The 72,089-nt window shown below is 37.4% G+C and overlaps 1 protein-coding gene across 1 annotated transcript; it reads left to right on the top strand.

Annotated features, from left to right (window-relative positions):
• Positions 1–14,769: 14,769 nt before the first annotated feature.
• LOC118519672 (pregnancy zone protein-like) lies at positions 14,770–59,304 on the top strand. Its single transcript, XM_078075578.1, has 36 exons — positions 14,770–14,882; positions 17,091–17,274; positions 18,027–18,180; positions 18,341–18,393; positions 18,936–18,956; positions 19,413–19,581; positions 20,836–20,920; positions 23,022–23,145; positions 25,042–25,156; positions 26,696–26,805; positions 28,915–29,076; positions 29,695–29,922; positions 31,338–31,401; positions 34,862–35,004; positions 38,604–38,753; positions 41,572–41,736; positions 43,961–44,063; positions 46,886–47,009; positions 47,395–47,623; positions 48,125–48,251; positions 48,454–48,575; positions 48,790–48,841; positions 50,777–50,860; positions 51,651–51,827; positions 52,114–52,201; positions 52,843–52,999; positions 53,406–53,480; positions 53,770–53,947; positions 54,240–54,463; positions 55,354–55,572; positions 55,725–55,855; positions 56,230–56,320; positions 56,960–57,028; positions 57,387–57,489; positions 58,456–58,497; positions 59,129–59,304. Exons 1-36 carry the CDS (start codon positions 14,800–14,802, stop codon positions 59,149–59,151), a joined length of 4,428 nt encoding a protein of 1,475 aa, XP_077931704.1. The 5' UTR covers positions 14,770–14,799; the 3' UTR covers positions 59,152–59,304.
• Positions 59,305–72,089: the final 12,785 nt, after the last annotated feature.

The raw sequence follows: 72,089 nt of genomic DNA, 5'->3' as shown, positions 1-72,089 counted from the left end.
ATATAATTCAGTTTTGCAAAGGTCTGATCAAGTACTTAGAAAATAATCATGCTCTGATAGAACAGTCTTTCCACAGTGCATTCCCAGGACATGAAGACAAACTCACATGTTACAGCCTGGAAACTTTGTCTATTGGAAAGACGTCTCCAAAAAAATTCTTCAAGCTCGCTGGCAAGGCCTCTACCACATGTTATTAACTAATCTCTGGGCAGTCAGACTTCAAGGAATAGATTCCTGGATTCATGTGTCACATCTCAAAAATGCCCCAAAACCTGAATGGACTTGTATACCAACTGGTGACCTGAAACTGAAAATCTCTGGGAACTGAAGCAGACAGCATCTGAAATAGACAACTTACCCAAGATATGCAGACTAGGCCTGTATAACTTCACATTTTTTTTTAAATTACTCTATGTTTATCGCTCGGCATCAGGGAAATCCAAATCAAAACCTCAATGAGATACCACCTCACACCAGTCAGAAAGGCTAAAATTAACAAGTCAGGAAACGACAGATGTTGGCGGGGATGCGGAGAAGGGGGAACCCTCCTCACTGTTGGTGGGAATGCAAGCTGGTGCAGCCACTCTGGAAAACAGTATGGAAGTTCCTCAAAAAGTTGAAAATAGAGCTGCCCTATGACCCAGCAATTGCATTACTGTATATTTACCCCAAATATACAAATGTAGGGATCCGAAGGGGCACATGCACCCCAATGTTTATAGCAGCAATGTCCACAATAGCCAAACTGTGGAAAGAGCCAAGATGCCCCTCGACAGATGAATGGATAAAGAAGATGTGGTATATATATACAATGGAATATTATGCAGCCATCAAAAGGAATGAGATCTTGCCATTTGCAATGACGTGGATGGAACTGGAGGGTGTTATGCTGAGTGAAAAAGTCAATCAGAGAAAGACATGTATCATATGACCTCACTGATATGAGGAATTCTTAATCTCAGGAAACAAACTGAGGGTTGCTGGAGTGGGGGGTGGGGTGGGAGGGATGGGGTGGCTGGGTGATAGACATTGGGGAGGGTATGTGCTATGGTGAGCGCTGTGAATTGTGCAAGACTGTTGAAGCACAGATCTGTACCTCTGAAACAAATAATGCAATATATGTTAAGAAAAAAAAAAAGATAGCAGGAGGGGAAGAATGAAGGGGGGGAATCAGAGGGGAAGACAAACCATGAGAGATGATGGACTCTGAAAAACAAACTGAGGGTTGCTGGAGTGGTGGGGGTGGGAGGGATGGGGTGGCTGGGTGATAGACATTGGGGAGGGTATGTGCTATGGTGAGCGCTGTGAATTGTGTAAGATTGTTGAATCACAGACCTGTACCTCTGAAACAAATACTATACTATATGTTTAAAAAAAAAAGGAGAAGGGCTGGAGCAAGATGGCAGAGGAGTAGGAGACCTGGATTTCTTCTGGTCCCAGGAATTCAGCTGGATAGGGATCAAACCATTCTGAACACCTACGAACTCAACAGGAGATCAAAGAAAAGAATAGCAACAACTCTCTGAACAGAAAAGCGACAACTTTCTGGAAGGTAGGACGTGTGGAGAAGTGAATCTGAGGCGATATTTGGGAGGATAGATGGCAGGGGAGGGGGCCTCCGTCAGCCACTTCTGGCAAGTGATAGAGCAGCGGAGCACAAAATCAGAACTTTTAGAAGTCGGCTCCGCTGAGGGACGTCACTCCAGTGGCTAAGCGGGGGGTGGAACCCTCATGGGACAGTGTGGTCTCAGGACCCTCAGGGTCACAGAAAGACTGGGGTGAATGAGTGTGGCAGAGCTCCCAGCTATCAGAGCAGGGAAGCCGGCTGCAGAGACGGAGCCGAGGCACGGGCTCTCAGCTCGGGGTTGCCATAAACCGTGATCCGGGGCACAGTCGGGCCACTGCTCCTCCAGCAGGGACCCAACAAGCGGCAGATCCGGGGAGACTCCCCTTCCTCCCCTGGGAGGAGCAGCGTGGGAGCGCACCGCAGGGATCTGCTGGGTTTGGAGACTCCACACGGGGTCAGGTGCCAGAGATAGAAATGCTCAGTCACAGGCCATGTGAGCACGGAGTGCAGCTGGAGACCGGGGAGATGGGAGTGATTGACTGCTTTTCTCTGGGGGCTCACTGAGGAGCGGGTCCCCAAGTTCTCAGCTGCTCCAGGGTGGAGATTGGGAGGCCGCCATTTTCACTCTTGTCCTTGCAAGCTGTACGGAAAGCTTGCAGGGAACAAAAGCTCCTGAGAGCAAACCCGAACAGATTACTTAGCCCGGACCAGGCAAGGGTGGGGCAATTCTGCCTCCAGGAAAGACATTTGGGAACCATGGCAACAGGCTCCTCCCCCAGAAGATCAGCAAGAACAGCCAGCCAAAGCCAAGTTTACAGATCAATGAGAATGGCAGAACTCCAGCGCTAGGGGGATACTGCACATAGAATCCATGGCTTTTTTACATGATTCTTTAGTCTTTCAAAGTTAATTTTTTTAACTCTTTTTTTTTGAATTTTTCTTTTTCCCTTTTTCAACCAACACCTTATCAATCCTTTTTTTAAAAAACATTTTTATTTTTCATTTTTAGAGTCATATTCTATCCCTTCATAGTAGTTACCCTTATTTTTGGCATATATATATATATATATATATATATAAGTTGTTCTTTCTTTAAAATTTTGAGATACAGTTTCTTCTAACAGATCAAAATATACCCTAAATCAATAGTGTATGGCTTTGTTCTAGTCTCCTGCCTGATCACATTCTCTCCCCTTTTTTTTTTAAACCTCTTCTTTCTTTTTTCAAACAACTTCTTATCAATTCCTTTTATAAAATCTTTTATAATTTTCATCTTTACAGTCATATTCCATCCCTTCATCATATCAAAACTTATTTTATATATATAATTTACATATATAAGTTTTTCTTTGTTTAAAATTTTGGGAGGCAGTTTCTTCTAACAGACCAAAATACACCCAGAATCTAGTATGTGGCACTGATCTATGCACCAGCCTGATCATATATGATCATATTCTGTTTTTTTTGTTTTGTTCTGTTTTTGTTTGTTTTTATCTTTTTGTTTTGTTTTGTTTTGTTTTTATCTTTTTCTTTTTCTTTTTTTTTCTTTTTTCTTTCTTTCCCTTTCTTTCCCCCCAGTTTCAGGTCTTTTCTGATTTGTTTAGAGTATATTTTCTGGGGACGTTGTTACCCTGTTAGTATTTTGTTCTCTCATTCATCTATTCTCCTCCAAACAAAATGACAAGATGGAAAAAGTCACCTCAACAAAAAGAACAAGAGGTAGTACCAACTGCCAGGGACCTACTCAATACAGACATTAGTATGATGTCAGACCTAGAGTTCAGAATCATGATTTTAAAGATACTAGCTGGGCTTGAAAAAAGCATGGAAGTTATTATAGAAACCCTTTCTGGAGAAATAAAAGAACTAAAATCTAACCAAGTCAAAATCAAAAAGGCTATTAATGAGGTGCAATCAAAAATGGGAGTGCTAACTGCTAGGATTAATGAGGCAGAAGAGAAAATCAGTGATATAGAAGACCAAATGATGGAAAATAAAGAAGCTGAGAAAAAGAGAGATAAACAACTACTGGATCACAAGGGCAGAATTCGAGAGATAAGTGATACCATAAGACAAAACAACATTAGAATAATTGGGATCCCAGAAGAAGATGAAAGAGACAGAGAGGGGCAGAAGGTATATTGGAGCAAATTATAGCAGAGAACTTCCCTAATTTGGGGAAGGAAACAGGCATCAAAATCCAGGAGGCACAGAGAACCCTTCTCAAAATCAATAAAAATAGGTCAACACCCTGACATCTAATAGTAAAACTTACAAGTCTCAGAGACAAAGAGAAAATCCTGAAAGCAGCTCAGGAGAAGAGATATGTAAACTACAATGGTAGAAACATTAGATTGGCCACAAACCTATCCACAGAGACCCAGCAGGCCAGAAAGCACTGGCATGATATATTCAGAGCACTAAAGGAGAAAAATATGCAGCCAAGAATACTACATCCAGCTAGGCTGTCATTGAAAATAGAAGGAGAGATAAAAAGCTTCCAGGACAAACAAAAACTAAAGGAATTTGCAAACACGAAACCAGCCCTACAAGAAATATTGAAAGGGGTCCTCTAAGCAAAGAGAGAGCCTAAAAGCAACATACCAGAAAGGAACACAAACAATATACAGTAACAGTCACCTTACAGGCAATACAATGGCACTAAATTCATATTCAGGGTCAACAGGTACCCTGAATGTGAATGGGCTAAATGCCCCACTCAAAAGACACAGGCTATCAGATTGGATAAAAAAACAAGACCCATCGATATGCTGTCTGCAAGAGACTCATTTTAGACCCAAAGACACCCCCAGATTGAAAGTGAGGGGGTGGAAATCCATTTACCATGCTAATGTGCACCAAAAGAAAGCTGGGGTGGCAATCCTTCTATCAGACAAATTAGATTTTAAACCAAAGACTGTAATAAGAGATGAGGAAGGACACTATAACCTACTTAAAGGGTCTATCCAACAAGAAGATCTAACAATTGTAAATACCTATGCCCCTAACATGGGAGCAGCCAATTATATAAGCCAATTAATAACAAAAGCAAAGAAACACATTGACAACAATACAATGATAGTGGGGGACTTTAACACCCCCCTCACTGCAATGGACAGATCATCTAAGCAAAAGATCAACAAGGAAGTAAAGACTTTAAATGACACACTGGACCAAATGGACTTCACAGACATATTCAGAACATTCCATCCCGAAGCAACAGAATACACATTCTTCTCGAGTGCCCATGGAACATTCTCCAAAATAGATCACATCCTAGGTCACAAATCAGGTCTCAACTGGTACCAAAAGATTGGGATCATTCCCTGCATATTTTCAGACCACAATGCTTTGAAGCTAGAACTCAATCACAAGAGGAAAGTCAGAAAGAACTCAAATGGAGGCTAAAGAGCATCCTACTAAAGAATGAATGGGTCAACCAGGAAATTAAAGAAGAATTAAAAAAATTCATGGAAACCAATGAAAATGAAAACACAACTGTTCAAAATCTTTGGGATGCAGCAAAGGCAGTCCTAAGAGGAAAGTATATAGCAATACAAGCCTTTCTCAAGAAACAAGAAAGGTCTCAAATACACAACTGAACCCTACACCTAAAGGAGCTGGAGAAAAAAGAGCAAATAAAGCCTAAACCCAGCATGAGAAGAGAAATAATAAAGATCAGAGCAGAAATCAATGAAATAGAAACCAAAAGAACAGTAGAACAGATCAACAAAAGTAGGAGCTGGTTCTTTGAAAGAATTAACAAGATTGATAAACCCCTGGCCAGACTTATCAAAAAGAAAAGAGAAAGGACCCAAATAAATAAAATCATGAGTGAAAGAGGAGAGATCACAACCAACACCAAAGAAATACAAACAATTATAAGAACATATTATGAGCAACTCTATGCCAGCAAATTAGATAACCTGGAAGAAATGGATGCACTCCTAGAGATGTATCTACTACCAAAACTGAACCAGGAAGAAATAGAAAACCTGAACAGACCTATAACCACTAAGGAAATTGAAGCAGTCATCAAAAATCTCCCAAGAAACAAAAGCCCACGGCCAGATGGCTTCCCAGGGGAATTCTACCAAACATTTCAAGAAGAATTAATACCTATTCTTCTGAAACTGTTTCAAAAAATAGATATGGAAGGAAAACTTCCAAACTCGTTTTATGAGGCCACCATTACCTTGATCCCCAAACCAGACAAAGACCCCATCAAAAAGGAGAATTACAGACCAATATCCTTAATGAACATGGACGCAAAAATTCTCACCAAAATACTAGCCAATAGGATCCAACAGTACATTAAAAGGATTATTCACCATGACCAAGTGGGATTTATCCCTGGGCTGCAAGGTTGGTTCAACATCCGCAAATCAATCAACGTTTTACAATACATTAACAAAAGAAAGAACAAGAATCATATGATCCTATCAATAGATGCAGAAAAAGCATTTGACAAAGTACAGCATCCTTTCTTGATCAAAACTCTTCAGAGTATAGGGATAGAGGGTACATACTGCAATATCATAAAAGCCATCTATGAAAAACCCACAGTGAATATCATTCTCAATGGGGAAAAACTGAGAGCTTTCCCCCTAAGGTCAGGAACACAGCAGGGATGTCCATTATCACCACTGTTATTCAACATAGTATTAGAAGTCCTAGCCACAGCAATCAGACAACAAAAAGAAATAAAAGGCATCCAAATCGGCAAAGAAGAAGTCAACTCTCACTGTTTGCAGAGGTTATGATACTTTATGTGGAAAACCCAAAAGACTCCACCCCAAAACTGCTAGAACTCATACAGGAATTCAGTAAAGTGGCAGGATATAAAAATCAACGCACAGAAATCAGTGGCATTCTTATACATCAACAACAAGACAGAAGAAAGAGAAATTAAGGAGTCGATCCCATTTACAATTGCACCCAAAACCATAAGATACCTAGGAATAAATCTAACCAAAGAGGCAAGGGATCTGTACTCAGAAAACTATAAAATACTCATGAAAGAATTTGAGGAAGATGCAAAGAAATGGAAAAACGTTCCATGCTCATGGATTCAAAGAACAAATATTGTGAAGATGTCAATGCTCCCTAGAGCAATCTACACATTCAATGCAATCCCCATCAGAAACCATCCACTTTTTTCAAAGAAATGGAACAAATAATCATAAAATTTGTATGGAACCAGAAAAGACCTCGAATAGCCAGAGGAATGTTGAAAAAGAAAAGCAAAGCTGGCGGCATCACAATGCCGGACTTCAAGCTCTATTACAAAGCTGTCATCATCAAGACAGTATGGTACTGGCACAAAAACAGACACATAGATCAATGGAACAGAATAGAGAGCCCAGAAATGGACCCTCAACTCTATGGTCAGCTAATCTTTGACAAAGCAGGAAAGAATGTCCAATGGAAAAAAGACAGTCTCTTCAACAAATGGTGTTGGGAAAATTGGGCAGCCACATGCAGAAGAATGAAACTGGACCATTTCCTTATACCACACACAAAAATAGACTCTAAATGGTTGAAAGACCTAAATGTGAGACAGGAGTCCATCAAAATCCTAAAGGAGAGCACAGGCAGCAACCTCTTCGACCTCAGCCGCAGCAACTTCTTCCTAGAAACATCACCAAAGGCAAGGGAAGCAAGGGCAAAAATGAACTATTGGGACTTCATCAAGATAAAAAGCTTTTGCACAGCAAAAGAAAGTCAACAAAACCAAAAGACAACCGACAGAATGGAATAAGATATTTGCAAATGACATATCAGATAAAGGGCTAGTATCCAAAATCTATAAAGAACTTATCAAACTCAACACCCAAAGAACAAATGATCCAATCAAGAAATGCGCAGAAGACATGAACAGACATTTTTCCAAAGAAGACATCCAAATGGCCAACAGACACATGAAAAAGTGCTCAACATCGCTCGGCATCAGGGAAATCCAAATCAAAACCTCAATGAGATACCACCTCACACCAGTCAGAATGGCTAAAATTAACAAGTCAGGAAACGACAGATGTTGGCGGGGATGTGGAGAAGGGGGAACCCTCTTACACAGTTGGTGGAAATGCAAGCTGGTGCAACCACTCTGGAAAACAGTATGGAGGTTCCTCAAAAAGTTGAAAATAGACCTACCATACGATCCAGCAATTGCACTACTTGGTACTTACCCCAAAGATACAAATGTAGGGATCCGAAGGGGTACGTGCACCCCGATGTTTATAGCAGCAATGTCCACAATAGCCAAACTATGGAAAGAGCCAAGATGTCCATCAACAGATGAATGGATAAAGAAGATGTGGTATATATATATACATTGGAATATTATGCAGCCATCAAAAGGAATGAAATCTTGCCATTTGCAATGACGTGGATTGAACTGGAGGGTATTATGCTGAGTGAAAAAGTCAATCAGAGAAAGACATGTATCATATGACCTCACTGATACGAGGAATTCTTAATCTCAGGAAACAAACTGAGGGTTGCTGGAGTGGGGGGTGGGGTGGGAGGGATGGGGTGGCTGGGTGATAGACATTGGGGAGGGTATGTGCTATGGTGAGCGCTGTGAATTGTGCAAGACTGTTGAAGCACAGATCTGTACCTCTGAAACAAAGAATGCAATATATGTTAAGAAAAAAAAAAAGAAGATAGCAGGAGGGGAAGAATGAAGGGGGGGAAATCGGAGGGGGAGACGAACCATGAGAGATGATGGACTCTGAAAAACAAACTGAGGGTTCTAGAGGGGAGGGGGGTGGGAGGATGGGTTAGCCTGGTGATGGGTATTAAAGAGGGCACGTTCTGCATGGGGCACTGGGTGTTATGCACAAATGAATCATGGAACACTACATCAAAAACTAATGATGTAATGTATGGTGATTAACATAACAATAAAATTAAAAAAAAAATAAATGAAGAATAATGTGCCCATGAGACATGACAGTTGCTTCTCATTGAGAAGTTGACAGAATAGCAAAGGTATAAGGTGAGGAAGTGAGCTATGTCAACATCCGAAAGAAGAGAAATACAGAAGAAGGGAACAAAAAGCATAAAGTCTTTAAGATAGGAAGGTTTCTAGATCCTGGAGGAAAGCAAGTTCAGTATGGCTAAAGCAGACAAGGTAGGAGCAGCAGGTTGTGGGTGTGGAGACTGGGGATCACAGGAATGTGGGGGAGGGTTGTGCAGGCATGGAAAATGTCATTCTCCTGAACAAAATTTCCAGTGAAGACTCAGAGGAAGAAAATCGAGCTGGATAGAACATTATTTTGCTACTGGGGCAATGTCTAATGATGTCCATGAGGAAAATATGACTGCAGTCTAAATAAGGAATGACAACTCAGTTGACAAACCCATGGGCCTGATCTCTGAATCAGCATGGTGATATTAAACATGGGTCTTTCTAATAAGATCTCCCCCCCAAAAAAAACCACATACTTATATTCTTTTTATCATTTGTCTTATTTCTCAAAATCTGTGCCTGGATTGGGTGTTGTATGTGAGTGATGAATCACTAAATTCTACTCCTGAAGCCAATATTACTAGATATGTTAACTAACTTGAATTTAAAAAAAAAAATCTGTGCCTGGAAATCCTTGATGGATGAAAATGTGTCCTTTAAGCTCCAAATTTTCCAGCCTGCTCTCTATTAGGCCAAGTATTCACAGGAAGAAAAAATATATACTGAAAATCAGCAAGTTATAGAGGATAAATTATCACAGCCAGGATATCTGCTTCTTTATTCATTAAAAACATTGCTATGAATGGTCCATGTGTGTTATGAGTTTCAGTTTTATTCTACACTTGGCAATTCTAACTCTACCCCCCATTCCGCATACACTAGGGTGGCAAGGACACTCATTCTCATCCACCCACAGTTGCTCAATGCTCTGTAAACACATCTTTCTTTGGAAATAACATTGGTTTAGAAATATGTCCAAAGGTAATGATGTCTTTTGTAGAGCTTTTTTTAATAGCTTTATCTTAAGAATTTTTTAAAAATTATTTGTTATATAATTAACACATCACCATTATCAATGATACAAAGTCAATTCTTTTCATGTGTACTTACTCTCCTCTAGTCCTTTAGGTAAATATTTAATGCTATTATTAGAGCCATAACTTAGCTTTTGTTCTCTTTTTCATGTAGCAGTAAATAACAGCAATAATTTACATATGTTAATTAATGTAATCCAATCATGCAGGAATTATTATTATTATTAAGCCAATTTTACCGAACGAGAAGCAGAAGCACTGAGAGGTTGTGTAATTTGCCCAAGATGGCACAATAAGTAAGGAGCCTGGGATTTCATTCCAGGCAGTTTGACAAGTGAGTCTATTCTGTTAACCCCTGTGTTGTCCAAACTTAAGTCCAGTTAAAATATTCCCAGGGGCACCTGAGTGGCTCAGTCGGTTAAGTGTCCGACTCTTGATTTCCACTCAGGTCATGATCTCAGGGTCATGAGATTGAGACCCGCATCGGGCTCTACCCTCAGCATGAAGTCTGTTTGTCCCTCTTCCTCTGCTCCTCCCCCTGCTTGCTCTCTCTCTCTGTCAAATAAGATCTTTTTTAAAAAGATCTTATTTATTTGAAAGAGACAGTGTGAGAGAGAGAGAGAGAGCATGAGCCTGGGGGAGGGGCAAAGGGAAAGGGAGAAGCAGACACTCCGCTGAGCAGGGAAGCCACTGCGGGGCTCCATCCCAGAACCCCAGGATCAGGACCTGAGCCAAAGGCAGACGCTTAACCGACTGAGCCCCAGGTGCCCCAAATAAAATCTTTAAAAAAAAATACGCCCACACTGGATTTCAGATTTCTTCTTTTCCAGATACTTTTCTTGCTTATATGAACATTATTTTAGCTAGGAAATGTATCAAATTATTTTATTTATTACTTCATTCCACAAATATTTATTGAGTGTCTATTAAATTGATGACTGGAATTTCATTACTATATTTTCACTCGTGTGAGTTTAGTGGCTACCTACTATTAAAAATTGGAATGCTGTGACATTGATCTCTGACTTTGACATTTGGCTAAAATCTGCCATTCAGGTTCAGCTTTGGCCTCAACCTATTTCAACATCATTTCTGAGGATCCCTGAAATTTTGTATAATCAATAATCTTATGATCTTTGTAGGTAATAACTATATAAAATCACTACCATAATGTTGCTAATATAATCAAGGCATAATTTGTGGATCTATTTTAATATATGAATATTCACTTACAGTTATATGTATTTTGGATCTATCTTGGAGTGGAAAACTTCTTGCCAGTCTCTTCCAAATAGACAACTCAAAAAATTGATATTTTCGGGACACCTGGGTGGCTCAGTCAGTTAAGCATCTGCCTTCCTCTCAGGTCATGATCCCAGGATCCTGGGATCAAGTCCTGCATCGGGCTTCTTGCTCAGCAAGGAGCCTGCTTCTCCTTCTGCCTGCAGCTCCCTCTGCTTGTGCTCTGTCTCTCTCTCTCTCTCAAATAAATAAAATCTTTAAAAAAATTGATATTTGCAAGAACTCCCTTAAGACATCAAAGCCCATTATTGGCCTTATTCATCCATCTGTCCTAAACACATTCCTGGAATTAAAAAAATATGACATTATAAATGGGTAATTTGGGCTCATTTTTTAATTTTCTGTATTCATACATATGGTAAGGGTGGGTGGCAGAAATAATGACAACTTTCATTTAAAGCCCCGCCTCTTTTCCCCAGCCCTTGTCAATATCTATTGCCCCTGAGAGTTCCATAAGAATAAAGCAGAGAGGGTGGGAAGAAATCCTGAAGCAGAAATGTCCTCCTGCCTCTAAGTAACAAATACTGAGCAAGACTCTACCTTACCTTAAAATTTAGAAGTCAAACAATTATCATAAGGATGTATATTTATGGATTTATTTGAATAAAAAATGAAGCACTACTTGTCCTATCAGAAATGTTTCATCTGATTAATTATTTTGACAATGAGAACTGGAAATTTAATCAGCTAAAATTGTAAGTCATGGTTTAGAAAATAAGTTAAAGAATTTTATGAGGTTTTTTATTTACAAAACTGTAATTGAGTTAATAATATTTTAATTTTCCAAAATTTCTTAAGTATATTAGGTGTCTTTAAGTAAGAAAGTAACAATCAGTACCCATTTATAAGTGCTAGTAAGTCTTTTTTGTGTACTTCCTAGAAACTGAGAATGAGATTGATTCTAATGACAGAGTTCCAAACTCTTTTGCAATTGACCTAGTTTCCAGTGCTTTGCTTTCAACAAAATTAAGGAGGCTATTTTTTTTTAGCTGATAATTATAATTATATAACTACAATTATATTTAATGATGATGATAATGTGACCTTTGGCTTATAACTGAGAGGCCTAAATCCTTAAATGATATTGTTCTAATAGAACCTCTCTCATTTCACTCTCTTTATGTGAACAAGATTTCTTGGTGCTTACACCTATATGATAGGAAACAGAACAGGAATATTCTAGAATAGAAATAGAATAGAAAAAATAGGAGGTAAATAGATAGTGGAAACTTGCCTCAATAGAGCAATAAGTAATATTCATTCAAGGATACAAAATCTGACTGCGGAAACCAGATGGCTGAAATGTACAATTTATTTCATTAAGAAATTATTTTCAAACAAAATTTTATCTCTTGTGTTTCCTATTTATTAAGATTGTGGTAGATATGTATGGTCTTGATAAGTAATATACTGACAACTCTTGTAATGATCATTCAATCCAGAAAAATTACATTACTACTCAGAACCTTATAGGTACAAAAACTTTTTTTAATGATTTTGATTACCTTTAGTTACAGAAATGAATGATAAGGTGTTCATTAAAATATATTGAAGAATAAAATACCAGGATAAAATTATGTGGGAAATTAGAATGGAAATACAAAATCAAGAAGAAACAAGAATGATGTAAAATTTCCAACTAGCAACAAAAAGATCCAACAAATGGACGATGGTAAGCAATAAATGACTAACGGTATGTACATTTCATTGGATATGTTTAAAAAGTGATATTACAGTTTTATTTTTAAAATAGCAGTATTTATAATACATTTTTTATCATCTTGCACATGATGAAAAATTTAAGTTAAGGAAGTGTGAGGAGTTACATGTTTAATAAAATTCTTTTAGGGAATATAAGAAAAAAGATTGAAGACCAAAGAGTATAAAAGTCTTAGTTGAGAATGCTGAGAAAAGTATTATTTATGCCACATAATATATATTTTAAATGTACCTAATAAAATTTGCAATGAAAAATCAAAATGATAAAGTTGATGACACCCAATTTATTCTTCCATTCCCGGAGTTCAAGTTACAATGATGATTTTTGCTTCATCCAAATATGGATTTTTATTTTTAATTATTAGTCATTTAGCCAAAATATAGGTCTGTTGCACATCTAATAAGTTTAATTATGCCTAGGACCTCTTATAAGTCATTTATTACTTATTATAAGTTAATTTATCCCACATTAAGTGGGTGGAGAGTATTATTTATGGCAGTGCAGGAGTGGAGGGGGAGAGCACAGGGGAATTCAGTAGAAGAGAAAAGAACATAAAGATTCTAGTGAGGGAAGGACCCAAAATCAAACAGAAGAGTTTTATATTCATTCAGCAAACATTTGCCAACTACTAAGGGCCAGGACAATGCTTTATTATAGCTTATTCTATTTGACTTGGCTTTATGTCACCCAGTTTATTATCTTTCTTAGAATTTAAATATTTTACATACCTATAGTTTTAAATACAGTTCCAAAAGGTGGCCACGTACATTATCATCACTTCTCACTCTCTCGGTCGTTTACAAAAATGTAGTCAAAAGGGCCCCTGGATGGCTCCGTTGGTTAAACGTGGGACTCTTCATTTCACTCAGGTCATGATCCTCCGGTCGTGAGATTGAGCCCCGCCTCCAGTTCCGTGCTGGGTGTGGAGCCCGCTTAAAATTCTCTCTCTCCCTTTGCCCCTCCCCTCACTCGTGCTCTCTCTCTCACTCTCAAATAAATAGATCTAAAAAAAATAAAGGTATGTCAAAAACAAAATATACTTCATCTATAGAAATGTCTGTTTCTCCTCACATCCTATTTTAGAGTTTAAACCGGTTCTCTATTCAAAATAAGCACACTTCATTTTGTGTGTTAAATTAATGTAACAGTGTGGATCTTTCTTATTTTCAGGATTCCATGAAAATAGATTCTAACATCCCAGTCTCCCTTGGAAAGCAAATAGGATGTTGAATCACTATTGATAACATTTTTTTTAAGATTTTATTTATTTATTTGACAGAAAGAGAGAGCACAAGCAGGGGGAGCAGCAGAGGGAGAGGGAGAAGCAGACTCCCCGCTGAGCAAGGAGCCCAACATGGGGCTCGATTCCAGGACCCCAAGATCATGACCTGAGCCTAAGGCAGGTGCCGAAGGCAGACAGTTAACCGACTGAGCCACCTAGGAGCCCGGATAAAATATTTTTATATTGCTCAAAGTAGAATTAAATAAGAATGTTCATCAAATAAAGGTCATTTCCTTAGGGAATAAAATGAATTAATTGGCTTTTATTCTAGATGTTCAATGAACTAAGAAATAATAAGTATGTTTTATATGGGTTGTATCCAAATGAACTATCATTTTCTTTATAAACAAGCAAACATAAAGAGAGCTATAAAATGCAAATGTTAAGCCACTAAACAAGGCAGAGATTGTCTTCAGATTTATTTTGTTTAAAATCCTGTGATAAATTCCACTTCTTTGCTTCATTAAAGAACCTTATAGGATGAAGCTGAGGGGAATATGTGATGCTCCCTGGACTACTAAGAACCAATTTGGGATATGTATTTACATTAATAGCTCTTTTAAAAAAAGAAAATGAAAGTCAAGAATATTAATCGATTTCATCAAGTCATATAATTTATTTTGTTTCTTCTTAAAAATATTTAAGGTACTGATTAATGATCAGAGCCAGTGTAGCCTAAAAGTCCTATTTTTCAAAGACAGAAAATTTGAGAAAGTGGATCAAAGAATACTGATGGTCATAGAAATAATCTGGAATTGATTTTTTTATACTGGAAGTAGTTAATATGTTACAAAAATAAATGGTTAGCAGTTTACTTTCACTGCCCATCAGGTAAAATAAAAACCAGTGATTCTGGAACAAGAACAGAGTTCAAGGAATCAAGGACTCAGGTTCCTATTATTTCCTCTTTCTCTCCACACCATGAGGGGAAATCAACTGCCCAATCCAGTCTTGATTCTGTTTTTCCTGCTCCTTCCCAGAGATGCTTCCACTGCTTCAAAACCGTAAGCAACATTTCCAGAAAATTCTATTGTCCTTCTCTTTTCCATTGTGTTATCTGCTTCTTGATATGTCTCTCTTATTTATTTTCTGATTTCCTATGAAATTATCTGCTGTTCAAGGGGTTTGGAAAGGTCAGTAAATTGTTATGGCTCATGTGGAAAGAAGCATACTCCAGTTCTAGAAAACACGGAGACATAGGGCAATAACATTTATGAAACCTTCACCAAATAAGAATACAGAATTATACAATATTCATTAAATAATAACATAGAATTCCTGCCAAAAAAAAAAAAAAAAAAGGATACATTCTTTATTGTCTCATGAAAAGGGCTGCAGTGTCTCATCCACTGTGAAATGACTCAGTGGCCGTATTTTCCCTCAGTCAGGGATCTCCAGGGTGGATGCATGACTTTCACACAAGCCAGGATGTGTGTGTCAGACCACTCAATTCTTCAGCAAACCTGTAGAGGCTGGCGTTAGATCTTGGGAATATACAGATTAACAAAATGTGGACCCTGCCCTCAATACCTCACAGTATAGAAAATAGGAGGAGATAGTGCACAGAGAAAGGAATACAGTGCAAAACCTGCAAGCATTGCAGGAGTCTGTGAGAATGCCCACAGAGAAAACCTCCCTCCTCCTGGAATCTTTAAGGGAGATAGGAGAAGGGACATCACCTAAGTCTGCAGAGAGAAAGTTGTTTTGGTGATAAGTCTTATTGAAGTAAATAGAATGTATCCAGATAGACAAGGACACTCCAGAAAGAGAGAGAGTCCTGGGCAATCAGAGCATTGCATAGTACAGCACGTTTGAGTGGTTGTAAATGTGGGTAAAGAACAACAGGAAAGGGATATTTTCTTCTGGGTGGACATGGTAATATATTTGGTGATTAGTGTTACATGGTTTGGCTTGGCTTCCAACAGAATGAAAGAGGGGAAAGAGCTAAAATTGCTTCTGAAATAATACTGCAAAGCAATTCAACTCCTCCTCATCTATTAATTGCTATCACTTTAGTGTCCTGGAATAAGGAAATTCATATCATCCACATGAAACCCAAGACCACCTGTAGACAGGTTCTTAACACTTTCAGTGATAATCAATTGGTTAATCACATTGTGTTGTTGCTAAAAAAAAAAAAAAAGTTTTTTCAGCTTTATAGACATATAATTGACAAATAAAATTACAAAATATTTCAAGTGTACCACGTGATGGTTTCACATACATATATAATGGAAGGATTCCTCCCATTAGGTGAATTAACACATCCATCTCATGCGTATTTACTCTTCTTCTTCTTTTTTTTTTTTGTGAGAACATTTAAATTCTACTTCCAGCAAATTTCATTTATACAATGCAGAGTTATCAACTATAGTCACCAGGTCATACATTATATCCCCAGACGTCATCTTATTATAAATGAAAGTTTGTACCCTTTTACCAACCTCTCCCTATTTCCTTCAACACCCTTCCACCCCAGCCCCTGGCAGCCACTTTTCTGTTCTCTGTTTCTATGAATTTGACTTTTTTTTTTAAAGATTCTACATATAAGTGACAGCATGCAATATTATCTTTCTCTAACATATTTCTCTTATAATGACCTCAAAGCCCATCCATGTTGTTGCAAATGATAAGATTTCCTTTTGTTAAGGCTGAACAATATCCCATGTTGATCCATTTCTAATTTTGAAAATAACTTCCTTTCTTAAAAAAGACTTTATTTATTTGAGGGAGAGGGAGAGAGAGAGCACGAAAGAGATGGGGACAGGTAGAGGGAGAGGGAGAAGCAGACTCCGAGCTGAGCAGGGAGCCTGATGTGGGGTTCGATTCCAGGACTCCAAGATCATGACCTGAGCCAAAGGCAGACGCTTAACCGACTGAGCCACCCAGGCACCCCTGAAAATAATTTCTATCCAAAATACGTAATGACTCATGGATTGCTTATCCATAGCTTATGAATAGTTTTACAAATATTGTGAGAGTGAATATCCCCACAACACAAGAGAAGCATATTAATGTTTAACTTGTTGGAGGTTTCTGAGTTTCTAAGATCTTTTGGATTAGCCTTTGAAGAATACATTCCTCTACCCTCTTGCTGAAATCTGGCTCTGTTCCATGATTGGTGATTACAGAAAAGATGATCTAGAAAACAGCCACAATAATGATGTCTTTTTAACTTCTCCATGATTGATCCAGAAACTTCTTCTCCACAGGCAGTATCTGGTGCTGGTCCCATCAGAGCTGTACACTGGGGTCTCTGAGAAGGCTTGTGTCGTGCTTAATCACCTGAATGAGACAGTGACACTGAACATAATTCTGGAGTATGGAATGCAGACCAGAACCCTCCTCACAGACCTGGTGACAGAGAAGAACTCCTTCTACTGCAGCCCATTCACTGTTAGTATGGCTCCTCGGGATATGGAAGCTCATTAGAGGAAGAGCATATTAGCTGATGGCTGTGTCCTGACACCCGACAATAAAAAAGCATAGTGAAAAAACTGAGAGGCACAAAGTGACTTTCAAATTAGATTCTAAAAGTGAAGGTCTACTGACTATGCTTTCATAATATTTACAAACAATTCCAGTGCAATATGCAAAACGTAATAGTAGCTATGGGAAAGATTTTGCTTGCTCTTAAACTTGTGAGGGAAATAAAGTTCATGCCATTACCCATAAAAACACTGAAACTCATAAATTTAAGTGACTTATTTAAGATCTGACAAGTGGTTGTTGGTTAATGTCTTGTCCTTGTAACTTTTTATTACATAAGGAATTAAATAGTTAATCACAGGGCTTACTACCAGTGATAACACAGAATGTTGATGTTGACCATCGGAAAATAACATTTGATAATTATTTTAATACCATCATATTGCTGTGGAAATGAAAACATGTTATTTCCTTCACCCTCATGACAGTTGACAGTTTGAAGAACTAGTTCCTTTTATTGCAGTGACATTTTCCCTTTAAATCAACAAAGCGTTACTGTCATGTTACATTAACATAAGAATCTATAAATCCAGGGACATAATTCTCGACTTATTCCTTACTCATTCTCCGGGACTAACCAGAGAAATAAGAAAGTCATAAAGGCTGAGACATTCAAAAGTGGGTCTGCGCAGATTTTTCAGCTCTTTTCTGTTTTACAGCTTCCGGAGTTACCATCTTCCTCAGGGTTGATTACTGTGGAGGTGAAGGGGCCAACCCAGCAGTTCATAAAGAGGAAGACAGTGCACATCACAAAAGTAGACAGCCTCATCTTTGTCCAAACAGACAAACCCATCTACAAACCGGGACAAACAGGTATCAGGAAACAAATCAGCAAGGGCAACTTTAAGGGGTGGGTGTGTGGTTCTCTATTACTTTATTCTGCAGTCATGAAAATCCAGGCATGTCGTTATCTGTGTTATTTACCCCCCGATTCCCATTAGACAGTTTCAAGGGAAAAATCTCTCTGTTTCAGTGAGATTCCGCATTGTCTCTGTGGATGTCAATTTTCACCCTTTGAATGAAACGGTAAGTCTCATTACGGTGGATGAGTTTGGGGGAAACAGGCAAAAATGTCAAGCCTATTCTTTTGGAGAACCTGAGACCAATATGATCTCATAAGAGTACTACTGCTGGAGAATAGGGGAATCAGTTCACCAACTGCATTATTAAAATAAAATATTCAGTTGAATTTATCCTTTTAAAGATCCCAGTAATTTTTATTGAACAAAAGAAAATAAGTGCACTTGATTTCTCCCTTAGAGAAATGGAGACTTTCTCAGAGACAAATTTCATCTGCAAAATAAACTTCTTATTTGGCCCTTTTTACCTTAGCATAGGTTTCCACAATTGTACAATATTTCATAAAAGTAAAGTCATGACTTCTCAAGAGATATATGTCCCAAACTAAACATGTAAAGTGCCGTGAACCAAACTGGGGCACATTTCCTTGTTTGGACAAGAAATATACAGACTCATTTCCTCTGAACCAGATAGTTTATCAGTGCTGATGTCATGGCTTTCTTTTTCTAACCTCTATCCCATACTCATACTATTTTTTTTCCTTCCAGTTCCCAGTGGTTTATATTGAGGTAGGTAATATCTTATGCATCTCAGTCGAGATGAGGACTTACTACCAGTTATGTTCCATTGCCCCTTGCCACCTCTCCCCTCCCCACTAGCACTTCACCAAAACTAAACAGTTTTCCCTGTCTATCTTCAATCCTTTGGAGAGTGGATAAGATGTAAATGAAGGAATAAAATCCCCTGAGATGATATAAGTTCACGACTCTTCCAGTATTTCTGACCAAAATGGATATGCATAATTTCAAAAAGAGGTATTGCGAGCTGTACTATCTCATAAGCTGGTAACCTTGCTGCCCTTTCCTCAGTGTAGAATTCCTAGAAAACTTTGCCCAGTACCTTTTGTATCAATTTACCAACCATCTCTTATCCAACTCCCAAAAGTGCCCTCCCTAAAAGCTGTCCCTCTACTCAAATTATATATTTCAGTTGTTTCTATGAACTCATAATGTTTTTACCTATAGAATCCCAAGAGGAACCGAATTTTCCAATGGCAAAGTCTCAGATTGCAAGGAGGACTCAGCCAGCTCTCCTTCCCACTCTCAGTGGAGCCCACTCTGGGTACTTATAAGGTCAAACTGCAGAAGGAGTCAGGGGAAAAAATAGAGCACCCCTTTGAAGTGAATGAATATGGTAAGAATTCTGCCTGTGTCCAAGACATTTATGACATTAGAGTATTTAAGAGTTTTTACACATAGGTACAAGCAAAAATCTAGCATATGGTAGTTGGAAATTAGCAAGTTTTTTTTATTTACCCAAATATTCACTAAGCGTCTTTCATGCACTATCTCATTTAATCCTCTTATCAACCATCTGAGGCAGATACTATATTGTCTCCATTTTACAAATGAGTACATCAATACTAGAACAGTTAGTAATTTACCAAAAATCACAGAGCCAGTAAGAGGTAAGAGAGATTTTAATAGGTCCGTTACCCTATTCAAACAGAAATTGTTAACCAATACAACAAATATCTGCATGCATCTGTTGATCTGTATCTTATAACTGAAGGTACCTCCTAGCTGTCTATGACCTACACTTAGACTACTCTAATCAAAGTGGTGAGACATTAAAGCCATCTTATTAGTTATCAATCATGTGGATTTTCTCATGTAAATTAAGTATATCATGGCATGGATGAAGAGACTTATCACAAAACTATCATTCCCCAAATTCACCTGGACTACCATGAGGATTATAGAACAGGGATATATTATAGGAACAGCTAGCCTTACACAACTGTGAGAGAGGATGGATGGGAAGGTAAGGGTCCAGCAGGGGGGACCTGGTGGATCAGAGGAAATTACTAACCAGTTCTGAAGCATTGGTGGGGATGAATAACTTAGCACCTTCAAGGGGTAACTTGAGACGCCAAAGTGGACCACAAAGGGAAACTCATAGAAGAATCTATGGAAGACTGTGTGTATCTGTACGTCTTCTTTTCTACCACTTCAGTATTTCTGTAATCAAGCATCTGATGGTGGGTCTCGGGCCTCTATTAGTCAGCAGGACAAGCAGTTGGGAAGAACTGGACACGGAAAGAATAAGGACAAATTGGAATTTCCTCGCCTCTCTGTACCTGTCACCACATCTAACCATGATGACCTTCAGAGACTAATGATGCTGCTTTCCTCCCATCTTTAAGTCTGGACCAAATTCAAAGAAGATTCTAGGAAATGTAGGGCCAGCGTAACCAAGTTAACATGGTACAAATACCCATGGTCATAAACACATCTCTGTGGTCAGTAGAGGCCCTGCTGCGTCTTAATGTAATTGAAATCATTTCATGTGATCCTATGTTATAAGGTTCTGTAATAGTCATTACTAATACTGGCAGGATATCCTGCCCACCCACCTTCACCTCTTTCTTCCTTCTGTTAACAACAGTTTTGCCCAAATTTGAGGTCCAAGTGAAAATGCCCAAGACTATTGGTTTTCTAGAAGAAGAATTTACGGTATCCGTCTGTGCCCTGTGAGTTACATTTTTTTCATAGCATTTCTATCTCCCTACTTTATGTGCATTGCAAGTAGTCGTTATCAGACTTCAAAGTATTTTAATTAGAGAATGACTTTCTCTCCAACATGCCTGAGCTCCAGCTAGGGAGTGGGGGTGGCAGCATAGGACGCTTTTACTTCTACCAATAAAAGCATTTACACTTAAAATGTGCCAGATAATGTTTTAAGTGCCTTGTGAGATGGGGATAGTTATCCTTAGTTTGCAAATGAGGAAACTATAATATGTGGGGGATAGAAAACTTGTTCAAGTTTCTACATACAGTAAATGGGAGACTAGAATTTAAGTCTAACAGTCTGGCTCCAGACCCTGAACTCTTTGCCACTATCCTATATTGCTTCTGCAGTTAAAAAAAAAATCTAGCTTCATGAAACATTGTACATGGCAGAGACTGTGCCAGACTGAACACAGGACATCCAGCTCAAGTTCATGCTCATGTTCATAACTTCTGTGTTATTTTGTATCCTATGATCCCCAATTTTTTTATTGCTCCCAATTTCTTAAACTATGGAAAATTAGGGGGAAAAAAGCAGACTTTCTTAAATAGATATATAGCTATATAAAGCTATATAATGTAGAATTTAAAAGATGTGTCATAGTTATTTCTTCCCTGATTGCCTTTTAGTTCAGTAGAACATTCTCCACATACACTGAGGAGAGACACTTTACCTCTTGTTTTTGAAAATAGTGTGAGGATCATATTTTCATCTTTCTCACCAGTTCGATGTTTAGATTTTTCCCTCAGAAGGAAGAGCCCTTTGAGTGACATTTAAAGATAACATTCAACAAAGTGAGATTTGGTAAATAATTTATAGCTTTATCAGCACTTCTAGAAATTAGGGGGGAAAAAAACTTTAAAAAGGGGAGGATCAGGGTCATCGAAGTCAAACCTCATCTACCTCCCGATTTGGACCAAAGCAATAGGTCTCAAACTTAGGTGAACATCAGAATCTATGGAGGTAATTAAAATGTAGATTCCTTGACCCCCACATCTAAAGATTCCAATCATAAATCTAAGGAAAGATTCAGGACTCTGAATCTCAATACATATCTCAGGTAATTTCAATGTAGGTAGTCCATTAAGCATACTCTGAGAAACAACAGACTAAGGTTGGCTTCGCATCTTGTCTTACTTCACTCAGTCTGCTATGACAAAATACCACAGAGTGGGTAGTTTATAAACAACAGAAAGTTGTTCTAGTTCTAGAGGCTGAGAAATCCAAGATCAAGGTGCCAGCATGGTCACGTTCTGGTGAAGGTTCTTTCTGGTTCATAGCTGGCACCTTCTTGCCATGCCCTCATATGGTGGAAGGGGCAAAGGATCTCTCTGGAGCCTCTTTTATAAAGGCACCAATCACATTCATTGGGGCTCCACCTGCATTATCTAAGCACCTCCCAAAGACTTCATCCCCTAATACTACCATCCTTGGGGTTTAGGATTTCCACATATAAATTTGGGGGGATGCAAACATTCAGACCGTACCTTAGCATATCTTTCCATCAGATTTGGCAGAATCAGACTAAGTCATTATGATACTGTTCATATATAACAGATATGTTATATGATATGTAGCTAGTGTATTTAAATTCCCATTTAAGTTCTCATTTATCCTCTTAAAATACATATGAATTAGGGAAGACCTAGAAATACCCTGTCTACATATCCTTAAATTTTTCCCTAAAACAACTTAGGTATTGTCAAAGCTGGAATTATAACCTAGATAACCTGACGGCGGGGAAAGAAGGAAATAAGATAGTCTTATAGTAAAACCTCAACTGAAAGGGAGGAAAGATCTGAGAAAAACTACATTGTTCATTTTTCATTTAGAAGTGTTTCAAAAAGATTCAGTAAGTATTTTCTCTTAGAGTTATAGATGTAGGTCCACTTAGATAATTAAGACATAGTTTCAGAATAAGTGTTTCGAAAGTACAAATGGTATGAGAAGGAAGTATATGTGCTCTATGAACAAGATGGATATATGAATGGATCAAATCGTGTGAAAAATATCTGAGTTGTTTATATCAAATATCCTTTTGTATAACTGCTTTATCGTTACAGATACACATATGGAAAGCCTGTCTCTGGTCTGGTGACAATTAATGTATGCAGAAAATACTCACGATACCGTTCTGTCTGCCATGGAAGACATTCACAAAGTATCTGTGAAGAATTCAGTCAACAGGTATATGGAAACCATTCTCCCCAGGACACTAACACCAGATATTGTTTTCTCATAGATTTTAATGCAAGAAAGAATATCATACAAAAGAATACAATACTGTATGGTGAAAACAGTTCAACAGAGAGTAGTGTGGAGTAAGGGAAACATTGTAAGATTGCCTGGCAATGTTAGGAGCCCACTTGAGAGTTGGGTTCATGAATTTATAGTGGTATTTATTTGGCCAGTTTTGTAATTTCCTTCTGAGAGCAATCAGCATGCCGGGTATAAAGGCATAAGATAATGTGGAAGTATCCAAAGTTGGTCTTGATCAAACAGATAATAGAAAAAGAATGTGGCAGATGTTAAGAATTTGGTTGGGGGGGGGGGCACTTGGCTGGCTCAGCTGGTAGAGCCTGCGACTCTTGAATTCAGGGTCATGAGTTCCAGCCCCACGTTGGGTGAAGAGCTTACTTAAAAAAAAAAAAAAAGAATTTGGTTAGTGGGAGAATCAAATGACTTGTTATGGAATCTAAACCTCATATGGAAGAATATGAAACCAGCATAAAAAGAGAACATACAAGCCCAGTGGCAGTGAGTGGGCACTGTAAGAGTACGGAAAAGAAAGTTATCAAAGCTTCAGAGAGGGGTGCCTGCGTGGTTCAGTTAGGCATCCGACTCTTGGTTTCAGCTCCGGTCATGATCTTGGGGTGGTGGAATCGAGCCCCACTTCGGGCACTGTGCTGGGTGTGGAGCCTGCATAAGATTCTCTCTCTCTCCCTCTCCCTCTGCCTCTCTCGCTACCCTCCTCCCCCATGCATGCATGCATGCACTCTTTCTCTAAAAAAAAAAAAGTTGCAGAGAGCAAATGAATGAAAAGCAAGGGTGATGAATATGATGATGAATGTCAAAATAAACATCAATAAGAAAGATAAACATGAGGGGCGCCTGGGTGGCTCAGTCGGTTAAGCGTCTGCCTTCGGCTCAGGTCATGATCCCAGGGTCCTGGGATCGAGCCCCAGTCAGGCTCCTTCCTCAGTGGGGAGCCTGCTTCTCCCTCTCCCTCTGCTTGCCACTCCACCTGCTTGTGCTCACCCTCTCTCTATCTCTATCAAATAAATAAATAAAATCTTAAAAAAAAAAAAAAGAAAGAAAGATAAACATGAGAAAAATCAGGTTGCCAAAACTTTACTATATCAGGGACACAGGAATTAATTTTTATTTTCCAATGAGTAAATTAAAAAATGATTAAGTAAACTATAAGTAAATATAAGTAAATTAAATATGATTAAATTTTATTACACAATACATATTTTCATGTAAATAAGTAAAAAAAATGAAAACAAATCTTTTTTAAGATGTGGGTCCCAATGTTTAGTTTGGAAATCTAATTACTATAATGATTCATCTATTCAATAAATATATATGTTTTTATTAATGTCCTAGGCATGGAGAAATACAGTTAGAAAATATAATTCTTAGTCGATGTGTAGATGAAGGTGCTCACAGAAGAGATGTTATATCTGAGTTGCGTTTAGAAGAGCAGTAACTGTTGGCCAAGATAAGAATGGAAGAAAAAGAATGTTATCACTTGAGGAACAATGTACGCAGAGAGAGTATGACAGCACATTTTGAAACTAGGACATTTAATTTGGCAGAAACGGGATAGGCTTTCAGAAGAGAAGGAGGAAGGCAGAGGTTGGCAATGAGTAACTCAATGATTAATGATGACATTTGATATCATTTTTGGCTTGGGAAGAAATTTGATGTCATTTTTGGCTTGGGAAAGGATCAACCCCTAAAAGATGGTCAGAACATTTGTAAAATTTCCTTTGGCCACCGAAAAACTTTCACAGATTGATAACTGACTTTTTTGACAGCAAACCAGAGCACCCAGGAACTCTCTTTCTTTCTCTTCAGGCAGACAGTGAAGGCTGTTTCACACAACTCGTGAAGACTAAAATATTCCAGCTGAGACAGAAGGGGTATGACATGAGCATACAAGTGGAAGCCAAAGTCAAAGAGGATGGAACAGGTGCGTGTTATTTTCAAATATTTATTAATTCACTAATTCACCAATATGTTAAGCATTTATCAAACATCCATTCCATGTGAAACACTTTGTAGTTTCTGGGGACTATGAAAATAACACGGCCCCTGCTGTCAAGGATCTAGAAATCTAAAGAGAAATTACATGTATGTATGTATATGTGTATATGTATATATGTTCGTATGTATATATTTATAACCATAACAAAATTTCCACGAGAAATGTAAAAACTAAAGTCCAAATGAGTATGAAGAGAGAGAATTAATTCTTATATAGGGACAAAGAAAGTTTATAAAGTAGCATGTGAGCTGATTTATATAGAATGACTAATATTTTGAAAGCTCATGATGGACTGGGAATGCATGATTGGCATAAAACAAATGTGTTTGGTCTCAAAATAATCTGAAAATGTAAATTGGGGCTAAGGTGTGTAAAAAAGTAAATCGTATGCTAAAAAGATTAGACTTTATTGTTAAAAACCTTGGATATCGGCAGATAGATTTAAGGAGAATGTTCTAAATAAATTGATATTTTGAAAATATAATTCTAGCAGACATAAAGAGGACAGGCTACATGAAACAATTTGTTACATGTGATACATCAGATTACTATTCAAAATTGCTCCAAAGATATCAGATCTGGGACCTAGGAAATGGAAATGCCATTAACCAAGATAAGGAGTAGATGAGAAAGAACTATGGTGATGAGAATGTGTCAAAGATAATTAATTGTAATCTGGAATTTCAAGATAGAAGTTGACTCATTCTGCTTTAAAAATAATTTTAAAAGAAAACCAGAGCAAAATCAAGGCCAGAAATGTAAATCTGGAATGATTCTAATTGTATCTATATCCTCCTAAGAGTAAGTGCAATTATTCTGAAAGCAAACTCACTTAGCATTGCTAAATAGGGGCTAGAGACAAACAAGGAAAGTCCCAAGCACAGAAACAACTACATTTAGGACATAGTGTCAAATAAACCAGCATAATAAAATTAGAAGTCATAGGGATAGGGGAAAACAATAAAGCTTTAGATGATGAAGCCAAAACACAGATTACACTTCACTGAATGGAAAGGCACCAGGCTTTGGCTATACTGGAAGGGCCATACAGTCAAAAGAAGGGTCTTGCTGGGGAAGTAGTTTGTGATAGACATTTAAGCATACTTTTAGGCCAATGTGAAGAATCATGTTGTATGCAAAAAGTCATGGGGAGAGGGGAGGGATCCGAGAGAGACAAACAAAAATGGAGCAAGGTCACAGAGGAGATGGGAAGAATTTAATAACATGGATGGAACCAGTAAGATACTTGTGAAAGCAGAGAAATTGGGGAATTAGGTACAATAATTTTTGTATGAAGGTGAAACTAATGTTAAGTTGCTTGTATTTTCTAAGTGTGAAAAATTCTGGAAAGGATAAAAAATAGAATTAGGGATAGTACTTTGTCAGGATGGAGTGAAGCTGGGTTGGAGGCGGGAGGTGAGTTGAATCTAAAGAACAATTCAACTTCACTTATTTCTTTTTCAGAGTTGGAATTAACTGGGCATGGATCATGTGAAATCACAAATACCTTAAGCAAACTGAAATTTACAAAAGCGGATACACATTATAGGCATGGGCTCCCTTTTTTTGGGCAGGTAAAATATCTTCTCAATAGAATCATAATTGGGGGGATGTGGACTTAAAGAAAATGAATTTTTATACCACAAAAGTACAATTGATTATAAAAATAAATATTTATTTAGAATGAGAAAATTTACAGCAAATGACAAACTTAAAAGGCAAATACCATCACATTCAGAAAAATAAAGCACACTGTTATTAGTTAACTTCCTAACACACCTCTATAATACATTTTTCCTGTGTAGTTTGGCTGCATACTCTTTTATTTCCTCGTTTTAAAAGGTTTTTTTTTTCAGGGGCACCTGGGTGGCTCAGTCGTTAAGCGTCTGCCTTCAGCTCGGGTCATGATCCCAGGGTCCTGGGATCTAACCCTGCATTGGGCTCCCTGCTCCGCGGGAAGCGTGCTTCTCCCTCTCCCACTCCCCCTGCTTGTGTTCTCTCTCTTGCTGTCTCTCTCTGTCAAATTAATAAATAAAAATCTTTAAAAAAAAAAATAGATAAATAAAAATAAATAAAAGGGGTTTTTTTCAGCTTCAAAGCTGAATATTGGTAATAATATTGGTAAGTTTTCAGACTGATATCCAATTTAGTAAACTATCAATTTTCTGTCATATAAGAGATATAAGGTTTCTAAGTATTTTAAGTTTCCTTTTTTAGTAACTAATCTTTGAATTGACAGTTGATAAGCGATTGACAGTTGATAGACAATTGGCAGATGATAGTCAATTTCTTTATTAACTGTGAAATTCCTAAGTATTTCACAGTTGATGACATTATGAATTTTATATTTTCTTCATTTATTGCAGCATTTTGTATCAAATTGGCAAGAAATTAATAAATGTATAGATATGATTGGGCAGGGCCATTTCGGACCAAGGAAAGAATGTGAGAAAACTAAGGACTTAAAGATGAATATGACTTGGTCAGAAATTTAAGAAAGAGGGGAGAATGGCCAAGGCCCTAGGTGTGAAACAGCTTTTAAAGAGCAGAGAACTAAGAGTGTGACTGACTGAGGTAGAAGATATAACTAACTGGGGTGGCTGGATAGTTATAGGTAAGCCAGAACAGATCTTGAGGGCCTTTTAGGTTATGTTCAGAATTTTGGACTGAGAAGTTATTGAAGGTTTTAAGGAGAATAACATGATCAGTTTAGCTCAGGCTGTAGAGAGAGTGGTTTGAAGTCAGCATGAAGTAGCAAGAGGGTGAACTGTGTAAAAAGTTAAAATAGTTAAAATAGTAAAAAAGGTTTAAAAACTATTGGAAACCAGATGGGGAAAAAATATTGTGTTTTCTCAGCTGAGAAAAGAGGAGCTAAAATAAAAACAAAGCATTTATTTGGGGCCTCAGAATTACAATTTGGGAAACACGGATTTGGGCTGCAGTTCAAATAGTGCTCCCTGTCCCTGAGAACAAATATCAAGGGTTTTTAAAGACCAAGGAGAATTCTTGTATGTGCTATTCATAAGGAATTTTGATTGGTGTTGATGGCAGAAAACTAATCTTGACTGAATATAATTGGTTGCTAAGGCTATCACTGAGCAAAACCCTCTGTAACAGGTTGCAGGGGTTTGGGCTGAGTTTGGCCCAGTTCAAAAGTTCATGGGTCCTCCGGTGAGGAGGTCATAAGACCCATCTCCTTAATGGCTTCCCAGCTCCATTGTAAACCCCTTGATAATTATTTCATCTTAAACAGGTTTAACTGGAATAGGAGAAGTAAATAAAATGTATTTAACAGAGTAAGAGATAACACTTGGCCATGGGTTAGCATTAGTCAGCGAAAAAGAGAAAATGATTTTTTAAAAGGCCCTTGATATTGCTGCATAACCTATGGGATGGATAAAAGCACCATATACTGAGATAGAGAACACTGGGGATGAAGAGTTGGAAAGGGTGATATTATGAGTCCATTTTTCGGATATTCTCAATTGTTTTGTGCCTACAGAATATCTAAATAGAAATGTCAAAAAGAAAAATAGTTTAGAGCCCAGAAAACAAATCTTATTTTCAGATTGATTCTAAGATCTTCAGTAAATGACAGCGGCCCCAAGGTCAAGAGGTGAACGCAACAGAGGGTGGAAGATGTCACTGCTATGTAACACCAGCTATCACTTCCACACTTCTAGGTTCTTCTGGTTGATGAGAAGGATCAACCAATCCCCAATAAAACTGTAGTCGTCAGGGTGGATGCAACTACATACCGTTCCAGCCTTACCACAAATGAGCACGGTCTGGTGAACATTTCCATCGATACCACCAAATTCACATCTTCTCTCTTTACAGTTACGGTAAGTGGGAAGGGGCATCTGGGACTACAAAGAGATTGCTGAGGGCACATAATTTAAGGATATACAGGAAGCATGTAAATTCTAGGGAGAAAAGAAATTACAATTAAGAGTAAAATAGAAATTAAGCCATTTGGAGACCTAAATTATAAGAAAATGTTATTTGCCAGAAAACTTTCACTTTAGATAGACTCCATTTACAGCATGGTCTAGTTTCAGGAGACACTTATTAGATCATCTTGAAATTCCCTTGTAAAATTCAATATTTTTATAATTTTATTACAGATTAGATTTTGTTTGGTTTCTTTGGCATACTGCTATTTTTTGTTTTCCATAAAAAATTTAAATATTTGTATGCAATTTATAGGCATAAGGGTATTAAGAAAAAGTAATTGATCCTGACTGTGAGTGAATATTATCTACTAAATCAGAATAGCACAACCTTAAATAAACTTAAGGAAAAGTCACTCACAGATTATGCTTTACTTGAGAAAGCAGACTGATGGAACCAAATAAGCACGGTTCACATAAAATCTTCAGTAAACGACTCTTAGAGTGACCAATATATACATAATGTACATTAACAAATAGCATTTTTAAGACTTTTACTCTTTCCACTAGGTCACTTACAAACAGAATAACCTCTGTTTTGATAACTGGTGGCTTGAAGAATTTCATACACAAGCACAGCACACTGTAAAGCGTATTTTCTCCCTGAGCAAGAGTTACGTTTCCCTTGAACTTGTTACTGGTACCATGGCCTGTGGACAAATCCAGGATATCCGGGCACATTACATCCTGAATGGACAGATTCTGAAGGACGAAAAAGAATTAACTTTCTATTATTTGGTAAGAATGGAAAGCACTGTAGCTCCTCCTAATTGTGTAGACCCCAAAAAGATTGAGTTCCTAAGTAATGCCCTTTGTAAGATATCAGTGAAAACCCTTTTTTCTTGAAGAAAAGTTGTTTCCTAATAAAGTTATTAATGCTTTAATTTCTTATTATGCTCTGGTCTCTACTGAAACGTTTAGTTTTTATGAGTTCCAATGGAAAATTATTGAATGAGAGGAAAAAGCCTAAGAAAAATGCCTTGCTAGTCAAAAAGAATGCTTTCCTTAAAACTCAATAGAAAAATAAGCAAACTATAAGAAATCAAGAACTTAACCAACAGGAAATAAAAATTATAAACATTGGGGCACCGGGGTGGCTCAGTTGGTGATTAAGCATCTGAGTCTTGATTGATCTCAGGTGATGTCTTGATCTCAGGGTTGTGAGTTCAAGCCCCATGTTGGGATCATTTTGCACATGGAGCCTACTTTAAAAAAAAAAAAATTATAAACAATCTTCTGGAAAATATTCAATTTCGACTTTAATTGGAGAAGTGAAAAAAAAACAATAAAGCCAGTAGCATTTTACACCTATAAAGCTTCTAAATAGTTTACAAAGTTCATGACTAGTACAATTGCAGGAGAAAAGGACATTGACAGGCATATTATAAATTGGTATGATACTTTTGAGACCAATAAACCTATTTGTGTCCCAAGACTAAAAATATGATCCAAAATTGGTAGTTACTCAAGTAAGTCATTTTAAGAAGACAAATTTATGTGTAGGAGATTCTATATAGGAACATTAACTATAAATAATATTTTTTTAAATTCTTTGAAAAAGTAAAAAAAAAAATTGATAAGTTAGAATCTTAGTTTTATTGCTTCCTAATTATGTGACCCTGAGCTATTTATATAATTTCATTTGTAAAGACAAATATCAGTCATCTTCCCTGAATACTAGGGATGGTATTTATACCTATTTCATGGGAATATTGTGCACATTAAATCAAATCTGAAAACCAAATTATTTAGTTCAATGCCTGGTACATAGAGAGTATCAATACATTTAGTTTTTAACAATAGAGAATACCGACATATATTTTATATCTGCCTTTACTGTATATTGCTTTGTGTATGTTTAAAATATTTATTGAAAGAACATGTAAGCTTGAAGTATTAATAGTCAAGATAAATAGCAAACATTACGTAAAATATTAAAACACTGCAAAACTTCTATATCTGTTATTTAAGGTATGTCACTATACATATAGGAAAACACGAAAGAGAACTTGAGTATTTGAAACTTTTGGACTGGAGTAGTGAGATAATTTACTTATATATTTTAAATACGTTTATGTAAGTATTTTACATAATACGTTACGTATTTTAGGATGTGCCCTTTAAAATGATAATGGATATATTTCCCTCTTCAGATCAAAGCAAGAGGAAGCATCTCCCAATCGGGAAGCCATGTGTTGTCCATTGAACGAGGAGACAGTAAGTACTTCCAGGAGTTCCTGGGTTTTTTCTCTCAAATACTCAAATCCTGAACATTGTAGCAAGATGGAGTTATTTTCACATCTTACATTTTACATGTACTTTTTATAGAGATGATGATCACCAACCTTCTTCCATCAACCAAAGATGAGGAAGCTAATATAAAAAGATGGCATAGTAGGTTCATTTTAGCCCATTTAGTATTTTTTCTTCATTTTATAGCATTTCTATATTTTAAATTTTATTCCTAAGGTAAAATATATTCATTTTATAATTAAATGTTTTAAAACGCATAAAATAATTTGAAAGTGCAGAAAATCACCAAAGAAAAAACTGACTGTGTAGGTCTTCGTATTCGTTTCCTATTGTCGCTATAATAGATTGCCACCCACTTTCTGGCTTAAAACCATGCAAATTTATCAGCTTAGTTCTGTAGGTCAGGCTCTCCCTGGGCTAATATCAGGGTGTCAGCAGGACTGCATGCCTTCTGGAGCTCTAGGGAATTAATTATCTGTTTCCTTGCTTACGGACCTCCTGCATGCCTCAGTTTCTGTCTTCAATGCCAGAAGTACATCATCTTCAAACCTCTTTCTTGCATTTCTGCCCCCGCTTTAAAGATCACTGTGATTATATTGGGCTCACTTGGATAACCCAGAATAATCTTCCCATCTCAAGGTCCTTGACTTAATCACATTTGCAAAGTCCCTTTTGATATATAACATATCACATACACAAGTGTTTGAGATTATGCTATCTTTGTGGGGACATTAGTCTACATATCACAAACTGCCCTCTGGCCCCAAAGATTCACATCCATCCCATATGCAAAATGCATTCACCCCGTTCCAACAACCCTGAAAGCCTCAGTCCTTTATAGCATTAACTCAAGTCCAAAATCTCATGTAAGTTTCATCAGCTCAAAAGGCCCAAATATCATCATCTCAATTATCTAAATTAGATACTGGTGGGGCCTTGTGTAATCCTTTCTAGGATGACAAAGAGTGATTAGTCCCAAGAAATTTTGAAAGCGGCTAGACAAACATTAGGTTTCAAGATACTGCTTTATCTGCATCTTACAAGTATTTGCAAGTGACATTTTCATTTATGTTCAGTTCAAAACATTCTTAAATTTCCCTTTGAATGTCTACTTTGGACTATGGGGGTTCATAAAATAAATGTTATTTAGTTTCTAAATATTGAGATATTTTTCTTATTGATTTCTAATTTAATGCCATTGCGATCATATCTTTTAAATTTACTGAGACATGGGGCACCTGGGTGGCCCAGTCAATTAAGTGTCTGACTCCTAATTTCAGCTCAGGTCATGATCTCAGGGTCATGAGATCAAGCTCCAAGTTAGCTCCGCACTCAGTGCAAAGTCTGCTTGAGATTCTCTCCCCCACCACAATTCCCCTGCTCATGCATGCTCTAAATAAATAAATAATAAATAAATAAATAAATAAATAAATAAAATCTTTTAAAAATGAAAAAAATAAATTTATTGAGACACAATTTTATGGCCTGAAATATGATCTACCTTGGTAAATGTTAGCATTTCTATTCTTTTGCTCTTAAGTGGAGTGTTTTCTAAATGTCATTTAAGTCAAGTTGGTTCACAGCATTTCTATATCTTAGATCATACTTTCCTTCTGGATTTTCTTGAATCATCAACATCTCTTGATGAAAGAATAATTGACTTTTCAAAAAAAGGGTCTGTTACAAAAAGATGAATCCCTTTAGTCTATTTATTTGTTACACATCCCCAGTCTAAATCTCATAAGTAGCTTCCCTTTTTTCTATTCATTTGAATAATTATAGGCTAACATTTTACTAAGACAAAATAAAAATAAAATAAAAATTTTTTATTGACAGAGCATATTTAGAGAGATCAAAAAGCTCATTTACCCAAAAAGGGTCAGAATATCCAGGAAAAAAAAAATGAAGAATAACATGTTACAAAGATTAAAATGTGTTTGTCTTTTATCTTTGAAACCTCATTTTTTCTATTAGTCCTTGGCACACAGTGGGTACACAATAAATATTCTTAAACTAATTCATAAATGAAAGATAGGATATCTCTTTGTTTATAATTTGTGATAGCTAAACTTTATTTGAGGTTTATATATTTGAACTATCCTTGAGGAGAACTAAATTTGGAGATAATATATCTTCCTGTTTTCATGTATCTCTATAAAAAGACTTTTAGATAAAAACATTAATAAAATATGGTCCATGCCCTCAAGATGCCCTCAAGGTGTTATGCTTTGTATGTGCTTTTTATATGGTTTTAGTATTATCATTTCAAATTTTTTATGGAAGTATAATTAACACAATGTTATATTAGTTTCAGGTGTACAATATATTGATTCGACAATTCTATACATTACTCAGTGCTCACCATGATAAGTTTAGTCACCATCTATCACCATACAACATTATTACTATATTATTGACTGTATTCTCTATGCTGTACGACTCAGCCATAAAAAAAAGAATGGAATCTTGCTATTTGCGACAACATAGATGGACTTAGAGGATATTATGCTAAATGACATAAGTCAGAAGTTTCAAATTTATTTTGACCCTGCGGTTTCTGTGTATTTTCACCACAAGCTGTCCTCAAATTTTCTATAGATATAGGACGGCTACAATTTTTAAAGCATTTTATGCTATAAGGAACTTAGAACATTTATGAGAATATTAAGTGGGTATATCCTATAAGCACTATCTATGTATGCACACAGAAAGAAACCACTAAGATAAATACAGGGAATTCTCTGATAAAAATCAGAGACACACCTTGTTTTGTATGTCATTATTTGTCCTTGTATCTCTGCAGTATTGAAAACGGCCTGAAGTAGAGACTGTGTTGCATTCTTTGATTATCCTCAGGCATATGACAGGCATTGTGTTGTTTTGGATCATAAATAGAGATAATTAAAGATGTCTAGAAGTTCTTCTCTCTTGACTTTTTTCTTTTTTTTTTTTAAGATTTTATTTATTTGAGGGAGAGAGAATGAGAGAGAGAGAGAGCACATGAGAGGGGGGAGGGTCAGAGGAAGAAGCAGACTCCCCGCTGAGCAGGGATCCCGATGAGGGACTCGATCCTGGGACTCCAGGATCATGACCTGAGCCAAAGGCAGTCGCTTAACCAACTGAGCCACCCAGGCACCCTCTCGACTTTTTTCTTAAGAAATCTTTTTTTTAAATTTTAAAACCAAAATGTGCATTAAATGTTCTTCTCTACTTAAGCAAAGGAAATGAACAAGTAATCCTACATCTTTAAGAAAAACTGTCATTGGTTCAGCATGTAGGTGTACGTGCACAATGGTACAAATGCAAGTCTTCTCTTACTTTCGTGTGCTCCAAATGTGAGTAAGTTTGGAGAGCCTCTTCTTTCTAAAGTTGAGAACTCTTCCCTCTTCCTAATCAATTATCTTGGACTTTTTTTATTCTCCAGCGAAAGGGGTATTTTCCTTCTCCTTTCGAGTGGACTCAGACATCGTTCCTGCTGCCCAGTTGCTGGTTTATGCTATTTTACCCAGTGGAGAAATTGTCGCCGATACTGAGAAACTCGAGATTGAAAACTGTTTTGCCAATAAGGTGGGTCTTTTGTGTAAGCAGTTCTTTTATTCATCTCCCCTTTGGAGGTATGAAAAAGAAGGAAATTATGTCCATTTTAAAAACTGCTGCATAGGGCTCCTAAAACATCCTCCAAAGGACCTCCAAAGGCTGACAGAGATGCCATACCCTGCCTGAGAGGGCTAGTGAAGAAGTCCAAAGCAGGTGGCCATAAACACAATGTTTTAAAATTTTCTTGTTTTATCTTAAAATTCATGTGGAATCCAAAATCTGCTCTATTATAAAGCTTAAATAGTTTTAATTTTGCAGTGTTTTGTTCCCTAAATTTTCAATTAAAAATGATGCTTCACAAGGATGTGTCAGTTTTACCCCATTGTACCCCCTGACACACATCCATGTACTGTTGCAGAAACCAGTAACTCACTGTGAGTTAAATTCTGATAATACAGAACAGAGGTATATGTATGTGCCCCATGTTAAGAAACATAGCCTGGGCCCTCTATGATAATGACCATAGCATAGCAGAAAAATCTAACATACTTGCAAATTTCCAAAGAATACATAGTTGTAATAAGAAGCCTACTGAAATATAAATAAGCTTTATCCCAAGAGAATTTTGTGCTGTAATTTTAACATTAACAATCAGATGACATTCACCAACTTCACATATCTTTTTAAAAATATACCTAGAGGGCGCCTGGGTGGCTTAGTTGGTTAAGCGACTGCCTTCGGCTCAGGTCATGATCCTGGAGTCCCAGGATCGAGTCCCGCATCGGGCTCCCTCCTCAGCGGGGAATCTGCTTCTCCCTCTGACCCTCCCCCCTCTCATGTGCTCTCTCTCTCTCAAATAAATAAATAAAATCTTTAAAAAAAAATAAAAAATAAATAAATAAATAAAAATATACCTAGAAAGACTCTTTAACATGAGTTTTTGGGAGATTAAAACTGCATTTATAGCAAATGAACATTTCTGCAATGAAAACTATATTAGATTATCCTTTTTAAAATATATAATGATCCACATAAATAATGATCCGAGAAAAGTACACAATGGATGCTGATTTAATTTTTAATTCCATCTTCCTGAAGAATGCTAGGAAGGTTTCCAAGAGCATAGTTTCTGTTCTGTTTGAATGTTCTGTGTGTTACTTGTGAACCTGGGGGAGATTCCTGTCTCCAGCTTCCATGCCCTTCCTGCCAATCATGGTAGTTAGGTGTTTGTTAAACCTTGGAAGGGCCATGTTATGCTAATCACTTTCAGCACAGTTTGCTCATTCCAGCAGTGGTTTTTCTCTGGTACAAAGCATGTGACAACTCCTGAGTAACACCAGAAAACTCCACAAAGAATCAAAAACCCCCGGACATGATTCTCAACGTCTTCATGTTAAATATCTTGTAACTTACTCATCAGAAGTAGAGATAAGGGGCGCCTGGGTGGCTCAGTCGTTAAGCGTCTGCCTTCGGCTCAGGTCATGATCCCAGGGTCCTGGGATCAAGCCCCACATTGGGCTCCCTGCTTGGCGGGAAGCCTGCTTCTCCCTCTCCCACTCCCCCTGCTTGTGTTCCCTCTCTCACTGTGTCTCTTTCTGTCAAATAAATAAATAAAATCTTAAAAAAAAGAAAGAAAGAAAGAAGTAGAGATAAGCTGGGGTGCCTGGGTGGCTCAGTCTGTTAATCGTCTGACTCTTGGTTTCAACTCGGGTCATGATCTCAGGGTCGTAGGTGCGTTCTCTCTCTCTCTCACTCTCTCTCAAAAAAAAAAAAAGTAAAGATAAGCTATGAAAAAATAAAAGTATTTAGAAGAAAGTTGACTGTTTTTATTTACCACTAAAAGTTAGAAAAGAGAGTTATTAAAATTACAAATTGAGGACCCTAGAAGGTAAACAACCTGACAGGTTGATGAACAGAGTGAAGAGCAGGCTGAGAATGTGAGGGAGGATCCAGGTCAGTTGGAGATGTGTGTTCCCTCAAATCAATAATATACTTTAAGTATTTTCTTCAATTTTCATAGGGATAGAGAAAAGCCATTTTCTATTCAAAATTCATATCCCTCTTTCTTACCTTAAAAATAACAGATTTAGGATACATGTTAAATACAATGTAAGAATTTCAATTGCCTGTCATTCTTGACTGGATATGATTATTTATTAAGGATAACATTGATTAATATGGTTAAGTGAAGACTCTCAAAGTATGTCTTAAAATTCTCTTTTGTTTTCACATCAATAAAACATTTTACATTTTCTAACATAGCCACTTCTTGATTAATAGTATTTTCAGTTGATTATAATCCTAAATAATTCATGTGTTCATTTGAAATAGGCAGTCACAAACATATTTTAAGAAACTTAAATTTTCTAAAAATAAAAACAAACATGCTTAAAATAGAATTCTCCATAAGCAGTGTTTTCATAATATATTGAACTCTAGAGATGAATATTACTTCATTTTTTTAAAGATTTATTTATGTATTTTGAGAGAGAGAGGGAGGGAGCACGAGTGAAGGGAGGGGCAGAGGGAGAGAACCTTCAAGCAGACTCCCTGCTGAGCGCAGGGTTCAATCTCATGACCCATGAGATCATGACCTGAGCTGAAACCAAGAATCAGACGCATAACCGACTGAGCCACTCAGGTGAGCCTAGAGATGAATATTATTTCATTTTGAGGATAAATCAATTAATATTTTTCATATAGGTTTCATGATACATGAATCCAACTGTTACATTAATTCACAGATCACATAGCAGGGTTATCATAGTTAATTTCAGCAATCCAAGCCAAATATTATTTAACTAAACATACTGACATTTCATTCCAATCCAAATCAACTTGCAGTTCAAGAACCTAAAAAGTTACCTGATGCTACTACAGTATCTAAATTCTAAATGATTTTATTTTATATTTTGAATATAAAATAAAACTCAGATTCCACTCAGGAAATGTTTACATAAACATAGGGAACTGATAGTTTCACTTATCAGTGAGTTTCTTCTGGCCAAAGCAGAATCAAATCTCTGAAAAAATTAGGCACAATTTTCCATTATTTTGTAGTTCTTATTCTTTATTCACAGTTCTTTGAATTTTCTCAACCAGTTAACTCTCAGAATGTATATTAGATGTTCAATTTTTTTAATGACCCAATAAATCCCCGATCCCGATAAACAGTACCGCACTCCTTTTGAATGTCAGATGACTAAGACTGCCACCTGGAGGAGACTTCAGGCAGCTGGTCGCATGATTTTTCATGGCACCAGGCAAACTACATACATTCACCACAAAAACACTGCACAGAGAGAGGTCAACTATAGCAAGGTATGTATCTTTGTTAGCATGTGTGTTCTTATTCCCATTCAGGATTCTGTTTCAATGTGACCAAAACCAATTTACATTTCACCAGTTATAGAAGGCGCAGGAAACCTGAGTTAACTGGGAACACATTTCCAAGTTATTCCGGAGATAGTTAACCAGTAGCCCCGAGGTGTATGCACCTCTTAAGCCTGGTCTAAAACGGATGAAGAGAAGCCAAGTGTAGAAAGAACTAGTCCTAGCCTGGGGTAGAAGAGAGTGTTGAGGTAGCAATACTTAGTAAATTGAATGCCATAATCATATCCTCTTTACAGGTAAATCTGAGTTTCTCCGAAGCCCAGAGCCTGCCGGCCTCACACAACAACCTGGAGGTCATGGCCACTCCTCACTCCCTCTGTGCCCTCCGTGCCGTAGACCAGAGCGTTCTGCTGATGAAGCCTGAAGCTGAGCTCTCCCCTCAGTCGGTGAGTCCCCTTTCAGCCTCGCATGTCAGAAAATGCACCAATGAGAAGACCAGCTTGAGAAACTGGAGGTTGTAACTAAAAGGACACGTTCTTCCGAGTGTCAGGCATGGCGTAGTAAGTTACGTATGAGATGGAATTAGGTTCAGTTCCACAAAAGACATTGCACAAAGGGCTTCACAGGTCTCACCTCGCTTCATTCTCTGTTATAATACAATCTCGGTGAGGGAGCAACATGGCTGCCCTGCCGCGTTCCCTGCCTGGCACGGTACCTCCTGCATAAAAGATGCTCAACACAGGGCACCTGGTGGCTCAGTTGGTTAAGCGACTGCCTTCGGCTCAGGTCATGATCCTGGAGTCCCTGGATCGAGTCCCACATCGGGCTCCCTGCTCGGCGGGGAGTCTGCTTCTCCCTCTGACCCTCCCCCCTCTCATGTGCTCTCTCTCATTCTCTCTCTCTCAAATAAATAAATAAAATCTTCAAAAAAAAAAAAAAAAGATACTCAACACATTGTCAATGAATGAATACATGAAGAATAGCTCTTTAAGGTGGGTATTATTACCTTAATTTTAAGAATGAAGAAAACTCAGCTAGGATAGATCAAGCCACTACAGAAAGAGCAGGCCAAAAATCTATCTTAAGGGTGGAATTGGAATCAAATTTCTCATTTGATGTCACCTTTAATGCACCACGTTTCAAGATAGTTTGTGAAATGCCCGATTTTTAAGCTTTCCTTAAAATCTAGGCACTTACTCACTGCTTTGAAATATGGACAAAAGAGAGTTTCCATTCAAACTTGTCTTTTAGAGATGCCTCTTGTAACGAAGCACTTTCCAATAAGCCCTGTAGTTTACTTTCATCGTCCCTTTATTTATCTAACAAATGTTCACTGCATCTTGACTAGAGGCTGGAGCCTGCTCTGGGAACAGGAGTTCTATTGGTAAACAATCAGACGTGGTTTTTTGACCATCTTAGGCTTACAGTCTTACTTGGTATTAAAATAAACAAACAAGCAACAGAAACAAATAAACATGTAATAGTTCCAAATTCTGCTAAGTATAATGGAAGGAACAAAAAAAAAATGTTGACATAAAGAAAAAACGAGTTGGACATTTTTTGAAATAGTGATTAGGAGTGTCCTCTTAGAGGGTCAGGAAACAAAGGGCTAGGGGCAGGCATGAAAAAGAATGAGAGCAGCGTGCCTGTAGGTCTTGAGGTCACACTAAGACTGGAGTGCTCTAAAAGGAAAAGGTAATGGCCTAATATGTAGTGGGGGGTGGGGGGCGAAGGATAGTAGAGACTGTAAGTAAAATGGAAAGTAAGGAAGATTGTGACGAGCTTTGTTAGCCTGGAGCAGAATTTGGAGTTGACAGTAAATGCTATGGTAAATCTCAAGAGTTTTTGTTTTTATTTTTGTTTTTATTTTTTTTATTTTATTTTTTTTTTTTTAAGATTTTGTTTATTTATTTGACAGAGAGAGATACACAGCGAGAGAGAGAACACAAGCAAGGGGAGTGGGAGAGGGAGAAGCAGGCTTCCCGCAGAGCAGGGAGCCCGATGCGGGGCTCGATCCCAGGACTCCGGGATCATGACCTGAGCCGAAGGCAGACGCTTAACGACTGAGCCACCCAGGCGCCACCTGTTTTTATTTTTTTTTAAGATTTTATTTATTTATTTGAGAGAGAGAGAGAGCACGAGTGGGGGCAGGGGGGGAAAGGGAGAAGCAGGCTCCCCGCTGAGCAGGAAGACCAGTTCACAGCTCGATCCCAAGACCCCAAGATCATGACCTGATCACAGGGCAGACACTTAACCACCGAGCCAACCAGGCGTCCCAAATCTGAAGAGTTTTAAACAGCAGAGTGACAATTCAGTTTCTCTGTTAAGAAGATGTTGTTTTCTGCTGAGAGGATGAGAGCAAGGATGAAAGAACAGAAATAGTTAGTAGGTTATTGTAGTAGCATAGATAAGAGATGAACGCAGCCAGATTAGGAGGTCTGCACGGAGGCCAGTGTTTGCTTAATGGCCTGGGTACTATGTGACTGAGCAGGTGGCCCGACACTAGGCTCTCGGCAAAAAGTCAACTGCAGTTGGTTTATTTCTCGGTTGCCTGTGCACCTAGTTTTTTCTCAAGCTAAAGTTGGTCCTGAAACAGTACACTAAAGCAAACAAACAAAACACTTAGTAAGAGTTAAAAACAACTTAATCATTTTATAAAGTGGGAAAAGAAATGAATCAAGAATTTACAGTGATTATTTCTGAGTGATGGGATTATGAGTGGCTTTTGTTCTCTCATCACACTTCTCTGTACTGTTCACATTTTCTGCTTCCTTTCTTTTTAAAGATTTATTTATTTATTTGAGAGAGGGAGAGTGCACATGCAAGTAGGGGAGGGGAACAGAGGGAAAGGGAGAATCTCAAGCAGACTCCCCGAACGTGGAGCCCAATGTGGGGCTTGATCTCATGACCCTGAGATGATCATGACCTGAGCCACCCAGAAGCCCCTCGACTTCCTTTTAAAAGAATGCATTTGGGCTAGGACACGGGAGACTTCAGTTTAATTCTTACTCAACCAAAATGGGCTCTGAGACTTTGGTCAATTAATTTGATTTCTCTATGTATTCATTTCTCTTGTACAACAGCAGGATTAGGATCCATAACTTTCATTATCTCCGCATGATTGTCTGTGTTCCTTTTTATAGTGTTGGCATGGGAGTATTAAATAAACACCACAATCTTTTAAATCTCAAATTGAACATTATCACACAAAACAAAATTAAAAAATAAAACAAGAGTTTTCCCTTTGTTCTCTCAATATTGTAGGTCTATAATTTGCTACCAGTAAAGAGTGTCCTTAGCGTTGGATATGGAGGTCCCCTGAACAAAGATGATGAGCAATGTATCAATGCAGAGGACATAATTCACAATGGAATCGTTTACACACCAAAACGGATCCTGGATGATGATGATGTTTACAGTATTTTTGAGGTAATTCATCGGCCTGAAAATATAACCAAAACCGAGTTTTAAGTCTTTGTTAAAATGGAGAACAAGTGGATTTCTAAGCTCTAGAATCTGATTTTGTGCCCCCTAAAACAAAGCTAAAATTAACAGAGAAATACTGAACCCTCAGAGGAATGGAGAACTTTGTATACATACAGATATTCAATCACCAATTTATCTGGCTCTTTAAAGAACAAAGGGTGTACTTTTAGAGACCACAACCTTAACCAAGTTGATCCCAAAGCCGTTTACTGTCATATCCTCCTCTCAGCCTCTGTCAGAGATTCTAGTATGTGAGAATAACCAAACATTTTCCATAGTACCTCTGCTGTCCTTGGCAAGTGAATACCTTATTAGCAGCCTTATAGCAAGCAGCCTTTTGCACAATAAATACATATTGAATGAATAAATGACTGAAAACACAAAGTATAATACTTTCATCATCTTCAGTACAGCAAAATTTCCGGAAAACTTGGAAGTAGCCTTTCAGAAGAAAAGATTTACAAAACTTGGGTAGGCACTCTGGCATTACGGGTCTATTAGATAAAATGTTTATCTTTGAGATTAACTGTAATGAGGCAGTGTTATGCAAGGAGAGTTTATCCGGTTTGTGAGATTAAATCTTATCACCACTGGAAGGACTAACCACTCTCTTTATACTTTGAGGAAAACATGTCATTCTTCTGCAGCGCAGCAGACGGCAATTTAAATCTCCCTCTTCTGGAGCCTCCAGAATCATCAATTAGTTGGTGGTAGGGATAGGAAGAGGACTTTTTAGGTTTACTAGCTAAATGTTTAATCTTTAAACATGTATTTCTGATGTCTTTCTCCCTATTCCATGTCATGTCACTACGGACAGTGTCCTGCCACTCAGGGCAGTGCCCGATGTCCTACAATTTCCCAGTACTCTGAGATAAGACAGCAAGTAGTATTTACCTGTGACTAGTATTGAAGAAAAAGACAGTTGGGACCAGGTGGGCTGTAGGAATCAGGTTATACTGTAGGCATCTGCATGTCCGTTTTGGGTGCAGAGATTCAAGATACTTAAAACAAGGAAGAGAGGAGGTAAGAATAAATTATGAAAGAGCTGAGCTGAGTATAGAGATTCAGGGAAAGGTATATATTTTCCAATAAAACATGAACAAAGCCAATTTTACTAAGACCGTGAAGAAAAATCTCCAATATGCAACCCTATAATTTCAAATGAAAAGAAACAAATTACTCTGTACAGTAAAGCCATGAGATACACACACACACACACACACACACACACACACACACACGCACGTTATATTTGTTTGGGGGGAGAAAAGAAAGGGAAGATAAACATCCTAGTGTAAAATATTTAGTTTCTTGGATGCAAAATATAAAGGGGCATCAGCTTATAGCACACAAAATTCAGAAATAGGAATCAGAAGACATGAGTTCTGATCCCAACTTCTGTTCACTAACTGAATGAACTGGACTTTCTGTGAATCTGTTTTCCTATTTATAAAATAGCTCTGTTCCCTATTGTGTGGAATTTTCACAAGGGTCCTATGAGCTCTTTCACAAGGGTCCTATGAGCTCTGTCCATAATAATATGAAAGTGTGATAATGTAGGGAAGGAAAAATTTTTCCTCTACCCTCCTTCAGGGTCTTCCGGCTGAACTAAGAATTAATTTACATGAGACAGATTAACTGGAGAAAAAAATAGTTTAATTACATGTTCACAAAGGCCCAATAATGAAACCGAGACCTAAAGAAATGAACAAGCTCCTGGTTCTTATACTTTTTAGATAAAGACACAATGAATTTAGGACAGATTGACAGGATAAGGAAAACAGATGTTTGGGAGCTTTAGGATTCTAAGTGGAATTTGGGTTGAGGTCGTAGATTAGAAAACAAAAATAACAGGGCTTGTTTCTACAGGTTTCTTGGCTTTAAAGTTTCTATCTCTGGTGATAAGGATTTTTTTTTTTTTTCGTTCTTTGTACAGGGAGGGTATCTCTCACGTGGGAGATGTGTTTCCTGCTGTGAGGGGGACAGAGGAGGCACTGGGTGTCCTTGCACCAGCTGTCTCCCGAATAACTTCAACTCAAAATAATCAATATGCCATGTGGGACATTTGGGGGCAGCCTGCCCTTGGCCCCTACAGTCCAAATGTAAGGCAATATTCCACTCTCAAGATTGGATTGCCAGTATGCTTTCATAGTTCTTTTTCGTCCAGTCTGCAGGATTAAATATTTTTACCAACTCAGAAATCCACAAGCCGCATTGTCAGCTGCTTCTGACGCGTCCAGGAATGCCTATGCCCTATGTAGGAAGTAACGGTGAGATTTATTTGCCTGCTAGGATAATAGGAAAAAAATGATGTTTTTCTGCATATAAATGTTGTGACTCTAGAGCAACTTCTTGGTAAGTTTTCTCCAAATAACATCTCCACCGCCCCCCAAAAATGGGATTTTTAAAGCAATTATTGTTTCTTTCTTTCTCTCTCTCTCTCTCTCTCTCTCTCTGAGATCAAAATTGACTGTCATTTTGTCCTAGCCTTCAATGATCTTGCTATTTCAAATCCTCCTTATCCAGGTGGTTTCATCAGCTACATTGGTCAGGATAAGACAGACTATACCGCAGTAACAAACAAACCCCCACATCTCAGTGACTAAGCGTATGACAGCTTTATTTTTTGCTCACACAAAACTGCTTTTGAGTCCAGTAGCTGTCCGGAGCAGCTCGTTACCAGTGAGTCGGGGATACCCGTTCTGCTTTCACCTTGTGACTCCATCTCCAATGTGACATTGAAGGTCATTACCATGGGAAAGGAGTTGGTTCGCACATGACCTTTTTTGGTCAGCTGTGGAAAAGGCATATATCACATCTGCCCTTACTGCAAGGGAGGCTGAGAAATACGAAGGATCATATGGATATTTATCATCTGTGTCATATTCTTTTATAAAAATCAAAGAGATTTTGATATATTGGACAAAATAGAATAATCCAACTTTTAGCAGATATACTACTAGTCTCCTAGTGTGTTTCAGGTATACCTGGAAATGAGGGAAAGTTGAAAAGATTCTGAGTATTTTTTTCGATTGCTGTCAGACCTAGAGAAATTTCTCACTGCATGTTTGAATATCTACTAATCCTACTTCCTAAAAAGAAATGTGCTGGTATAAAGTGTTTCTTAAAAATAAACACATACTTTAATACAGTAGAAATACTTTAATACAGTAGAAATTATTTACCTACGAAGACAAAGAATAAAGTTCTAGTTGGCAACAGAGGAGTAACTGAGAATATTCCCTCAACAGAAAGAAAACTCTGTGTACAAAAAAAAAAAAAAGAAAAAGAAAAAGAAAATTCTGTGTACAGAAAAAAGAGTACTGTGCTAAGAGCAAAGGGACATGTTCTCATCACATTCCTGCATGGTAGGACATATGGAACTTTGAAAATTCACAGACTCACTTAAACTTTCAAAGGTTCAGTTTCTTCCAATCTGAAATCAAAGTGACAACATCAAAGTTACCGAGTGTATGTGTGACTATAAAAGAAGAAAATAGAATTATGATTCCAATAATAGTATGTTTTTTAAACAAATACTTGAAAAGCACTATTACATTATTTTCATATCCCTCTTAATACCAAGGGTGTATTTTCTTTCCAATTCTAAGGGAAAACATGTTCATAGAATGACCCAGAAAACCTGAAAACAGAGTACCATCATTACATTCCTTTTTTTAAAAAAGATTTATTTATTTGCAAGAGAGAGAGAGAGGTGTCCCACGCAAGCAGGGAGAGGGGCAGCTGGAGAGGGAGAACAGACTCCTCGCTGAGCATGGAGCCCAACACAGCTCCATCTCACAACCCTGAGATCACAACCTGAGCAGAATGATAACCAAGTGTTAGATGCTTAACCGATTGTGCCACCCAGGGACCCCCATCATTGCATTCTTATCCCACATATTCTGTAAGGCTCTAGCAAATTTTGCATTTGTATTTGTCACCTATCCATCCTTTCCTTTTCATTTCCACCTTAGTCTTGTGCCTCATTATTTCATAAGGAAATGACTTAAAAACCACCCTAACTTACCTTTCTTGCCTCCAGTCTTTCTCCACTTCAATCTGTCCTGAATACTGTGAAAGGCATTATCACACTTAAACATGGCTTTTATCATGTCACTTATTTCTCATAGATGGTCACTATTTCCAGAATTCATAGAATTACTGTCCTTAAGGTTTTAAAAAAGCATGTCCTATGATATTATTTTATATATATGTAAAATACATATATGTCACATTTCTATTTATATATTTATACCTGTGCTCCCTATCTTCTGATCTCTAGAGTATCACTTTTTTTTTTAAACCAGGCTAACTCCTACCATAACAGATCTAATTTATTTGTCCTAATCTTCATGGAGTTTTATTATATAATTACATCTACTATTTACTCAACACAGCCCTAAAATAGACATCCTACTCGATTTTCCCCGTGGAGCATCCCTTCTGACCTCTGCGTGTGTATTAACAGAGCCATTTCCATCAAATACCTCTTCCATTCTCCTCTGTTTCTCATCCTTCAATGATCATCTAAAAGTCTACTTTGGTGAAGTCTTCTTTGGCCAATCTAAAGTTCATTTTCTGTCCTTTATTGAGTCTCTGCTGTCTATAACACATACTTTACTGTATCCTAGAGTTTCTGTCTGTATCTCAATCACCATAAAATAAAAAAGCATTTCTGAAATCCTCTTGCTGTAGCTCCTATTCATTCTTCTTGTTTGATCTTCACTGCAAATGGAGAATACGTGATCATTCTTTCAGCATAAAAAGAATATTTGGTGTATTAAGTTACTCTTTATTCTTCCCGTTACCCATTGAATAATCAGCTTCTAGAGAGCTGCATTTGCTTTCATGTCTAGAGGAAAATACATTTACCTCCAGACTCTTTGAAGAAGCAACAGGATTAACTTTCCTAGAGGACAAATAGATAAATGAACAAAGTCACAAGCTGGTAGATTAAGCTGTTCCAGTAATAAATATTCCCTGAGCAAACGACCTTATTCTACTTGAGAACTAGGCAACTAGAAATTCATGATAAAAATGAGGCTTACATTGGGCCCTTCATATTGTTCTGCCACAGCCCTTCCTCTAGCACGTGGTATTGAAGGAGCAGTTTATCCAATGTTCATCAGAGAGAATCCTTCAGCTGTGGAAGTGAAAGAGACGGTCCGGAAGTACTTCCCTGAGACCTGGATCTGGGACTTGGTGCCACTCGAGTAAGTTGTGTGTTGCCCAGGATTTCGTTTAGGAAGAGATGTGACTCATCCTCCATGATTCTGATGTTCCTGAGCCTTGCGGTTCTGCTCCACTTCTTTCTGGTAAACATTTAGGTTCATAGTTCATTGATCTCATAGCTCAACAATGCAATTTTTTTTTTTCTAATTTGGTCCTGAGATATCTAAAATCATGCCAAGTGGGAAACTACCCTTGCCCCCAAGAGGAAAGGAAAACTTTCAGAGACTTTGCTAGGAGTGCTGAATCTAGGATCAGGTTTAGTATTGACCATACTGGGTTACTAGGTTAGCATGCTCCACAATCAGCTTGGGTCCGTGCTAAAAAAAGGATTGACTCACAAAGGCTTCCTCTTATTCTTTTCTCTAGTTCATCAGGTAGAAATGAGTTGGCAGTGAATGTCCCTGACACCATCACGGAGTGGAAGGCTAGCGCACTCTGCTTGTCCGGATCGACAGGGCTGGGCCTCTCCCCCGTCATCTCTCTTCAAGTGTTCCAGCCCTTCTTCCTGGAACTCATTCTCCCCTACTCTGTGGTGCGAGGAGAAGCCTTTACGCTCAAAGCCACCGTGTTCAACTATTTGTCCCATTGCATTCGGGTAAGGGCACTTCTCTGGGAGTGAGCAAAAGTGGAAGGGAGACGCACAGTTGCCATTTAATATCCGGGTCTCCTAGGTAATCTCCCAGCAAATCATAGCTGAAGAATGATGTAGCCTAATTTGGGAACGGAATAGTTGCTAAGAGCAAAGCTCCCTGACTGGTCCAAGGTGGTAAGGTTATATTCATTTGGGGCTTTATTTTTTCTGTGTATTCCTAAATTCAGACATCATTTCCACCTGATTATTTTTCACTCTGACTAAAGCAAACATCTCTTCGTTGTGTTGGCACAAGCCTAAACCCTGGGAATATCTCAATTCTTCTCGGTTTTTCAGTTCCCTATTGGCAACATTAAACTACAAAGCGTTGGACAGGATTTACCTTGTTTGAACAATTTCTCAAAGCCTCTCAATTAGTTTCCATTGTCCCATGAAGCTCCTTGACCCATCATTGTCCCTCGACCTGTGTTCTTTCTCAAACTTGTGCGTGGGTATGGGGGACAGGTCCGTGTGCAGCTGGAAGCCTTTCCTGACAAGTCAGCGGACCTAGTGAAAAAGAATGAAGAAACTCCCTGTGTTTGTGGAAATAGGCAGAAAACTATGTCCTGGGCTGTGACCCCAAAGTCACTGGGTAAGTGGTAAAGTTGTTGACAAATCCTACTTCCTATGTTGTAATGATGTGCTTTCTGCTCTGATCCAGATACATGTTTTTTTCCTCCTCCTTCAACAATGATGCATTGAAAGAAAATGATATGCAATATAGGAGACACTTGAAAAGATAAACCATGCAATATAGAATCACTGTTTAACTCATTAAGAATCTTATTCCCCAGGAAAGGTGAATTTCACAGCTACTGTGGAAGCCCTGAAGTCTCAGGAATTGTGTGGCAACGAGGTGCCAAGAGTCCCAGCGCTTCGACGGAAGGATACCGTAATCAAGCCCTTATTAGTTGAGGTATGCCGATAAACTTTCTCTGAGTCTCAGAGCCCTTTTTATATTATATAGCATTATATAATATGTCTGTGACAGTGACATTTCACTCCTCAAAATACAGATGTATCTACAACTCAGCTTCTTACTAACGTTTTCTCTCTACTTTAAAGTGATTGATTTTTTTTCCTATACACTCAGTATGACCTTCTTTTTTCACTTTTTTTTCAATATAAAGCCTGAAGGAATAGAAAAGGAAGAAACTTTCAACACACTCCTCTGTGCTTCAGGTAAGTGTCAAAAATAGACAAAATTCGCATGTTAAGCCACTTGCCAAAGTGTATAATTTTAGAATGCTCTTTGTGGTATGTTTTCCTCTGGAAAAAAAAATAGTGTACTCTCCCATGTGCAAATCTAACGATATTTGATTCAGAACAGTCTTTTCCTGATGAAGGCTTATAGAAGTTAAAAGACTTACCTAAAAGCTCCTGGCTAATAATGAGAACTAAAGTTGATGACCATAGAATAGGATTCTTTCCAATATCCCTGTGTTTTTCAAACTTCCTCCTAAACAATTTTTGAAGTATTAAAATATCTATGTGGCAATAGTACTATTTATTATTCAATTAATAGTTTAAAGGTACTCAAGTTTAATTTACTTGTGTAAGTTACTTGAAGAAGAACTTCAGGTCACCAACATATATAGGAAACCAATATTTTACTAATACCATTAATATAATCATATAAAAATTACCTTTAAAATACTCAACTCTGCACCATCTAGAATCATCTTGAGGATGATGTTCAGTGTGCAGATCTCTCCTCTCTAGAAGCATCCCTTCCCTTGATAATCTCATTTAGTAACAGAACTCGAATAACAACTTTGTACTGGAGACCACAAAATATACAACTTGGGTCCACACTGCTTTCCTAACTCGAACTCGTGTATTCAGTTGCCCATAATCATCTCCACTTACAGGCCTGTAGGCTAATAGGCATCTCAAACTAGCATGTTCAAAACTGCTCTTCTGCTGGTCCCCACAAACCCACTCCTCCTACAATTTTCTCCATCTCAGATGATGGAAATTCGGTTTTTTTACTTGCTTGAAATAAAAACTTTGGAGTCATCCTTTACAATGTTCTTTCTCTTATACTCCACACCCAATCTACTTTCAAATCTAGTTGGTTCCACCTTCACATTATATCCAGAATCTTCCCACTTCTCACCATGTCCACTTCTACTCTAGTCTTTTCTCTCTTGGATCTTCTCAATAACCTCTTAACTGGTCTCCTGGTCATCTTTACTTGATCCCCTACAGCAAGAGGAATCATTTAAAGCACATTTCAGATTATGTGCCTCTTCTGTTCAAATCTTCCAAGAGTTTCCCACATCCCTGAAAGTTAAAGCCTATGTCTCCAATGTCCCCTCCAAACCCTCACTACTGCCATGACTTCATATCCTATTACTCTCTCCCTTACTCACCCTCCTCTGGCCACACCGGACTCCTAGATTGGTCTTGCAACACAGCCACCATGCTCTAATCTCTGAAATCTTTTCACTTTTTGTTCCTTCTTCCTGGAAGTCTCTTCCCTCAGATATCTATAAATCTTACTCCTTGACATACATAAAGTCTCCAGTCACCTCTGATTTTGTTTTATCAAAGAGGGGAACCTGCTTCCCATACCCTACACTTTCTGATTTGCTCTGTCTTACTAGCTCATCCATATAAACACTCTGCTTTAATTTTCTCTATAGAACTTATTAGCATCTATCATATTAAATATTTATTTGTTATCTTATTACTCCCATTAAAGTGAAAACTTGTAAGTCAGGAAATTTTTTTGAAAATTGTTTATCATTGCACTTAAAACAGAACTTGGCATATAGCACACACTTAACACATATTTATGACATGAATGTTATTTTCAAAAAACACTAATAATAAGTACTAACATAAACAATGAAGGGAAAGAAATAAGCATAACATAAGGTATATGCTTATAAGGAAATCTGTAAAAATTTAGCACCAACATATATTAATATGAACTTCACTGCGAGATGAATCATGACTTTAGGAGAAAATCAGACTGCATCAAAGAAATTATAGAATGATCAAGAGACATGAGAGGTTGGAATTTGATCAAAAAGAGGAAAAATTTCAAAAAAATAGAATATTTCTCTCATTTTTTCCCTTCCCTTATATATATTTGTCTTCTTTCATTAGAAACTGGTGTATCTGAAAAGTTGTCACTAAAAGTTCCTTCAGATGTGGTTGAAGGATCTGCCAGGGCGACATATTCGGTTTTGGGTGAGTCTGCCAGCCCAAGGCAAGCAGCTGTCCATCTCATTACTCTAGTGCATGCAGCCTCACCATCCACAGTTAATGAAGACTTTGGCTGTAGGCATTGGATTGAGAGAAAGAGCGCTAAGCTAAGAATCGCATTGTATATTAGTCAGAAAGGGGGTTGAATAGATGTTGTGCTACTTATTATACCTTGACATACTCGAAAGAGTAAAAAGGGTCACTTCTCTGTGCCCTCATCTTCAGAGATTGACTAGGTGGTGATGCTTCCTAATAGATTTGAAAACAGTTGGTTTTTACCAGACATGCGGTTCATCAGAAAAGATGTGCCCAGCCATTGTTTTTCCCATCCTGGAATCATCGACTTTCTTTGTCCCACTTTTCTCTATCCTTTCTATTTCTTGTTTTTCTTCAGCTCTTATGCTTTCTTGTCCTTCCCTCCATACGTGATTTGACCTCTCATTTAGCTAGTAATCTATCTTCCTATCCCAACAGAAACCAGCTCTGCGGTCCTCCGATTTTTTTTTAAGGATTTATTTATTTATTTGAGAGAGAGAGAAAGAGGGGGAGAGAGAGAGAAAGAGAGCGCCCGTGCTAGCGAGTAGAGGGAGGAGCAGGGCAGAGGGAGAGAATTCTTAAGCAGACTCCCTGCTGAGCACAGAGCCCAACGCAGGGCTCGATCCCATGACCCATGAGATAGATCATGACCTAAGCAGAAACCAAGAGTTGGACACTTGAATGACTGAGCCACCCAGGCACTCTTCCTCTGATTTTTTTAATGTCTTTCACTCCCCAGGTGACATATTAGGCTCTGCAATGCAAAATCTTCATAATCTTCTCCAGATGCCGTATGGTTGTGGAGAGCAAAATATGGTCCTTTTTGTCCCTAACATCTATGTTCTGAACTATCTGAATGAGACACGACAGCTGACAGAGACTATCAAGTCCAAAGCCATCAGCTACCTCATCAGTGGTAAGCAATAATCCCAAAAGGAGAAATCTTAATTGATTTCCCAAATATCTCTCTCAGTGAACTCAAATCAGCATCCCTTTGGTTAAGATTTCATAATCACTGTTGCTGTGACAACCAATGAAATGTCCCACTCTACTACCGAAAATTCAATGGCATTATCAAGCCTTGGAGACATCTTAATAAAATAGTAGTTTTCCTATGATTCCTATCCAAGTATTGAGGAAAAAACTGATTTATTCTCCAACGTCTCTGCTATTTCATAAATCTACGAATATTTCTTCTTCAGGGTACCAAAGGCAGTTGAATTATAAGCACAGTGATGGTTCATACAGCACCTTTGGGGATCATAGTGGCAGAAGTCAGGGAAACACTTGGTAAGATAATTATTTCCACATGCTTGCTATAGATCCATTCTATTCTGGAATTCTGGGAATAATTATTCTCTGATACCTGGAGTTCTTTCATGGAAATGTGTTATCCTTTAAAAATCCATATGTCTGTCATCACTACTGTGTGATCTCACCATTTCGTGTATGAATGCAGGCCATCTGTGATAGCACAGTAAATAGCAGTAAAATAAAGATCCCCCCAAATGGAAATATAAGGCAGAAAGTGTTATAATGTGAAATGGTAGTAGGAGAAGCTTCTATACTGTGCATTAAGGGAAAGGAAGAGGGAAAAGACACAAGAGACTGTGATGTTATTAAAATCATTCAGGAAATCGCAGTGTGGGTGATGGAAAGGTTCGGAGGCTCCAGCAAACATTTCGTGAGAAAAAAAAAAAAAAAGTGGAAAGCATCAATTCAGGAGAAACCAATAAAGTTGAGATTTAAAAAAGGAATTCAGATATTTGATGAACAAACAAGAATATTTAGTGTGCAAGTGTCATTTCCCCACCGATTTTCCCCAACAATTTCCTCCCCTGGATGGCGAAGACCAATGTCTGAATGCAGTTGCCCAAAGTGAGCTTTAAATGTGAGATGGTCCTCATGTCTGTCTCTCCTGTGCTGGACAGGCTCACTGCATTTGTGCTCAAGTCCTTTGCTCAAGCCCGGTCGCACATTTTTGTGGAGATGTCACACATCACCAATGCCCTCACCTGGCTCTCACAGAGACAGAAAGAAAATGGTTGTTTCCAGCGCTCCGGATCACTGCTAAATAATGCTATTAAGGTAGTGCCATTCATTTTGTTCTAGTCCCTGAAAATAGTGACATGTAATGAGGAGAAAATGAGGAGAAAATGCGTCCTGCTGATTCCTCACATCTTGGTGACATAGCTTTGAGGAAGGATGGTACTCTCTAAAGCTTCTGAAATCTGACAATAAATTAGTAGTTTTTTACTAAATTATAAAATGCTGTGCAAAAAAAAAAAAACCCAATATATTACTAAAAGTGAGGGGAAATGACTTGGGACAGATTCGAGAATTTGAGGGTGGAGGGGAAAGGGGGAAAAATCAATAATGTTGCACAAGAAAAGATGCTTTCTAGTGAAGAGTGTGCAGGGGGATAAGTAGAATGAGCCAGCTCTGGCTAATGAATGTTGGAGTGTTTGAGTATCTCTGCCTCTGATCTTTACAGGGTGGGGTAGACGATGAACTGACACTCTCTGCCTACATCACCGTTGCTCTCCTGGAGATGCCACTACCTGTCGCTGTATGTACCAGCACAGTCCCTGTAGCTCCCTCACAAATATAAGGAATACAAATCATGAAACTATGACTCTCTGAGGAAAATGAGTTGTGGTTTTCATGTTATTTAGTTCTGGTATATTTCACTAGACCATAAAAGACCAGATCCCTTTGGAAGCTGCAGAGGAAATGATTCTCTGGTCAGAGCCCGTGATGTTACATGACACGTTGTGCCCTTTAATCTGGTGTTAGCCCGTGGACAATTCATTAGCCTGCTTCTGCTATCTAAAGATCTCTTTTCATCTGCCTTATAGCACCCTGTTGTCCGCAATGCTCTGTTCTGCCTGGAAAATGCCTGGGGATCCATCTCAGAGGCCCGAGGAAGTCTTGTCTATACCAAGGCATTATTGGCCTATGCCTTTGCCCTAGCAGGAAACCAGGCAAAGCGAAGTGAGCTTCTTGAATCGTTGGACAAAGACGCTGTGAAAGAAGGTAAGGGCTGCTACTGCACAATTCACCTCCCAAATCACCAGTGATTGACGGGCGCCTGGGGGGCTCAGTGGGTTAAGCGTCTGCCTTCGCTTGGATCATGATCTCAGGGTCCTGGGATCGAGCCCCACGTCGGGCTCCCTGCTCAGTGGGGAGACTGCTTCTCCCTCTACCCGTCCTCCCCTGCTCATGATCTCTCTCTCGCAATTAAATAAATAAAATCTTTTAAAATTAATTAATTAATTAATTAAGATCATTCTTTAAGTTTAAGATCACATTCTGTTCTATTTCAAAGAGGATTCGATCCACTGGCAGCGTCCTGGGAAAGTTGAAGACGTTGCGACATTCTATTATCAACCCCGGGCTCCTTCTGTTGAAGTGGAGATGACTTCATACGTGCTTCTTGCCTATCTTACTGCTTGGCCGGCCCCATCTTCAGAAGACCTGTCTGTGGCCTCACGTATTGTGAAATGGATCATCAAACAACAAAACCCCAACGGGGGCTTCTCCTCCACTCAGGTCTGTGGAGAGAGCCTCTAGGAAGAAAAATAAATATGTTAATACATGTATAGACACAACCATATTCTAGGAGTTGAATGATCGGACAATATTTCTAATTCATACTTTCTCCATTCCTCCATCACCAGAAAGGTTCCAGCCTCATTATTTTATATATTCATTATTGAATAAAACCCTCTGTACAGTCTCTCATATCTTCTTTCCTTAGTCGACCCCCAAATGGAAAATAAATCAATCTTCCTAATGCAATATTTCATAAAATTACTTCCCTCATAAAGTAAATCTTTTTTTTTCCATCCAAAGACTAAAATTATCTAATAATGTTATTCAAAATATTTACTCTCCCCCAGTAAACACACATATTGCCATCTAATTAGGCTAATCCCTTCACTTTTTCTGGAATTGGCTCTCTCCTTTTTCTATGTCTCCACATAATATTTCCCACCCTGGTAGTCCCTGATGCCTCTCTTTCTGTCTATATAAACCTTTCTCATGATTCATACATAATTTTATTTCTTCTTCACGGTACCTTCTTCAAGTACGTCTTCTTACTCACCTTCTCATGAGGAAGTCTTCTCTTACTAATCTAGCTCTGCCTCCTTTTCCTTTCTCTGAATGTTTACAACAAAAATTATTATATAAATTTCTAAATTATTGAAATAGCTTTTGCTCTATGTCAATGTGTGGGTCTAATTTCCATATGTATAGTGTAAACTACTTGAATGGGGAAACTTTTTTATGTCCCCCTAAAGTACATAGAATAGTTTATGTTAATAACGGGTCTGTGTTTGTCATGAAATAACTCTGGGAGAGGGTGGTATTGATATGATTTACATCCAGTATGATTTTGTTACCTGCACTCCTGTGATTTCTGCCCCATCTTTTTTCAGGATACTGTGGTAGCTCTCCAAGCCCTGTCCAAATATGGAGCAGCAACTTTCAGTAAAAGGGAGAAAGCAACTGTGGTGACTGTCAAGTCTTCAGAGATGTTCTTTGAAGAATTCCAAGTCCACTATGCCAATTGCCTGCTGCTGCAGGAGGTCAGGTTGCCAGAGATTCCAGGGGAATACAGCACGATCGTGTCAGGGTCAGGATGTGTGTATCTTCAGGTGAGACTTCCAGGGTTTAGGGGATGCTACAAATGAGGAGAAAAAGCCTCAAGAATTGGATATGAATCTCCAAATGGAAAAAGAAATGTGCGCTAAAGAGAGACAGACTATTTGAGTGCAATGACAAAGGATTTTTTTTCCATTTGTTTCAGACATCCTTGAGATATAACATCCTGCCCAAGAAAGAAGGGAAAGTCCCCTTCACTCTGAAGGTTGATACTCTCCCCAAGAATTGTGATGGAGTCCGTGCTCACAGGAAATTCCAGATTCACATCAACATTAGGTAAATCCATTTGTTGGTAAGACCTTTTGTAGAATATGGAGCAACTGATTTTCTTTTGCGGGGGAACTCCGTTGTCTCAAGTCACACAATATGAATATGGAATTCTTGCAATATTTACTAACAAGAAAATTTCCTTCACTCACACCGAAAAACCTTAACGTTGAGCATATGATGTTGCCATACCTGCAGAGTGTGAGTTCATAATGATGGGTTTTCCAAATAAGCATAGCAGAAACAAATAGAATAGATAGGGAAGCTGAGTGGTAGTTAAGGATAGGGAACACCAGAAATAACAGAGAAGGGGGAATTTCTGTCTTGAATGAACTCCAAAGAATTTTGTTTGAATGCCTTGTCCGTGTGCCTTGCCTTCATAGTTATACTGGGGAACGACCAAGCTCCAACATGGTCATTGTTGACGTGAAGATGGTATCAGGCTTCATACCTACGAAATCATCAGTGAGAAAGGTAAAGCCTAAATCCTTTACAGATAGCAAAGTCATGATAAATCCTGACATTTATGCTTGTCAATTTTATTGGGTTTTCAAAAGGTTTACTCCCTCACACTTACTTCTCTAGAGTGTTTCCATCATTTTAATAGTGGGTGTCACCATTATGTGGTCTCAGTGTAAGACGTAAGTCATAGACATGGTTAATAATGCTCCAGCAGCCCTTGAGACATTAGGTATGTGGAGAGGTATTGAATTATCATATATTTTAAAAAGGGAAATATATATATACATATGTATAATATAAAAATATATCTCATATATGCACATACATATGATAAATGTGATATTCTTCCTTTTTTCTTTTTATATGGAAAGGATAATTCTCTCTCATACATCATGAAAATGTATATGTTAGAGATAGACTAGATAGATGATAGAGAGATGGACAGATAGATACAGAGATACATAGGTATAGATGATAGAGATGACAGATAATAGAGAAAGGGTTTAATAAATATTACTATTATTCTCAAAGAAATCACAATTAGCAGTTTGGATGTTTATGAACAGCCAGTTAGATCATAAGTACCTGAAAAGTGCTCTTAGCCTGGAATTTCCTCATCCCATATGTCTGGCTTATACTCTTGGTCAACAGCTCCAAGAAAAGCCTCAGATTCAAAGGACTGAAGTGAGCACCAACCATGTCCTGATTTACTTTGAAGAGGTAAGATTCTGTGACTCTGCTAGAAACTACTGAAGTAGTGGACACACCAATCCAGATTCTGGGTAACGTTTTGCACACACAAGTGAAGGAGAAGAAAATAGCCGTAGAGGGAAATGAAGCCTGGATTGGTCAACAAGGCTCAATTTACTACATTTGACTGTCCATAGAATCATCTTTTGTCCTTCTTGTATCTGCCATTGAGTGTATTATGCAAATCTCAAAATGTCCCATTCTTTCCATAGGTTTTGATACAGATGGATAGCATAACCATAAGGTTTGATAATATCATAGGAAGAGAGGATGGGAACTAGAAACTAAGTTAATCTTTGATTCCAATTCAGTTTTCCTGTCTCTCCAGCTAACCAACCAAATTGTGAGTTTCTCCTTCTCAGTGGAACAAGCCATCCAAGTTGACAATTTAAAACCAGCTACTGTAAAAGCCTATGATTATTACGAGACAGGTGAGTGGGATTCAGACATGCTGAGTTTTGAAAGGAAAAAACTGACTAATCTGGTAAAGGGTCACCTTAACTCAAACAAAATCCCACAGTCTTTCACCAGAAGAAAAAGTGAGTTTACAGTCATTGGATAATCATGTGCCCCCTAAACTAGTCTTGAACCATTCTTATAAAGCAATAAGGGGATCGGTTCTTTCTAAATTCTCCTATAAAGTTGTTTGTTCTGGAGTGAAATATTCCAGAAATATAAGTAGAATAGCAATAACTAAAAAAACACCTCAGTACTGATTTGTGATATGAGACCTAAAATTTGATCCATTTTTTAAAATATTTTATTTATTTATTTGAGAGAGACAGAGCATGCATGAGAGAGAGCATGATCTGGGAGGAGGGGCAAAGGGAAAGGGAGAAGCAGACTCCCTGCTGAGCAGGGAGTCGGATGGGGGGACCTGAGCAGAAGGCAGATGCTTAACTGACTGAGCCACCCAGGTGCCCCAAATTTGATCCATTGTTGACTCGTGCCTTGAGTAGTCTCACAAAATTTGGGAAAGTCTGTAATATATCAGGAAATTCTTCCATTTGCTCATGACTTTGAACTAGAAATTTACCAGCATCATAACATGCTGGTAGTGTTAAAACTACTCTTTCCTGGAATGAGAAACAGTTCAGAGAGGAAGTTAAACTCCAATAAAGAGAACACAGCTGTGAAGAGGGCCATACAGTATCCCATGGATAGACAACCTTCCATCTGGGAAACCTGCCCCTGACTTCTGTATCCAAGCCCAGTTTTCTCTTACTGCCCCCTCCACTAGTCCTGCATGGTTTAGTACAGAAGTCATTCGTTTCCATTGGCTCCATAACTGTCTTTATTCTTTTTTTCCTAGCTTACACAGTTATTTTACAATTAACTGCCCATATGCTTATTACTGAATGTCTTCACTCTTTCTGTCTTATCATTTTGTGTTTCAGGGGAATTTACTATTGAAGAATACAGGGATCCCTGCAGTGCTGGTAAGGTATAAACAGCGAAGTCTAATGCCAACATAAAGAAAATAAATAAACATCAGTTGTCCATATATGGTTGCTTCTTGAGTACATCCTTATCATATTATAAAGACCATGGTGTATCATTTAGGAACTTAAACGATTTCAAATGTATTATAGAATTTCTTGGTAGAAAAAAATGCAAGTAAAGTATAATTACTGGGTCTGGGGTGACTTGTTTGCAGACAAATCCAGGAATTTACCACATATAAAAACTAAATCATTTAATATTTAGTTTATATTCTATACCCAGTGGTGATATATTTATCACCTATGAACTTTTTAGGATATTTCTAAACTTATACTGGTTAAGGTCAGGAAACTTTTCCCTGTAGTTGTCCCTATAGCACAGCATGAGAGATGTGATCTACAAGATTTTCCTTTACACCAGTCGACAATGTGCATTTCTGACATATAACACTTGTGAGACCTTCAGTTCTCCATTCTAAAATAGGAAACAAAAAACAAGAACAGCCCTATCATTAAAAATAATTAAAATTTATTAAGTTCAAATATTTATGATTAAAATACAAAACATTATTCCTTTAGTAGATGACAGAATTTCCTTAATTTTCCTATCTTTTATTCTACTGTTTAGAATCTGAACACAGAAATGCTTGACAATGGAAACTTGTGGACCTCATCAGATGATGTTCTCCAGGAACGAAGGACAAAGACTTATCAGGAGAGAGAAGATAGTGGGAGAAAGAGGGGACAGGAATTGGAAATATATAAAATTTGATGTTGAATAAATTTATGACATATACACTTCTACCATTTCTTTTGTTCTGTATCAATATTATATTTCCCTTCTGAAGTATGTGTCTATTCCCCGCAGTATTTTTACAAACACTATAAAAGCTATATGAAAAGCTGAGCTAAAAACACTACAGATAAATCAAAATGGAATTCCAAAAAATGTTCAAGTAACCCACAGGAAGGTAGACAAAAGAAAACAATGTTTCCAAATATTGGAAACAACCAAAATGTCCATTAATAGGCGAACGGTTATACTAACTGTGGTACATTCATGCCATGGAATACTACTCAGCAATAAAAAGGAACAAACTATTGATCTACACAAAAATTTGAATGGATTTCAAGAACATTATGCTTGGTGAAAATAAAGCCAATTTCAAGAGGTCATACTATATGATTCCTTTTATTCATTTTATTCTCATGAAATGAGAGAATTATAGAAATGGGGAAAAATTAGTGGTTTCCAGGGATTAGGGATGGTAGGGCAAGGGGGGATTGGAATGACTATAAGGCGTTGGTTTAGGGAGATATTTGGGGTGATAAAACCCTGTATGTGTTTCGTTACAAGTAAAATATTTGCATTTCTGTGGCTTAATAAAATGTTTTAATAACGACTATGGTGGGGCATCTGGGCGACTCAGTCAGTCAAGCAGCTGCCTTCTGCTCGGGTCATGATCCTGGGGTCCTGGGATGGAGCCCCGCACTGGGCACCATGCTCAGTGGGGAGTCTGCTTCTCCTTCTCTCTCTGCCCCTCCCCCACCCCCACTCATGCTTGCTCTCTTTTTCTCCCTCCCAAATAAATAAATAAAATCTTTTAAAAAAAAATAATAACTACTATGGCCAGTTTCTCTCATTTCTCTGTTTTCATCTTTTTTTTTTTTTTTTTTTGCAATACTGTTTATTATTTTCTCCAGGTAAAACTTCGAAACACTTTGTCAAGTTAATTATCCCCATAATCACACTGGGTACTATGTAGTGCTGCATTGACTATTTATCAATTTATAATGATTATGAATGCCAATATTTTTACAATATTTAGCCTTCCCTATTCAGACAGTTTATCTTCATTTATTCAAGTCACATGAAGTGAATTCTAAATTTGATTTACTTTCTGAATTTGGACTGAACTACAAAGTTAAAATTGAAGATTAACTTCATGAATATATATAGCATGATAAGTTGAAAGCATAAAACAATGTGTATCTGGAGACAAAAGATATGTGCAAGGATCAGATTACAAGATAATGAAAGACTACAACAATATTTTTCTTTTTTTTTTTTTACAACAATATTTTTCAATTGTTGATAGAAACCATTGCAAGATTTGAAGCAAAAGAATATTTCAGATTTGCATTATAAGAGTACGCCTTTTAGGCAAAGGGAAGAGGAAGTTTTTGCTGATCTCCAAATACATAGGCCCTTTGTGCAAAGCTCAGCTCTCTCCTTCATGCTTCACCAAATGGTTGAGCACACTTACCCTCTTCCACACTTATACAATTCTACACTTTAAAAAATTATTTTCCTTGTATCTATGACTCAGACCTCTTTGAAAACCAAACCTGTATCTTGTCTGCAGCCTGTTCTCTCAACACAGTGCCATGACTATTGCAGGCACTCAGTGAAACAAAGGAGTGACTGAATGGGTCACTGCCCAGATGAACATATTCCCAAAGGTAGATAGGTAGAGGAGAAATGGAGAAACACAAAGGTGTTGGAATACACCTGTAACGAAAATGAGCTAGAAGGGTTGTTGGAGGAGAGGTGGGTGGGGGGATGGAGTAATTGGCATTAAGGAGGACACTTGAAGTAATGAGCACTGGGTGTTAAATGCAACTGATGAATCAGTAAATTCTACCTCTAAAAACTAAAAAAAAAAAGAATATAGAAAAAAAAGAAAATTAGCTAAAAAGACCATTTTACTCAAACCTGAGTTGAATTGCTTCATACTTCACAAATATTTTATGGAAAAGAATTTCATACTTTTCCAAAGTCAAATAAATGAGGAGGAAAAGGAATTTTGGTTATTTATTAACACTTTAAGCAAAACTTGTTTAAAAGTACCTTTTATACGTTCACTGAGCTCTAAGAGGAAAATTATTGCCTCTGTCTCGCAAAATTGGCTGTCAGCAATCATCAAAAGGGTAAATACACATTATCTCTGTTGTGGGTTGAATTGTGCCCCCCAAAAAGATATGTTGAAGTCCCAATCCCTGGCACCTGTGAATGTGACCTTACCTGGAAATAGGGTCTTTGCAGATGTACTTGAGATGTAAGTTAAGATGAGATCATCCTGGAGTAGGATGGACCCTTGATCCAGTATTTCTGTTGTTCCATAAGAAAAGGTGAAGATATACAGAGACAAGCATGCACACAGGGAAGACAACATCAGAGAAAAAGAGAAAAGGTCATGTGATGATGGAAGCAGAGACAGGAACACCAAGCAAAGAGAAAGGCAGGCAAGAGGTTGCCCGGTAGAGCACTTGGAGGGTGAGTGGCCCTGTCCACACCTTGATTTGTGACTTCCAGCCTTCAAAACTAGGAGAGAATAAATTTCCATTGTTTTAAGCCACCCAGTCATAGGAAACTACTGTAATATCCAATTAAAATAATATATTTTCATTACTGGCCCAGTTTACTTCGTTCATTTTTATCTGTCTTTTAAATCAGAAGAAAGAAGGGTGCTTGGGTGTCTCAGTCATTTAAGCGTCTGACTTTGGTTCAGGTCATGATCTCAGGGTCCTGGGATCGAGTCATGTATCAGGCTCCACCATCAGGGTGGATTCTCCTTGAGTTTCTCTCTCCCTCTGCCCATCCCCCCCTATAATGCTCTCTCTCTCTCTCTTGAATAAATGAATAATAAAAATCTATTAAAAATAAAATAAATCAGAACAAATAAATGAGCATGTTTCAAATGATTGAGTGGTGGAAAGAGAAACCAGGAAATTTTTTTTTTGTTTTATATATTCCCACACAGTTCAAAAATAAACTATCTTGTTCCGTAACTTAAAACAAACAAAAAATAAAATGAGATATGGGGTCTAGTTTTTCACATCTAGCCTTCTACCATGTTTATAGCTTATCTCAAAACAGATGAATCTCTTCTTGCTGTTAAAGTTCTCCAGGAGAATTTTCTTATATATTTCTCCTGTGGTCATAAGGAAAATAAAATGATTCATAATAAAAATAAATAAATCCATGAGCCATTAAGATTGCTGAACTTCAAGGCACATTTGGGTGAAAATGCTGATTTGTAGATTTTAATCTGTGTTGGTATGCTCCCTCAAGGAATATTTGATTAGTACTTAATACAAAGTAGAAGTATTGTGCAGACTTTTCCTCTTAGAGATTTTGAAAATATAAAGGAGTCACTGTTATTTAAATGGCAATAGTGCACAAAATATCTTTATGCTTTTCACTTAATATTCTCAGGCATTTTTCTTATAAAATTTAGGAACCAGAATTAATGAGATAATATTAAAATAAAGAATACTCAAGCCACTAAATGCAAAAGGTCTGCAAGGATTCAAGTTATTGTTGGACAAAGTTTGGCCTAAGAAAATCTGTGCCAAGATCTAATGTGTACTTAATCTGACAAAATGAAACTTGTCATGTCCAGCAAATGATCTTTGATTACCCAAACTCTGTTAATATATAAGCCACACAAAGACTTTCATCCTCAGTACACTTGGATATCACTCGGCCCAAAAATTCTCTCCCAAAGACACCAAGCACCTGAATATAAAACTAAGTTGCTTCTTGATACCAGGCATAAAAAAAGAAAAGATTGAAAATAAGAGAATGCCTTTGCCAATTTGTGCAAAATAAAACAGCACCTTTTCTATAAAATGTTTTATAATTTATACTAGGACTCATAGAGGAATATTATTAACATGGTATCTTATTTTAAGTAATTACTCATCAAAGTATAATTTTCAAAAAGAAAATATATATTCATATATATATATAAATTATATTCTCAAGAAAACATAAAATAAACACGTGTGAAAGATTTTATTTAACCTGTTAATTAAGCAACCAGTAAGATGTTATAACCACGTCAAAGAACATCCAAAAGGCTAGGATATTTACAGACAATTTAATAAAAACTGTTGAGATAAGAAGGGTGGGTTGTGTATAAAACTAAATAATGTAAAATATGCCATAACATCCTTGGGGTTATCTGTTCCACTGGACAGAAATTATTTGCATGTTTATCTGACAAAAAGCCACAAGTGACCTCACTGGGTCTGGAACTTTTCATTTGTAGTAAACAATGAAATGAACTAAGTATGTTCCCCTTGATAATCTTTAAGTGGCCCTTGACCCCAAGTTGTATTGCAAGAATGTGCTACTCCTAATTTTTGCCTTATTGCTGAGTTTCTGGTCATTTTTCTGATGGTCTCCCCTCTCCAAAGATTATTCTTGATTTTAGAAAAGAGAAGTGGCAGTCTCATTAGGTCTGTATGAATTGTTTTCATAAGTGCTAGGAGGGTTAATTAGCTATGTAGGCCTCTCTGATTTTGTCTGTAAATCTTGAGCCTTCAGTATTAAGCAACTACCAAGGCCACATAATTAACTTCTGTCCAGCAGCTTTCATAAGGAATCTTGGTTCAGACTTTTCAGACCCTCTATGACTTACCATTTAACCTATAGTACCCACAAAGTTAGATGAATGCCTCTCATCTAAAAGTCCCCCAAAATCCAGGGTCCTTGGCTTGCATGGAAATGATCTTATTTATACTTGTGAGACTGGGGCCCTATAAGTCAGGTACCAGGTCAATTTCATGAGAAAACTTTGTAGACATTGACTCCACTGATATTTCTTAATAGTGACCTTAACATGCTTGATGCTAAATGAGAATTATCTTCAAATATTATTGTTCTGAGTAGGCCTTGATTACACAATCAACCTGTCCAATTATATCCATGTTAAAAGAAAACAACAGAATCGTATTAAACCATGCCATATTTGCCATGCAGTGTAAAAATTCAGTGAAAGTATGTGTTTGAAATCAGTGGGAATCAGATATCATTTTTAAATGTTTTGTTTTCATCCACAGAAACAAAATCTACTAAATTAGGGGTTAGATATAATGTAAAAAGAAAGAAAAAACTTTTCCTATATTTGTTAAAAACACATTATTTAAAATAATACTTAACCATATTTCAAATAGATAACCACATTTTAATTTCCCTCCTTGGTTTATTCAATGCTAGTAATTCTTGTTCTGCTTTATCTTAGGTCAAGCATTCTTGCTATATTTGCTTCTAAACTAAAAAGAGTCCTGGATATCTTGACTGATCCATTAGCCCAGCCTAAAAGTTGTCTAAGGGAAAACAGCTCAGAAACCTGAATCCAAGAGTCTGTTCTTTGAAGTATCGATGTTCATAGCATCTAATACAGGACTTTCCAGAAGCATTCAGCAAGAATCAAGAAGTAAACACCTGGGTCACCTTGGTGGCTCAGTTGGTTAAGCGTCCAACTCTTGATTTCAGCTCAGGTCATGATCTCAGGTTTGTGAGATCCAGCCTTGTATGGGGCTCACACTGGGCATGGAGCCTGCTTGAGATTCTCTCTCCCTTTCCCTCTGCACCCTCCAACTCTAAAAAAAAAAGAAAAAAGTAGACACCTGCGTGATAGTGAAATTAGTTAATTTATAACAATAACCAATAACATCACAGTGAAGGAGGACAAATTTCTCTATAGGCATACTGCACATAGCTATTTCACAAGGGTTTGATCAATGTTTTCATAGAAGTGACAATAGGGGTGCCTGGGTGGCCCAGTCAGTTAAGCATCCAACTTTTGGTTTCGGCTCAGGTCGTGATCTCAGGGTCATGAGATTGAGCCCTGCATCAGCCTCTGCACTCAGAGTCTGTTTGAGACTCTCTTTCCCTTCTGCCCCTCCCGCTTGTGCTCTCTCTCCTTCTCTCTCTCAAATAAATAAATTTTTAAAAAAAAGTGAGAATATGCTATGAACAGTGAAGACATTGACAAATCTCCTGTGTCTTCACATAAAAGGTACAATTTCTGAAATATTTATATTGACATTTTGCCTGTGCAAATTTAACCTAGGGAAGGTTGACTATATCTTCCAATTTGGTCATTCTTCCCAACGAGGTCTTACAACACTGATAAGCTAATTAATAAATATAATGAAAAATAGCCTGACTTTATCATTTCTTTTACATTTAGGATTCCATCCAAGGAAAGCAAAAGAAAGTAGCCCAATTATACCTGGTAACTAGGTTAAAAGGGAAAACGATACTTTGTTACCTATTACTTAAAGTGAAAATATTTTAAAGTTAACATAAGAGAAGAAAGGTAACATGATTGTAAAGTCAACACAAAGCAGAGAAAAATATTCTCGTGCAACACTGAATAGTTGTTATTTGGACACATTACAACAGAAAATAAGTAAAAATCTCAGCCACTGTTGAGAGCAAAACCTACTAAATTGAGGGTTAGATATAGCATAAAAAGAAAAAGAACTTCTTTTATATTCTTTAAAAACACAATATTTATAATCATACCTACTATATTCCAAGTAAATAACCACAATTTAATTTCTAAGACCAATATATCTTTAACAGAGAAAGCCTAATTTTAATTTTGCATTAATATAACATTTTGTGTAAAAGTTTTGTAAGTTTTTTAAAATTAATAAACCCATCAAAATTGAGCCGAGAGTAACATCAGCAAAAATGGTAGAGTAAGGAGCTCCAAAATATCAAATATTCATGGATTGAAAGACATATTAATATAAAATATATTACATTAGAGTAATGAAATATAATGTATAAATTTTAGTATACTAATATTATTGATATTATTAAGATGGCAATATACCCCAAAGTGATCAGTGCGATAGATTCAGTACAATCTCAACCAAAATTACCAGTACTTTTCTTCCAAAAATGGACAAGTTGATCCTGAAATTCATTTGGAGATGCAAGGAACCCAAATTAGCCAAAACTGTATTGAAAAAGAAGAACAAAGAAGAAAGACTCACATTTCCCTATTTTAAAACTATTTTCAAAATTTGATCTAGGATCCACAACACATAAAAACCTCTTACAACTCAACCATAAGAAAATAATCAAATTAAAATATGGTAAAGGAATTGAATAGAAACATCTGTAAAGAAGATATGCAAATAGTCAATAAACCCATAAAAATATGCTCAACATCGTTAGTTATTAGGGAAACGCAAATCAAAACCACAATGAGACACCACTTCACACCCAGTAGGATGGGGATAATAAAACAAACAACAACAACAACAACAAAACAGAGGATGACAGGTGTTGGCAAGGATGTGGAGAAAAGAGAAGCCTCATTTATGGAATGCTGCAAGGTGAAAAGCTGCAGCTGTTTGGAAAACAGTTTGACAGTTCCCCAAAATGTTAAACATAGAGTTCCAGTGTGATCCAGCAATTATACTCCAACTTACCAAAGAGAATTGAAAACATATGTTCACACAAAAACTTTTACACAACTGTTCACAGCAGCATTATTCATAATAGCCAAACAATAGAAACAACCCAAAAGTTTTATCAACTGAATAATAAATAAAATATGGTACATCCATGCAATGGAATATCTTTCATCCATATAAAAAAGTAAAGTCCTGGGGTGCCCAGGTGGCTCAGTCGGTTAAGTGTCTGCCTTTGGCTCAAGTCACGGAGTCCTGGGATTGAGCCCCACATCAGGCTCCCTGCTCCTCAGGGAGTCTGCTTCTCCTTCTCCCTATGACTGCCCTCCCCCACCCCACTAGTGCTCACTCGCTCTTGTGCTCTCTGTCTCTCTCTCTCAAATAAATAAATAAAAGCTTTAAAAAAAAAGTAAAGTACTGTTACAGGCAGCAGCAGGGATGAATCTTGAAAATACTGTGCTAAGTGAAAGAAGCCAGACGCAAACGGCCACATAACGTATTATTCCATTTATTTATATGAAATGTCCAACCAGACAAATCCATAGAGACAGAAAATAGAGTAAAGGTTGTCAGAAATTGAGGAGGAAAAAATTGGGAGCAGGTACATTTCTTTTGGGAATAATGGAATATTTAACAATTAGACAATGGTAATGATTGCATAATACCATGAATATACTAAAGTCACTTAATTGTACTCTTGAAAATGGACTTTTGCGTTATGTGAGTTACATCTAAATAAAAAAATTACTCCCAAAAATGTTACCCCAGCTATGGGAAAAGTTGTAATGCTTCTTTCCAGATTCAGTGTTACAAATGAAGGGGGAAAAAAATCCTTTCCTGCAGACCTTGTTCTACATTCATTCAGGTTTTCTCTTTCACTGTTCTATTTCATTTCACATTATGAAATTTGTGATTCATTTTAAAATTGTGAGTCATTTTAAAACAAAAGTATTCTCTTTTTTCCCTTGGAAAAACAGTCCATTACTTTGCACAATTGTGTTTTTCTGTTCCCACTATAGTCTCACCTTATTCATAATTATAACTTTTAACCCTATATACAGAAAAACAACTGGAAGAGAGATCATTGAGAAGTGTCTCCTGTATCTAGCATTTTAGCAGGCTAATAAAGTTCTCAAGAATACATATAAAGACAATTTTCTGCAGCCACCCATATCCCTTTTACAACTTTTCAAAGTTTGGAGTTGTAAAAACAAGGAACAGAAAACATAAGGCAAGGAAAATGTGGTTAATTTGAAAAAAGACCAACTACAAATAATTCAAGAAATAAAAAATTGATTCATTGAAATAAAAAAAGAAATCAGGGGCGCCTAGGTGGCTCAGCTGGTTAAGTGTCTGACTCTTGATTTCAGCTCAGGTCTTAATCTCAGGGTTGTAAGTTCAGGCCCCACATTGAGCTTTGGGCTGAGCAGGGAGCCTACTTAAAAAAAAAGAAAGAAAGAAATCAATGCTGAGTACTGAATTTTGTTGGTGAGGGAGCAGCCCTGGCTCACTGGATGATAGAGAAGTTCACTAAGGCTTTGAAACCAGGTGACAAAAAAAGAAAAAGAAAAAAACAAGGTGACAAAAGAAAGAAAGAAATTAGAAATCTAATGCTTTAAGCAGTAGATCTGACAGAGATAAAATGAAAATTAACAAATTTGTAATAAGATCTGAGGAAATTACTCATAATGCAAGAGAATTAAAAGTTATGCAAAATATCAAAAACAAGTTTAAAAAAAAACAAAAAGCACAGAATAGAGTCAACACTTATTTCCGACAAAATGGAAAATTAGCACAGACTGCTTCTTCCTTCTTCCAGATAACCCTGGAGAAATAACATAAGCAAGAGAGAAACAGAAGTTTTAGGAACCACAAAATATTAGAAAAAAAAAAACTGGAGGAAATGAAGGCAATCTGGAGCTGATGAGGAAGTGTCAGGGGAGTTGGTAGTCAAAGAGAAAGGAATTTGGGAAATGGCTGACTTGGTAAATTGAAAGAAGTTATTTAAGTTCTGCAGTTGGTTTTCCTTCAAGCTGGTTTGGGACAATCATTACCCCTTCACCACAGAAATCAACAGCAAAAGCCTAGAGTAAAATCTTATTAACCGAAAACCTCTGCAAGTATGAAGAGTAGACGAAACCTGATGTGGAATAATCAGCTGCCTCAGACTTTCGTTTTTCCATTCTGTCCCCCTTTCAACCCTCCATGCTCTGGAGACAATCTCTTTTCACTACTGTCTCCTAAAGATATAAAAATGTAGCAAGTAAGCGTGATCACCAATAGTCCTTGGTGACTGGGGATTTCCTCCCTGGACTCTTTCTCTCTCCACACTTTAAAGTCACTAGCAGGATCACAGGCAAGGATCTGATCTTTGGCTCTTCCCCTACATATATCATTGGACAAAGTATCCCATTAATAATGGGCTCACAGACCAAAATAACAAAATAAATGTTGGCTGCTCAAGTCCTATAAAAGAAACAGCAAACTGATCAACATATATTACCTAAAGGAGAATTATCAGAATAAACATAATATAAAATAATCCTAATATTTTAAAATAGATAATAAAAGGTATACAAAATATAAATTAAAAACTAGAAACCATAACACAAAAAAGTGGGAATATTAGATATGAATACATAATATTTGATATTTATGAGATTAATATTCTGATGTATATAATTGAACAAAATATGAGCTTAAAGATGAAGTTGAGGAATTTTGCAAAAAAGCAGAAGAAAAGTTGAAATAAATACATAGAAAATGCAAATGGAAAACTAAGTAATATGAAAGATTGAAGTAAAAACGTGAACATCTACATCTTAGACTTCCCAGGTGAGATGAAAGTAAAAGTGAAAAGGAAGAAAATATGAAGAAATAATGGAAATAAATCTCCCAGAATCAAAAAAAATAACTAACAGCATAAAAGAGAAGAAAAAAAACACCACAAACCTGGACACATACTAAACTTTTAAAGTTTATAAGATAAGGAAAAATTCTAAATGATTCCAGAGACAAAGACTAAGTACAAGTTCTCAACAACACTGGATACAAGAATACAATGGAAAAATAGTTTAAGGCACTAAGGAAAACTTCACATCAGGAATTTTATATCCAAAAAATAAATAAATAAAAATTCAAAACATAAATAATAAAGAATTTTATATCCAAGAAAATCATGACTCAAATGTGAGAGCATAAAAAATATTTGCATGTATACACAGCCTCAGAAGTTTTTTTTTCTATTGCTTTATTATGTTATGTTAATCACCATACATTATATCATTAGTTTTTGATGTAGTGTTCCATGATTCATTGTTCGCGTATAACACCCAGTGCTCCATGCAGAATGTGCCCTCTTTAATACCCATCACCAGGCTAACCCATCCTCCCGCCCCCCTCCCCTCTAGAACCCTCAGTTTGTTTTTCAGAGTCCATAGTCTCTCATGGTTCGTCTCCCCCTCTGATTTCCCCCCCTTCATTCTTCCCCTCCTGTTATTTTCTTCTTTTTTTTTTTTTAACATATACTGTATTATTTGCTTCAGAGGTACAAATCTGTGATTCAACAGTCTTGCACACTTCACAGCGCTCACCATTTGCTAGACAAGAGCCCTATGCTGAAAACCATTCAAGAGAAAATTTGCAAACAAAAAAGAGAAATAAACCAGGGTATGCTATAAAATATATGAAAGCAAGGATGATTTAAAGGATTAGTGCTATTTATGGATTTCTTTAAATAAAATGTCTAAAATCAAAGAAACTTGCAAAAGTATGATTTTGTATCAGGCAAGGTAATCAAAACCACATTGTAATTTGAAGAGGGAAAGTTTAATATAAAGTACTATAGACAAAAACAGGAGATTGGGATGATGAGAGATATTTATTTATTTATTTATTTATTTATTAAAAAATAAATCACGACCTGAGCCGAAGGCAGACACTTTACCGACTGAGCCACCCAGGCTCCCATGAGAGATTATTTAATACAGAATAAAAAGAACTCTAAAAAATACAAGAATAGCAGGACTATGAAGCAGACACTATCCACCGGCTGAAATAGTGCACCAAGGAAAAGACAGATCTGAAGTACATCCAAAGAAAGAACTCCTCAATGCTGAGTACTGAACTTTGTTGGAGAGGAAGAAACCCTGGCTCACTGGATGATAGAGAAGTTCACTCAGGCTTTGAAATCAGGTGACAAGGGAAGGTGCTGGGCTGGTGGCACTCTTGCTGGGAAGCACCTCAGAAGGTGTTGGGGAAAATCAAGAAGTTGCCAAGTGCTGCTAGCTATTGGGCACCCCAGAAGCCTACCAGTGCAGAAGCTCATGCACTGCTGAAGACGGGTGCTTAACAGATCATGCAAACTGCAGAAATCAGGCGCCGGAGGAGCCCAAGACTGCGGAAACCACATCTGCTGAAAGAGACTACCTAGAGGAGCACCTTAGAACCAAGAAGAGAAATTTGTTCCTTCTCCAATGTTCTTTAGAACTCTTTATTAGAAAAGTTTAACATCCTGGCAAAGGATAAAAATTCATAGACACCAGCTCCACAAGGCAAAATAGCCAATGAAGGATAGATTTGGAAGGTATTGAATTGGTAACCAGCACAAACCTCAGTAACTCATTACTTAAAAATATATATATATATATATGGGAAGGGGGATAGATGTAGGAGAGACTAAACGTATATAAGAAATTTCTGAAGTACCTGCCTTATTAGATGGAAGATGTGGGAAGTCTAAGCTATCACAGGAATAAATAAACATGAGTATGTCTTAGGTTAAAGCAACAATCATAAGACAAAACAGAATGTATATATTTTAAATCAGATGACTAAAACTTTCAGAAATTACAATAATTGTAAATGCATTAAACTTAACAAATGAGAGGAACTGTTAAACTAGCTGATAAAAAAGGAAAAAATCTAGCAATGTGTTGTCTACACTTAAAGAAAAAGTTTGAAAAAAGAAAATTTGAAATGAGATATAGCTTGAGATGAGATAAAGCAATAAATATGAACCAAAGAAAAGCTCCCCCCAAGTAGCAATTTTATATCTATCAAAATTAGATTTAAGGAAAAATAAAATCAGAAGGTACTGTGAGGGACATTATATATTTTAAAAGAAATATAAAGCAGGAAGATATGCCCATTGTCAATACATAGTCATTAAAATTATACAAACAAAAGTGGAAATAAATTACAATGCTAAATAAATATTAACTGACAAATGTTGCAGAGAAAAACAAAACAAGAATATCAAACACTTGTACAATGAAATGAATAAGCTCAAATTACATGTATGCGGGGACGGGGGGGTGGAGGGGCCAGGAAGGATACTGGTGCAAGAATGAACAGAAGACCAC

Source organism: Halichoerus grypus, chromosome 6 (genome assembly GCF_964656455.1).
Source record: "Halichoerus grypus chromosome 6, mHalGry1.hap1.1, whole genome shotgun sequence".
In the NCBI taxonomy this organism is placed as follows: domain Eukaryota; kingdom Metazoa; phylum Chordata; class Mammalia; order Carnivora; family Phocidae; genus Halichoerus; species Halichoerus grypus.
This window is presented reverse-complemented; position numbering and strand designations above follow the sequence as displayed.

Coding starts and splice junctions, on each gene's coding strand:
- LOC118519672 (XM_078075578.1), top strand. CDS start 14,800: ATGAGGGGAAATCAACTGCCCAATCCAGTCTTGATTCTGTTTTTCCTG. Junction 18,957..19,412: donor TCCCAGTGGTTTATATTGAG/GTAGGTAATATC, acceptor TTTTACCTATAG/AATCCCAAGAGGAACCGAAT. Junction 41,737..43,960: donor ATGTTTACAGTATTTTTGAG/GTAATTCATCGG, acceptor TTTTTCGTCCAG/TCTGCAGGATTAAATATTTT.